The 72,089-nt window shown below is 40.0% G+C and overlaps 3 protein-coding genes across 5 annotated transcripts in view; 1 reads left to right on the top strand and 2 right to left on the bottom strand.

Annotated features, from left to right (window-relative positions):
* Window positions 1-5,255, bottom strand: part of Ifit3 (interferon induced protein with tetratricopeptide repeats 3) — a 12,675-nt gene extending 7,420 nt beyond the window's left edge. The window contains exons 1-2 of one of the 2 annotated variants that reach the window (XM_070021154.1): window positions 5,086-5,255; window positions 1,227-1,346 (exon numbers count right to left, since the gene is read on the bottom strand). In XM_070021154.1, the coding sequence (XP_069877255.1) occupies window positions 1,227-1,258 (32 nt within the window). In that variant the 5' untranslated portion in view covers window positions 1,259-1,346; window positions 5,086-5,255. The remainder of the gene's footprint in view (window positions 1-1,226; window positions 1,347-5,085) is intronic. The other variant, XM_070021155.1, reaches the window with a different exon arrangement.
* A 6,283-nt stretch (window positions 5,256-11,538) lies between these two features.
* Window positions 11,539-17,506, bottom strand: Ifit2 (interferon induced protein with tetratricopeptide repeats 2). The gene is made up of 2 exons (XM_070021153.1): window positions 17,356-17,506; window positions 11,539-14,960 (listed from the first exon to the last, which is right to left on the bottom strand). Exons 1-2 carry the CDS (start codon window positions 17,358-17,360, stop codon window positions 13,574-13,576), a joined length of 1,392 nt encoding a protein of 463 aa, XP_069877254.1. The 5' UTR covers window positions 17,361-17,506; the 3' UTR covers window positions 11,539-13,573.
* Window positions 17,507-36,370: 18,864 nt separating this feature from the next.
* Window positions 36,371-64,771, top strand: LOC138826107 (lysosomal acid lipase/cholesteryl ester hydrolase-like). Of its 2 annotated transcripts, none has more exons than XM_070021152.1 (10): window positions 36,371-36,447; window positions 40,083-40,193; window positions 42,737-42,854; window positions 52,970-53,168; window positions 54,313-54,422; window positions 55,860-55,996; window positions 58,253-58,399; window positions 59,331-59,402; window positions 62,188-62,259; window positions 63,417-64,771. In XM_070021152.1, exons 2-10 carry the CDS (start codon window positions 40,083-40,085, stop codon window positions 63,648-63,650), a joined length of 1,200 nt encoding a protein of 399 aa, XP_069877253.1. In that variant the 5' UTR covers window positions 36,371-36,447; the 3' UTR covers window positions 63,651-64,771. The 2 variants fall into 2 exon arrangements, with proteins under 2 accessions (XP_069877253.1, XP_069877252.1); XM_070021151.1 differs by lacking the exon at window positions 36,371-36,447 and adding an exon at window positions 39,417-39,452.
* Window positions 64,772-72,089: the final 7,318 nt, after the last annotated feature.

The raw sequence follows: 72,089 nt of genomic DNA, 5'->3' as shown, positions 1-72,089 counted from the left end.
AGCATTGAGAACAACTGACACCTCACAAGATAATATAGAGACACCCGTACGACTGAGATAAGAACCTGCTAAATTTTAAGATTAAAATTAGCCCAAATAAAAATGGGGGAATAAAAGATTAAAAATTAGAGTTACATTTTACAATTGCTAACTGCTGGTTTTGCTTCTGTAAACTTGCTTGCGCTAGCACTGACCCTTCCCCTCCCTGGAGATATATAAAAAGTTTTGGAGTCTAGATGTCGGCCCTGGGACAAGCTCTGTAGTTGTAAATAAAGGGCTAACAAGTAAATTCCCCAAATGGCCAAATGGGACCCAAGATAAGGAACAAAGAGTATGTTCCTCTGCATTCCTGTGTAAAAATTCCCGATTTGGGGGCTCAAGATAAGGGCCATTTGATGAGCCCAGCAGACTAGGCCAAGTGTTAATCAATCACAAGCCTGTAACACTGTAGATTCCCTAACCCTTACCTCCCAGAGTGACTACCTCAGTTTGATCATCCGCGCTAATTGTTTTATTGCAAAGAGTGTTATAAACTTCCCTGGGTAGCATGACATTGATGTTGGGATATCCTCCTTTTCCCTGTGCAACAATGTTATTAATGTTTCTGCCTCCCTATGCTCACAACAGAGCCAGGTTTTTGTTTGTGGCAATAATATGGCCTACACTGTACTTCCCCAAAATTGGACAGGGCTCTGTATTCCAGCTATTTTGCTCCCAGACATTGACTTGATTTCCGGAGATGAGCCAGTACCCATTCCTGCCTTTGATTATTTTGTTCCCCGACATAAAAGGGTGGTACAATTTATTCCCCTACTGATAGGACTTGGAGTGGCTGGTGCTTTAGGCACTGGGACTGCAGGATTAGCCACTGCTGTTTCCTCATACTCCAAGCTTTCACAACAATTAGCTGATGATATTACTAAAGTTTATCAATCTGTTAAAGATCTTCAGGATCAGTTAGATTCATTAGCTGAGGTGGTTTTACAAAATCGCAGAGGTTTAGATCTTTTAACTGCTGACAGAGGTGGCATTTGCTTAACTTTACAGGAAAAGTGCTGTTTTTATGCCAATAAGTCTGGCATTGTAAGAGATCGAGTTAGAAAACATCCAATGACGGGAGTATTATGGAGCTTACCCTGGATAGCACTACATGCAGAGGCCGTACAGGCTGGCTCAACAAGGCATGTAGCCAGTAGACTAAGACAGGATGTTTTCTCATAACCTACCTTTGGAAAATTTGTTGATAAAACAGGTGCATGGCTTGCTACAACCCAGGGGAAACCTTCCCCCCGAGGATGATGCCTTTTCTCTTGCAGATGCAGCTAGAACTCCAGACTTGGACTTTCCTGTTTAAATTTATTAAATAACAGATTAATCTCTGGTCTTCTAAGCCCATACAAGTTCATCATCATCACCTCCATATGACGGACTAAGGCATTGAGATCGAGGATTTACCCTAGGCTTTTAATTAGTGCTTTGCCGTGAGCTTGTTCCAGTGGGCAACAGCCCCCCTTTTCTTTTTCTTACTTAGAAAATCTTTCTTCTTATTCATAACTTCTGACCATTCAACGGGCAAGACCTATTGCCATAAGGGATAGTTTCACCTCTCCTCCTATAGGCCCTTCCACTTGGGGGAGGATGCACCTATGGGAGGAAGAAGAAATGCTCTAATCAAGGGTGCAGGTAAGACTGCAGGGGGATGGATCCGCGAGATCCCAAAACCCAAGACCCCTGAGTGGCAAGCTCTGGTGCATGACGGTTGGCATGCATGTCCACAAGCCGTCTCCTGAAAAAACAAGCCAAGGCCTATAAAACTCCCCTCCCTGAGTGAGGACGCTCGCTCGGGAGCGGAGAAAAACCCTGGGCTCTTAGAGGAACAGAGCCTCTGTCACCCCCTTAAAAAGAGCAGCCAACAATTGATGGTCAATTTTCTAAATAAGAAAGGGGGATTTGTTGGGAGCCAAGAAAGTGTATGGAAAGATAAGATTCCTCCAGCCCTAAGCAGACAACATTTGACTAACCATAAACTTTCTCTTATCTCCAGCCCTAAGCAAATGGCACCTGGCTAACCATAAATGTCTCTTAGAGAAATCACAGGAGATACCTTTAAGATTAGCACGACGGCCAAAGGAAAAGCATGACCCATCCCTGACCCCGGGACTTCTCACCCTTGTTTCTGCAAAATTTTTTCATTCTTCCCCTTCCCACCGCCCCTGTGGGTATAAAAACCCTACCCTGAGCTCAATAAAGCAGACCTTGACGCGACTCAGACTGACTTTGTCTTTCTTTATGCGCTTGGTCTCGTTTCTCTCTCACCCCCATGGTTCTTAGGAGGTGGCTCCTCGAGTCTAACGAATAACTGAACCTGCTGGATGGGTCACTTTGCTTTATGTCACTATCCTTCCTACCATCTCTCCCTGCCACATCTCTGGCTTCCTCTTCTCATATTTACACACTGACACTACAGGAGGCATTTTGTAAATATAAAGGATGAGGAACTGAGACACTGGTATCATTTCTGCAATATACCAGTTCTCAAATTTTAATGTGTAGACGGAAGTATCTTTGAGCCACAGTGCCACTAAAAGTTCAAGCCCCACGATTGACTGAAAAAACAAATTCCCCCCTTCTTATTTCAGATGTACTCAAGCAGGATTTCAGGCGTCTAGTTAGAACAGTGGAGTTGATTGTGGTACAGGGCATCTGCAGAGCACAATGACATATTCTCCCTGTTTAGAGTTCACCTGAGGGTCTAGTAGATCAATAAGATAATCATGGCTGAGATATGTAATCTAGTTCTGAACAAGCAAGGTCAAAGTGACCTCTCTTAGCCTGGGAGTTTTTAGTGCTAAACACATTTGCTGAGCAGTAACACCTTACACAGACATCCACAACCATCCACATTTCTAATAAAGTTGCTGCTTTTTTTTCTCTCTAGGCCCCAGTGTTCAATGACCAGATTGGGTTTGAATGGACCTGAGCACGCACTCCCTCTGGGCCCTCTGTAAGCTCCTGATCCTTCCCCATTCTCCCTTTCCACTTCCCTGTATCCCTAGGCTATTCCATGCTAAATGAAAAACAGACAAGAAATAAAACTGCATGAATGACTAAGTCCAGTTTTGACTAAATTAGACAGATTTTGATCTCTGAGCCCACAGTGAAGTCCACAATTTGAGGAAGCTTTGTGCGAGTTCTTCAGAGGGTGTCTAGAGGGCTCATAGACACCCATGGCTAGGCGTGTTCCCAGGTGATTGTTCCCTTTTGGAAACTTTTAGAATTGCTTGGAAGGAACAGCCAAATCTGCCTGTGTTCTGGTGGAACACCTTGATTTGTGCTTCAGCCAATGTGATCCAGAAAGTCCCCTCAGACATCCTCATATGGGTGGCTCTGGATGCCCAAAGATAGGCTCCTGTAGTAGGCAGGCCACCAAACCACAGGACAAAGGTCTGCCTTCTCATCAACTCCACTCATACAGCCATAATTAACATCATTAAAAAAGAACAAAAACAGGCCATTCTATAGGAAAAGGTAACCCGAGGTAGTTGACAGTGAATTTATTTCACTTGGACATCTTCAATTTTGATCTTGAAGAGTACTTGAAGTCCTTGGGGGGGGGGGGCAGCCAGTCTCCTTTTCTTTACTCTCAAAGTGGCTAATAGGGACCTATTGCTGAGCAATTTACCACTTAGACATTCCCCTAGGTGTTTGATGAAAAAGACGAATTTTCTCTTGGTTGTTGCTGAAGCACTACCAATGACAGAACTCTAGCTGGTGTGTATGTATATAAAAGCATCAAGTTGGGGCTGGAAAGGTGGCTCAGTGGTAGAGCACTTGCCTTGCATGCCTGAGGCCCTGGGTTCGATTCCTCAGCACCACATAAGCAAAAAGAAAAAAGCTGGAAGTGGTGCTGTTGCTCAAGTGGTAGAGCACTAGCCTCAAGCTGAAGAGCTGAGGGACAGTGCCCAGGCCCAGAGTTCAGGCCCCATGACCGGACCCCCCCAAAAAAAAACAATAAATAAAAGCATCAAGTTTGCTAAGATTATACTTTACAAACTACACGCTGCACCTAGATTCATACAAACTCTCTGTAGACTATTCCTGCCACCTCCAAAGATTCCATGTTGTCCCCTACTCCATCCCCACCATCTTTAGTTATCTTCTACTTCCCATAATGAGAGATTAGACCAATATTGCATCAGAGATAAAATCATTATGTTTCAGGGGCAACCTTACTTTGTATTGCTTTTTAACATTGGCCATAACAATAAAAATTAACTTTGAGTTTTATTGTCATATGAGGTGTGTGTGTGTGTGTGTGTGTGTGTGTGTGTGTGTGTGTGTGTGTGTGTGTGTGTGTGTGTGTGTGTGCACATGCTGGTACAAAGGTTTGAACTCAGGGACTCCCACTCTTGCTTGTTTTATTCACTCAAAGTAGGTGCTCTACCACTTCAGCTACAACTCTACTTTTAGCTTTTTGCTGGTTAATTGGAAATAAGAGTCTCATAGACTTTTCTGTCTTGGCTAGCTTCAAACTTCAGTCCTTAGATTTCAGCCTCCTAAGTAGCCAAGATTATAAGAATGAATCCTTGGTACCTGGCCCATGTGAGATTTTTTTTTTAAATCATTTATCTGTAAGAATTTTTTCTTAAACTTTCCTATGTGAGAGTGAACTGAACATTTCAGTTTGCAGTATTGAACTGCAGTGTTTCTCCCAATATTTGCTACTTCCTTTTAAAATCAGAAGAAAAAAGTCACTGATTTAACCATTTCAAACAAGGCAATAATATAAAAGTCCATCAGAATAAGAGCTTTAGGGCTAGCTTTCAGTTGGCAAATTTTGCACCTCCTCTGAAGCCTCCCCTTTTTCCCAGTTATTAGCTCCTCTACTAGAATATCAGGAAGCCTAAACATGTACATTAGAAAAAACTATTAAAATAGAAGATAAATAAGTAATTGGTGAATTCAGGTCCAAGCTAACACAGATCTGTTGAATCTGTAAGCAAAAGCACAATGTAGGAACTTTACTGCCCAGTGAGAGGTTCAGTTTACAATTTGCGAAGGAGAACAAGAATCATTTGGACTAACCTCATGACTGCGATTTGCTTCTCTGCAGTTGTGAAACACAGGGGACCAGGCAGGTTCCTTCTTCAGAAACTCTCCTTCTGTCTCCAGTGCAAGCAGGAGGGACTATATAAGGTGGAAAGGAGGAGGTAGTGTACCAGCAGATGCTTTTCCGTTTTCCGTTTCTCTGCAGTTAGTTGCTTTTGTGAAGGGGAAGAGGAAACTAGAAAGTGAAACTGGTATGAAATCATCCAGAGGAGGAAAAGGAAACTTGTGGTTGAAACCAGCATTGGCTGAGTCACAGGCACTGCTCAACTCTCCAACTGTGAAACTGCAGTGGGGGTAGAAGGCACTCTCCCAAGAGGCCAGCCTTTGGTTGGGGGAGTGATACAGTGTTGTTAATAGAGTACCGAGGGATTTGGGGGACAGCAGGATGTGAAAGAATATCTCAAAATATTTTTTTGAAAAATAAATAATTGCACTTAGTACATTTACTTGAGGGAGACAGTTTGCAACCTGAGATCTGGATTTAAATTTCTCTATTCACATTATGAACTCTGGAATTTTCCCACAATAGAATCACTGAGTTTCAGTTACCACTAAACCCCCACGTGATTTAGGAAGTTAAATATCAGAAGGAGTTATCTTTCAGTAGTTTGCCTCTGAAATGATGATTATTTAGCTCTAAATCTAGTTGGTAATCACCCAGCTCTAAAATGGTAATTATCTATGTATCTATGCATCTATGTATCTATCTATCCACCTAGTCATAATTGCTGAATGAATGATAGATATAAATTTATTCATTTATGTTTTGAACTCTAAAGAAGTAATGTTACTCTTTGTTGTTGTTGTTGTTGTTGTCATCCTGGGGCTTAAATTCTGGGCCTGGGCATTGTCCCTGAGCTCTTTTTTTTGTTGCTCATGGCTAGTGCTCTACCACTTTGAGCCACAGTTGCACTTCCCATTTTCGAGGGATTGATTGGTGATAAAAGTTTAAGGGGACCTTTCTGCTCCAGCTAACTTTGAACCTCAATCCTCAGATCTCAGCCTCCTGAGTAGCTAGGATTAAGGGTGTGAGTCACTGGTGCCTGGCTAATGTTACTCTTAGGAAAAAAAAATATTTTTTAAGTTTTTGGTGATACTTCCCAGTAGGTGTCTCATGGCTGGTTGATGATGAAGGAATTTTGAGTGAGATGGGAATAAGATTTCGTTCTGTACTGAAGCTACACAAAGTGAAGATTCTTGGTTAGCAAAACTGACTTGATCCATGGTATTCCCAACAACAGTGTCTTCTAAGACACTTCACATTCAGACACTGCTGTTAGGTCCCCCCCAAAATAATATTGGCATAGACAGGTCTAGAATTCAGATTGATTGGCTTACTTAGCAATTTGGGGTCTTGTTGGGAATAAAATGACATACCTTTATAACAGGTATGACTACTGCCTTCAAACCCCAGTAGGAAGTGCTTTTGTCTTTGTGTCTTTGGCCTGTGGATTAGAAAGTTTCACCTATCACAGTCATTATATAATATACATTATATATTATTCCATTATATATATATATATATATATAACATAGCTCTATGTATGTATGTATGTATGTATGTATGTATGTATGTATGTATGTATGTATGTATGTATGTATGTATCTATCTGTCTGTCTGTCTGTCTGTCTGTCTGTCTGTCTGTCTGTCTGTCTATCTATCTATCTATCTATCTATCTATCTATCTATCTATCTATCTATCTAACATAGATCTCTCTTGCTCAGAATGCAGTGTTTAGTCATAGCTCAGCAAGGCTTGAAACCCTAAAAATCTAGCTCTCTTTGTCTCTCTCTTTGCCTTCTTTGCACAAATGAGAAGGAAATTGTGACTGGAACATTTGTATGTTGTGAAGGTACTGATTTTAGGGACAGGCTTTGCCTTGAAGTGCAAGAAGAGCCTGGGCAACTCGGTCACTTCACAGAAAGGCTCGTCAAATCTTTCTTCTTATAGAATATGGGATATTCTAACATCATGAAAGAATTATTTTTGAGTACTATAATACAATCTCCTCATTTCTTGCTTTTCTTTTTATTCTAATTGCCATCTCAAGAAGTATTGACAAGGTAGACAATGAAGGGGGAAGGAGAGAGAATGCAATCAAGAATTCATTGTACATATCAGAAAATTAAGAAACAAAGGAAATAGTGAGTAGAAAGGGGATGAGATTGTTGAAGGAGGTGACACTGATCAAGATGCATTGTATTCATATATTGCCTTGTTAAAAGACACCTCTCTAGTGCAACTATTTAAAGATAATAATTTAAAAAAGAAACTCCTGTCCCCCTCCACCAAAAAAGCACTTTGAGACAGAAAAAAAACTTCCAAAAGCATTTTCAGACAGAAGAAAAGTATTCATGAATTTTTTCTTGCGATTATAAAAGTTGTAGAGGGAAATGGGCTGAAAAACATTCTTCAATACTAAGGGATATATATTACTTATTTTCACCATTCAGAAAACAATTTATTGAATTTTATTCTACTACAAGAAAAATCTCATTGAAACTGCTCATTAATAAAAACATTAAAAGCACATGCCGGGCTGGGAAGGTGGCTCAGTGGTAGCGTGCTTGCCTTGCATGCATGAGGTCCTGGGTTCGATTCCTCAGCACCACATAAACAGAAAAAGCCAGAAGTGGTGCTGTGGCTCAAGCTGTAGAGCGCTTGCCTTGAGCTGAAGAGCTGAGGGACAGCGCCTAGGCCCAGAGTTCAGGTCCACGACCGGCAAAAAAAAAAAAAAAAAAAAAAAAAAAAGCACATGCCTCAATCAGTTAAGATCTCTTCTGCTTTCAGAAGAGTGCTGAGGCTTGGCATTTCCTCAATTCTTGGGCAGTTATAGTTGCTCCTTGTATCACACTATTTGACCTGCTTCCATTTCCTCTGAAGAGAATATGAAGCGAAGGCTATACAATGATCTAATGTTCACAATTGCCTTGATATCATTATTTGGTGCAGGAAACACAAGTAAAGCACTGGAGGATAAACACAACTTGACATTTTCTTGGAAATGGTCTTGGTAAGCTGGAGAAGCCATTTTCCAATGAATGGTTGGCTCCTGAATTTGTGAACATAAAGGTAAGATTAGATGGGACCAGAGTTTCATATTTTAGTCTACTCAGACAACAGGACACATGATTTATCCTACTTGTTGGATACTCATAGCAGGATTCTGTGAAAAGATTCAGGAGTGGGGAGAGAAGGAAAAGAGAATGTTAGAGGGTGAACAGTATCAAAATACATTGGATCTGTGAGTGAAGATAGCAAATCTAAACCTAAGCTCACTGAAAGTTGTTCTGCAGTAGAGGTGGATATGGGCAAAGCTACAGCAAGCAAGGAGATCACTCTGTTTAAAGTACAATATAAGCATTTGTGGAAATACTAGACTGAAACTCCTTTAAACAATTAGCATAGGCCAAACAAAGAAAAAATGACAAGAATGTAAAAAGGTCCTGTGGAGGGTGTGTCACTAGTGGGAAGGGAGAAAGTGAACAGAGAGTATGAAGGAGGATAAATATGGTGAACATACTTTATGTAAGTGTAAAGCTTGCTAAGATTAGTTTGTAAGAGGGAGAAGGGATGAGGGAGAAAGTGATGTACAGAGTGGGTCTGATCAAGATACAGTGTATGCATATATGAACATATCAAAATGAAATCTGGATGAGCAAAGGCAATCATTATATTCAATGTACATTATGTGAGAATTGAATAACATGACTTGAGGATAGAATGGAGGGGGGAAATGAAGGCAAATGATGGAAGGGGCTCTGACTAATTCATAGATTAATCCATCCATGGATTCCTAATTTGTTGGTATTATTTGGAGGTGATGGAAATTTTCAGAGGTGGGCACTCATGGGAGGAAGTATATCATTGGAGTATTTCCCTTGGGGTGATATCCTTTTCAGGGCCCCTGTCTTTCTCTTCTGTGTTTCCTGGCAGTCATGAGGGTACCAGTTCTGCTCCACCATGCCCTTCCGCCATGGTGCTCTGCCTCACTACATGCCCCTAAATAATAGCCCCCGACAACCATGGACTCAAAATTATGAAACACTGAGCAAAAATAAAGTCTTCATGTAAAATTGTTTCATTTTTTTTTGCTGCTGAGTCATAAAACTAACCAGGTAGAAATAAATATGGAAGTAGGTTATGACTGTTCCCAGACACTAGACCTGAGCTCCATATGAGGAAGTTTTTCACTGAGAAATGACAAGCATTACTTGAAACCAAAACAGTAATGACAGAATTTCATGCCACTCCTCCACTGGGACAGTGGTACGTGAGCACATCTTTGGACAAGATGCTAGAACTCTCAAAATGACCTCTTGAATAGTTTTGTGGGCAGGGAATGCTGATAGGGTGGGTGTTGGGGCTGCACAAATAGCAAATACAATCAGGTAATTCTGACCACGTTTTTCATCAATACCTAGGGCAGTTCTGTGGTACATGCCACTTGGTGAGTCACATGAGGAAAGAGGACTATCTTGCACAGGGAGAGGTGGCTAAGACACAGGGAATTTCTAATCAGGACTAGTTAATGTGACTTTATTTGTTCTCATAGTGAAATTTCCAGAAGCAGGAGTAACACATGTAATTTTCTTTACTCTATCCAATATCATGCATTAGCTCTACCCCCCGAAGTAAATAAGGGTAAGTCATTTATCTCTTTTCCACCCTTTCCGCATATTTCCTTCTCAAAATTCTAGTTCAGTATGATTTGTTGGGCTGACATGCAAGGGCATGCACATTCTATAGCACACACAGGTGCCTCTGGTCATCTCTCAAGGTTGGTCCACCTGACCATCTTCCCTGTCACTTAGGACACGCCTGTTGTTTTTCCCTAAGCGCCAGAACTAATAATCTACTCAGCCAAAAAGAGCTAGACCTTCATTTGGGGAAAAAAAAACAAACATTTGTCCAATGAGGTAAGTTTACCAGTGGTACACTATGTGGCTTTCCACTAAGGCATTTCAATTCTTTTTAGTCTTTATATAATAAGGAAAATTCTTCAGAAAATATACAGATACTTGTAGACTTTGTTACTGATTTTGTTTTATGCGATGAAGGTGGGGCATAAGACAGAACCAGAAATGAATCCTCATTTTTCATATAAGAGGCTGGATACCAGAGGAATGACTAAAAGCAATATTTAACACATGAAAGTGAAATGACTCACCCTGTTGAGGTTGGCTAATGTGTGTATGTGTGTGTGTGTGTGTGTGTGTGTGTGCAGGTAGAAGCATACACCATAGACTCTTAAAGCTGTAGTTGCAAACTACAGTAGTTGCAAACTAACTTGCTAGATTATCTGAGTCCAGTTCATACTCAGTGTAATATTTCACTTTGCAGTACTTGTTCTTAAGATTTAAGTCTGACACATGAAGAAATGTTCAACATCCCTAGCCATAAAAGAAATGCAAATCAAAACAACATTGAGATATCACCTCACTCCAGTTAGAACAGCAAAAATCAAGAACTCTAACAACACAGATGCTGGAGGGGATGTGGACAGAAAGGAACCTTACTTCATTGTTGGTGGGAATGTAAACTTGTTCAACCACTTTGGAAAGCAGTATGGAGGTTCCTCAAAAGACTTCACATAGAACTCCCCTATGACCCAGCAATCCCACTTTTGGGCATTTACCCTAATGTTTACAAAAAAGACCACACTAAAGCTACCAGCACAACTATGTTTATTGCAGCATTATTTACCATAGCTAAGATATGGAACCAACCCAGATGCCCCTCAGTAGATGAATGGATCAAGAAAATGTGGTATATATACACAATGGAATTTTATGCCTCCATCAGAAAGAATGACATTGCCCCATTTGTTAGGAAATGGAAAGGCTTGGAAAAAATTATATTAAGTGAAGTAAGCCAGGCCCAAAGAAGCATAGGTCCCATGGTTTCCCTTATTTGCAATATCTAGTATAGGTATGAGTCAAGCGGAAAAGGTCAGATAATGTGATGTTGGGAAAACGAACCCTTAAATATGTATTTTAATGTTTTTGTTTCTTTCATGCATGTGTTTCTAATGCATTTATAAGATTATTTCTTTGTTGCTTTGTATGTCCCTCCCCCACAGTGTAACCCCCACTTTCACTATATTTGATGTCAGTATAACATGTGGAGGAGATGGGGACAAACAAGTCGTTTAAGGATTCAGGTGGACCTGTTGCAGCAATGAGAAGTACAAAATGTCATGTCAAAACCAGCTTTACAATGTCGGTGTGTGGGGGGGGAGGGGTGTATGATTGGGTAGGGGGGAGGGGGGAGGCTGGGAAGGGAGGTGAAGGGTAAACAAAGGAGGAGGCTGCAATGCTTGGTAAGAAATGTATGCATTATCCTGTCCATGTAATTGTAACCCCTCTGTACAGTATGTTCTCAAATAAAATAAAATGAAATATAAAAAAAAGATTTAAGTCTGAAAGAAGGTACTAAAACTGTTTTATTTTCTATCACAGGTAAGTTATTTAATAATAAATGGTATCACTTTTTCCAGAAAGATAAACAGTATACACTGATGATCTCACACACATCCAACATTATTTTTATATAGATAATAACAGGAACTTTGTATAACTAGTTGTAATTGTTAACTTTAAAAGTCTTTGAGTGTCGGGTACTGGTGGCTCATGCCTGTAAATCCTAGCTACTCAGGAGGCTGAGATCTGAGGATCAAAGCCAGCCTTGACAGGAAAGTCCCTGAGACTCTTATCTCCAATAAACCACTAGAAAACCAGAAGTGACGCTGTGGCTCATGTGGTAGAGTGCTGGCCTTGAGCAGAAGAGCACAGGGACAGTGCCCAAACCCAGAATAAACAAAAAAGTCTTTGACTATGACATGTTTAAATTACTTAATAAGAAGCATTGTGATATGTTTAATTATTAACTAATGCCAAAAAAAATTTCCACACAGATCGTGAATCAGGGTCTCAGGCTGGTCCAGCTGACTCTGTTTTGGTTCACACCGACCTCAACACCTTGTCTATGCAATGTGTACTTAGAAAATCACAGCCATCACAAACATGTCATCATGTTTAAGGATCTTGGAAGATTTTTCAAAGACGCGTTTATATCGCCATCACTATCAATGATACTGCCTATGACTTTCTTCTAGGCCTTAGTCACCCATTGGCTGTTTTCCTGTGATCTCAAAGATGGGTTCATCAAGGCATTTTGAAAAAACAACTCTTATTACATAGAAAATTTCCTAACAGTGGCTAACAAATGAAAGTGTGTCTATGTGACTAACATAATCTACAAAGATTAATCAACACCCATTATTCTTTCTTTTGATTACTCTTTGTCTATGCCTCCTGAGATTACACACAAGATTTAAAGAAATGTATATTTCAATTGTTAGTACATAGTACAGACTTTTCCTTCTTCTTTTCCTGAAGTGTTAGAATTATAAGAGGTTGTAAAGTTCTCCCTCACACCTCCCAGAAGTCATTCATGGGTTTGCCTGAGACCTGGTTATCCCAGATAGGAACTTTTTGGATCTGATCTGTTCTCTGTCTTCAAACTATGAGGGTACCTCAATTAATAGAACTCCTGTTGAATGAGACTCTGTAGATTGAGGATTGACTGAAGAGGAAGAGGAAGAAGAGGAGAAGGAGAAAAAAAGGAGGAGGAGAAGAGAATAAAAACAGAGACAGAAATGAGAGAAATACACAGAGAGGAAATGACGATGAAGAAGATGAAGAAGAAGATGATGATATATGAAGTACCATCTAGGCTTTGTGCCCTCTGATTTTCATTTAACATGGAACATAAATGGTGAAGCAGGACCAGCCAGTGATGAATTTTAAAAAATAATCCAAAGTATAGAGAAATGGGTGAAAGCTCTAGCTGATCTACACAAACATAATCATAGAAATAAGTCTAAGTCATCATTCCATGGAAGATGAGTAAAGCATGTCACTTCATCTGCTAGATATAAGAGTTGAACAGGCTGTTTGCTAAGTTTCTTGGATACATGCCCCAAGTGGTCTTTCTCCCGGTACTCTTCATGACCCAGAAATGGAGGTGCACATATCTGGCATAGAAAATTTCTCCCGTAATACTGATCCACTACAATGAGCAATGTCTTCATACATGTTTATATCATTCCAGTTAAAAACTTTGCTGCCCTGTGCCAGTGGCTCATGCCTGTAATGCTAGCTACTCAGGAGGCTGAGATCTGAGGATCATGGTTCAAAGCCAGTTGGGACAGGAAAGTCTGTGAAACTCTTATCTCCAATAAACCACTAGAAAACTGGAAGTGGTACTATATCTCAAGTGGTAGAGTGCTCGCCTTAAGCGGAAGAGCTGAGGGGTAGCACTCAGGCCCAGAATTCAAGCCATACAACCTACAAAACAAAACAAAACACCAAAACAAAACTTTGCACAGTGAGTTGTTGAGGGGTTTCAACCTCCATCCAGCCTTATGGATGGGAGGTGATTTATGGGCACCATGTCCATTATTCTTCATTCTCCATCTCATCTAATGATGCAGAAGGTACATGGCTTCCAGAGTTTGCATCCATCTCAGAGTCTTCATCAGTTTGCTCTACTTCTCCACCTAAGTCCTGAAGAAATGCTAAGACATGCCAAGCTTCTGTATCAGCTTCATTTCTGGAAAGCTGTGCTTTAGCAAGTTTTTGTAGTTTGATTTTCATTTTTTCTTTCTCCTTTGATTCCTGGTTTATTTTCACACCCTCCATAAACTGCTGGATGGCTTTGTATTCATGTTTCATTTGATACAGCTGAAAATTGCCATAACGCAGATGGAGAAGTTGTTTAGATACAGGACCAAGTTCCTTGCTAAATTCTTTTTGGAAGTAAAACTCTGCTTCTTTGTACTGACCTGCAATGGTATAAAGATTAGCTAGATAGCTATCTGTTTGAAAGATATTCACATTGAGCTCTTCAGCTTTCCTTAAATGATCTATAGCTTGTTCTACTAGAAATTGCTTTCTTTCCACATTCATTGCCTTCTCTCCTCTTTGGAGGACTTGTGACCTATAGCAGGAGCCAATATGATAATGCAAATAAGCATTGTTTGGCATGTACTCTAAAGCCTTTCTAAGTAGCTCTATTGCTTTGTCCAGGGCCCCTTGTTTTCGATAAAACTTTGCAGCTCTACATAACACATCGATTGCACCTGGGGCTTTCTTTATGGCTTCTTCAACTAGTTCCTGTCCTTCATTCATATTTTGGAGTTTTAGAGCTAAGAGGACTTTAACATACTGATTGTTAGGATTCAACTCAAGAGCTTGCCTCAAAGCACCTTCTGAGTTCTGCACTGGTGGGTGGACATCCAGACGGTAGCTCACTATGGCCCATCCAGAGGTGAATTCTGGGTGTTTTGCCTTCTTCTCCAGAGCCTTCTCAAAGCACACTTTGGCCACTTCATTTTGGTTTGTACATTTCAGCCGGGCCCACCCTTCCTCACAATCAAGCTCAGGACTCTCAATTCTATAAAGACTGGAAAACTTCGTGCAGACCTCTTTCACCTTGTCGACATAAGTCTGAGCTTCAGAGAGTCGGCCCATGTGGTAAAGGACCCAGGCGTAGTTTCCCCATGTGACTAGACTTCGGATTTCTGCCTGGGCAGCATGCTCTGCCTGGATGAACTCTTCAGCTTGTCGTAAGCATTCCAGAGCTGCCATGTTTTGGCCTTTGTGGTACTTTATGTAGGCCGAAATGTTACACATTGTGGCTTTAAACTCACTGTTCTGAAACTCATGCTTGTTAAACACTCTGTCCTCAAACTCATCCAAGGAATTTTCTCCCTCTAGCAAGTTCCAGGTGAAATGGCATTTTAGTTGTTGTAGGCTGCTCTCCAAGGATTTCTTAGTGGTCTCACTACAGGACAAAAGCAGGAAAGAAAAAAAAAAACGGTTAGACTGACAGCACAGATTCATAGGTCATAAAATTGGTTTACTGTGAGTAAATATCAGTTCTTTCTGCTGTGCCCGTTTCCTTTAACATTCCATACTTTATTCTTGTTCAACTATTCTATTTTAACCACATGCATTTTATTTTCAGTCATTTTCATTTTTATTCATTTCTCTTTTTTAGTTTTCAGTAGCACACCATCTCATAATTTGCTCGTTATCTATGTTGGCAATGTCTTAAACTGGAAGCAAAGTCCGACACATTATACTTTAAAGACTGGTAATTTCTGTGTTTCAACAAGCAGACCTATGAATCATTCTGCAGATAGCATTTCAACTTTCTATTGAAATTGTTTTTGTCCTCTTATGATGTTTCTTTTTAGAATGTGGGTAAGAGGTAGTGTTGTATGAGTTTTTGAGGCAAACAGCTTCTTTTCTTTTTTTTTTTTTTTTCCAAATTGTGGAGAGTTTTTATTTCCAACTTTAAGAGTTTACATTTATTGGGCATGGTAGTACAAGTCTGTAATCCCAGCATTTAGGAGGCCTGGGCAGAAGGATTGGGAGTTCAAGGCCAGCCTGGACAGCTTCTTTTCTTATGGAACAACTAACTTGTTTTCCTTAAGGTGTCCTTAGAAACATTTTTTAAATTTTCCCATTCTCAACTGTGGCTCAAGGTGGTACTAGCCTTGAACAAAAGAGCTCAGGAACAGTGCTCAAGCCCTGAGTTCAAGTCCCATGACCGACCAAAAAAAAAAAAAAGATTTGCCATTCTCTTAAAGAATTCCTTCAGGATTGTTCTCAAAATAAATAAATTTATAAATAAATGAATAAGCAACAAACAAAGAAACCCAGCAAACAAACCAACGATTAAAAAATGCATTGGTGTCCTATGAATATTGCTCTTTTTTCTCTCAATTGTTTTATGGTATCTATAATTCAGCCTTTTTTTTCAGAAGCTATACAACCTTCTGCACATGATGAATTCTAACATATACAACCACTAGACACCTAGATAACCTCAGGGGAGGAGTGGGGAGGATCACACACCTGGTCTGAATGTCCACACAAGTCTTCCTCCCCCTTTCTATTTGCCGCTTTTTTCTTCAAACAGAAAGACTGTTGTGTACTGTGATGGTGGCCCTATCCTGGAGGACTCACACCATTCTTTTATGCAGGCTGCAGATTGTGGGTGCACAGAGTCACCACCCCCCACCCCCATATCCTCCTATTCTAGTCCTCTGGGGATCATTTTTTGTGAGGCACTGCTGGAATGTTAAAGCAGTGTCTCTTTTTCTTCATATAAATGGAGACTTAACTTCTGTCTAGAATAAACAACAAGAACAAAAGCACAAAAAGGAGGGAAAAGGAGCAGGAGTTTCTTGGAAGGACCCACCTTTTCTTTAGAGAAAAAGAAAATCATTACAATACCTCCAGTAGATGGGGACAGGAGAGTGGTTTGGTATTGGACTTCTTAATAACAACAATCTCCCTTTGAAAAGCCCAGAACCAATCTGAAATAGCCCCCTTCTTGGTGAGGTTATTGGAGTATTTCCTTCACACACACACACACACACACACACACACACACACACACACACACACACACATACACACACACACAGAGCTCTTTTTCACTTCATAAAAGAAACAGTTTTATATCTCTAAGATATAAAACATAGCAGCTGTACAGTAGAGAGATATTCAGTAAATATACTTAATTACATCTCTCCAAGCAGCACTGAATTCATGTCCACAGTCACTGCTTGAACTTGGATTTATATTTAGAGGAATAATACATCAGAAAGGCTAATTCTTGATACTTGTTTCCTGGGCTCTTTAGTTAACAGCCTAGACACTGACAATGGTATTAAAAGTTAAATTCATTTCCACAGGAAATGAGGTTGGGAATCTGAGTACCATTTAACTCTGAAGAAACTAAATCCTTAACTTTTTTTAAATTAAATAATACTTTTATAAACATCCACCAATTAAAGCATTTAAACAAGAAACAGAACTGAGTCCTTCAGACACATCTGTACAAGAAGGTCGCTCACAAACAAGCTATATGAAACATATTTCAGCCTAATTCTGTCTCAGATCTCAGCTCTCAGTTCCCAAGGAGGCAGAGTTGCAGATGCCCATCGGGGCTGCACAGTGAAATCAGAGGAAGAAACAAAGGAGCACCAGTAAACAGCACAGATTTAACAGCACAGATTTACAGCTATAAAGACAGAAGTCCAATAAGGTGATTAAATAAACTCTAAACAGAGCTGGCCTTGCTCTGGACCATAGAGCTCAGAACTTGCATTCCACAGCAACATAGACACGGTCTCAGCCTACAGAGAAGGGAGAAGAAGCTTCACCTCATGGTTGATGCCGGCAGTTTTCAACCGCTCTGAAGGGCTCAGTTCAGGCTGCCACTCTCTTCAGAAATGTTCCTCCTCTGCTTCTTATGAAGGCTAGAGAGCAATATACAACAGCTTCTGGTTTCTTTTCCTGCTTTGGTGAAGTTGATGTCAGCAAAGAAACTGAAACTAGAAAGTGAATTTTCTCTTGAGTAAGAGCCAGTTCCTTCAGGGAGAGGCCCTGTGCAGCCAGTCAGAACTGATTGAGATCTGGAGCTGTGACAGGCAAGGTTTCCAACCTTCACAAAGGCCCTCCCTGAAGTCCTGTGAAACCATCCTCACCATTATGTATCATCCCTAGGAATCCCAGCTAACCTCCCCACCAGTTTCTAGTCTATTCCCTTCACTGATAATAAAGCTCCAGCCTCGGCAGTGATGAGTACACATTGACTGGTATGGCAGTCATCAAAAGAAGTCATTGTTGCTGAAGAATTGAACTCCACCCTATTAATCCCAAGTGTGCAAACTGAGCCTGGCTGTAAACCTTCTGTTATGGGACTAGCCTGTAAGGATCTGAGGCAGAACTGTGAGGCCAGGAAAGGGTTAAAGAGTTAGGAGACAGAACTGGACCCTGTGAAGGCCAAAAGGTCTGGGCAAGACAGATGTAGAGCTGTTTGAACATTTTTAAAAGAAGCTTGAGACCTTGGATCAGGGAATACATACCCTGGTCTCTGCCTGCATCTGCAGTCATCCCCTTATACATTAAACGTGAGTAAGCCCTGTCTCCTCACCCAGACTCTACAAAACCCCTGACTCAAGCCCCTCTCCCCCTCACACACACCTTAGCTCAGCCTCCAGCCTGTGGGGAGGCTGGGTTTCTCACTGTTGTGCCTCAATCAACAGTCCTAACCTGGAGTCCAGTTTTTATCGTTTCTTTTGTCTTCCATTTCCCCAACAGTTGCCATTAACTAACACATGATTTGAAGCACAGATTCTGATGTGAGGCAATCTACATTTGAAATCAAACTCCATCTGTATGGCATGCAGCTTGGAGGAAATTGTTGACTGTCAGCTAGTTTCTTTTATTGGGAATTGGGAATAATATTGATGAAGGGTGATGGGTGAATTCAATGAGCGAATACATGAGATATCCTGATGAAGATGCCAGTCACCTAATAACTAAATGTTAGATTTTTTTAAATAATTAAAATCATTGACCAAAGAGACCAGAAGGGAGACCTTTCGTGTTTGATTTTCTTAGAGCCTTCAATCCTCTGACATTTCTCAATCTAACCTGATTCCAACCTAAGCCAAATGTCGCTTAACATCTTTACATGTCTCTGGATTCCCTGAGACCTAGACACTTTAAATCTCTGGTATTCAGCATTTGAATACCACAAAGTGTTTGTGATGACTGAGCAATGTATTTTTCTTGCTTTTTCCTTCTTCATTCTTGTGTTAGCTAATCTTGATTGTCCACTCAACTGGACTGGCAGACATCTTAACCATCTAGACAATGGTCAAGCACACTTCTTGCTGTGTTTGTAGGGTGTTTCCAGAGACATCGATATGAGTCAGCAAACTGAGTTGGGGAAGACCTGCCCTGAAAGTGGGTAAGGCTCTGGATGGAGCAAAAAGTCAGAGAAGATTGAAGAGGTGAAAGAGATGCTTGCACGGACACTCAGTCAGTACTCTTTTTTAAGCAGGTGTGGGTTTTTGCTGGTGCTATTGCCCAAGGACTCAACTCTTCAGTATTGAGCATGGAGTCCCAGAGGACTCCCAGGGCTTCTACCTCAGGCAGGAACTGCATTGTTGGTCATTCTTAGACACTCATATTCTTGGCTCTCCTGCCTTCAAATGGTCATTAGAGGACTCTCCAGCCTGTGATCACGAAAGCCAGTCCAATAAATCCCCTCATATATGTTAGGTCCGCCTGGGAAAAATGGCCTCTTCCCATTGTTCTCCCCTAGTGCACACAGGCTCCCTTCCCTAGCAGTCCCTGCCCAGGTAACTGGAGTACCTGAGGGCAGTGGGAGGTTCCCCGGGCTCTGGGCCGCACCTCCTCCTCACCCTCTTTATTTGCCTTGTATATATTTTGGAGATAAGAATTCCACATTTTCTTTCATTTAAAACTACCATCTTTATTGTTACTATTACCATTATTATTGCATTAGCTTCATGGTATGTCATGTATGGCATAACGAAAACTAATAAATAAGATCTCTCATTTATTGTTGTCTGTCCTTTCAGAGTTTTTTTTTTTTAATTGTATTTTATTTTATTTGAGAACATACTGTACAGGGGGGCTACAATTACATGGGCAGGATAATGCATACATTTCTTACCAAGCATTGCAGCCTCCTCCTTTGTTTACCCTTCACTTCCCTTCCCCGCCTCCCCCCTCCCCCCACCCAATTTTACCCCCCTCCCCCCACCCAATTATACCCCCCTCCCCCCCCACACCGACATTGTAAAGCTGGTTTTGACATGACATTTTGTACTTCTCATTGTTGCAACAGGTCCACCTGAATCCTTAAACGACTTTTTGTCCCCATCTCCTCCACATGTTATACTGACATCAAATATAGTGAAAGCGGGGGTTACACTGTGGGGGAGGGACATACAAAGCAACAAAGAAATAATCTTATAAATGCGTTAGAAACACATGCATGAAAGAAACGAAAACATTAAAATACATATTTAAGGGTTCATTTTCCTAACATCACATTATCTGACCTTTTCCGCTTGACTCATACCTATACTAGATATTGCAAATAAGGGAAACCATGGGACCTATGCTTCTTTGGGCCTGGCTTACTTCACTTAATATAATTTTTTCCAAACCTTTCCATTTCCTAACAAATGGGGAAATGTCATTCTTTCTGATGGAGGCATAGAATTCCATTGTGTATATATACCACATTTTCTTGATCCATTCATCTACTGAGGGGCATCTGGGTTGGTTCCATATCTTAGCTATGGTAAATAATGCTGCAATAAACATAGTTGTGCTGGTAGCTTTAGTGTGGTCTTGTTTGTAAACATTTGGGTAAATGCCCAAAAGTGGGATTGCTGGATCATAGGGGAGATCTATGTGAAGTCTTCTGAGGAACCTCCATACTGCTTTCCAAAGTGGTTGAACAAGTTTACATTCCCACCAACAATGAAGTAAGGTTCCTTTCTGTCCACATCCCCTCCAGCATCTGTTGTTGTTAGAGTTCTTGATTTTTGCTGTTCTAACTGGAGTGAGGTGATATCTCAATGTTGTTTTGATTTGCATTTCTTTTATGGCTAGGGATGTTGAACATTTCTTCATGTGTCTATTGGCCATCCTTGTTTCTTCTTCAGAGAAGCTTCTCTTTAAGTCTTTCGCCCACTTATTTATTGGGCAGTTGATTCTTTGAGGATTTGTTGTTGGGTGGTTTAATTTTTTGAGTTCCAAGTATATTTTAGATATGAGACCCTTGTCCGTTGTATGGCTAGTAAAGATCTTCTCCCAATCGGTGGGCTTTCTATTGATCTTGCCAGCTATGTCATTTGCCCTGCAGAAGCTCTGCAATCTTATGCAATCCCATTTGTCCAACCTTTCTTTGATTTGTTGTGCTTCCGGGTCTCTATTCAGAAAATTTCGACCTGAGCCAAGGAGACCTAGGGTTTCTCCTATTCCATCCTGTAATGTTTTCAGAGTGTCTGCTTTGAGTTCAAGGTCTTTGATCCATTTGGAGTTGATTCTGGTACAGGGTGATATATAAGGATCTAGCTTTAGTTTTCTACATGTAGTTAACCAATTTTGCCAGCACCATTTACTGAAGAGGCTGTCTTTCAGAGTTTTTTTTTTTTTCTGGTGCTTTGTTACAAACTAAGCTGCATGAACATCAGTATATATGTCTTGGCATGTGCGTACAAATATGAATACAAACAAAATTGCTAGGTAAAGATCCTGGTACATTCAACACAACTCTGTCTTTCTGTATGGTCTATAATCTTCACAATTTGATGGTGTGTATATATTCCACATCTTCTGTTATTATTTTTTAAATTTGAACTTTAGACACCAATTTTAGCATTCACTTAGATTTCATGAGATTTCTTTCCGACAGCATAAAGAACTACTTGGACCCTGTCCATTTGTAATTTTATGTCTTAGGCTAATATTCACAGCAAAATGTTTTTAGAGGGCTGGGAAGGTGGCTCAGTAGTAGAGCGCTTGCCTTGGATGCATGAGGCCCTGGGTTCGATTCCTCGGCAACACATAAGCAGAAAAAGCCAGAAGTGGTGCTGTGGCTGAAGTGGTAGAGCACTAGCCTTGAGTTAAAGAGCTGAAGGACAGCGTCCAGGCCCAGAGTTCAGGCCCCGCGACCAACAAAAAATAAAAATAAAATAAAATAAAATGATTTTAGATTTTCTAGGTCTTAAAGTAAAATAGGGCAACCTCTTGGTTGTGTCACCTTGGGAACATTACTTAGTCTTTCTCTGCCTCTGATTCCTATTGAATACATTTATTATAAGGATTAAATGAGTAAATCAGGAGAAACCCAAGGCTGGTGCTGTCACATTGTTAGCTGTGAAATGTTAGACCACTGCCGTCCACCCCCCCCCCCCCCCCCCCGTCCGCCCCTTCCTACACATTGCATGTGTCTTGCATAAATTCCTCTGGTCACAGTGTCCCCAATCCCTTAACTCTTGCTTTGGATTTCAGCTTTGGAGTCAGTCCAACTAGCCTTATGACTTACTTTTCCTTTTCTATCAGCATGGATATAAAGTTGTTAAACTGAGAACATAAAACCAACGTTGTTATTACTTCCTGAGAGAAAGCAAGCTAACACATTGCTTTGGTAAAGATTGCTGTTCTTTCTCAGGCTGTGGCCCTTTGGCTGATGTCACTAGGGCTACTGACACTGAGTCTTATTCACACCAAACACACACACTCTTAGCCAGGAAAGGGAAACTGAAAGGAAACGTTCTCAAAATGGGAACATGCCATGGCTTGTCCCTCAAGTTTGCATAGCTTTGGTTTCATTTTACATTTATAGTACAGATAAGGGAGGCTAGAACCACTTGTAAAACAGTAACAAAAAGAAAGACAAAGTTAGTAATCTCATTAGGAAATTCTGTGTGTTGATAAGGGGAGTAAATATTATTTTTGGCATCACCATGGAGTAAAAGTCCAAACTGGAAATTGTGTGGTTATTTTTTTTAAGATAAGTGAGTGAATGCATGAATGTCTTTTACTGCCTCTCATGCCTAAGCCCTATCATGACCAGAAGCAGTTATTTGAAGTGGTTTCTCCATGTACAGATAGTTATCACTAATTTGGCAGTGTTTATTCTCTGTATTTTTCTGAATGACTAAGGAGAGTTACGAGGCTACTGAAGTAACAAGAACAACATATTTTCCCAATTCTTCCATCCATATAGCTTGAAGGGTTTATCCTTATTCATTCATAATCAATATTTACTACATTTCAACCATGTATTAGACACTATTCTGTGTCTTTAATGTTCTGAAAATAATGGAAGTGAAAATAAATACTGGAAATATATACTGATCCTGTAGCAAAAATGAAGGAAATAGGGTAAAGTCCTTTTAGAGAGAAGATAGGAATATGCTCACACTTGCTAAAAGTGAACTCATAGAGTGTTCTAATTTATGTGAACTGAGTGAAGTCAATTTAATGCAGCCTTCAACGTTGTTCAATTAGGAATACCCTCATTAACTCACTGTGGTGGTTTGGTTATAAAATGATCCCAAGAAGTCTCATATGTTGAAGGGTTTGGTCCAGCTAGTGAATCTAAACATTAAAAAGTTACTGGATCATGAGGACTTACACCTAATCAATAGATTAGTCCATGGATGATTTCATAGTCTGGTTACATTATTGGGGGGTGATGGGAACTAGTAGAGTTTGGTTGAAGAACATAGTTCACCAGAAGTGTTGTTTCTGCTCTCTCTGTCTCTCCATCTCCCATCCAATAAATTGCCTCTCACAATTGTGGACATAACCTGTGAAATCTGTTCCTGTGTTTGCTTGCTGGACACTATCCAGGGCTGCCTGCCTGCCTGCCTACTCCTGAATCAAAGTTCTTTATCTCACAGACAAATGCACTTTCTTTTGATTTCTGTGTCAATCTTTGGTAAGGTGAATCCACAAGTTTCTAAGAACTACTTTACAGGTAGTACACAACAAGCCTCTTAAAAACTCCTTAGAACTTAATCCACCTCAGCTTTGTATTCCCTACAAAATAAAAAGATGGAATATAAACATCATATTCTGATCAGAATTGGCATTACTGTCACATAAGCCTGGGGAGGGGCCCAAGAGAATATAATATTATATAATGTGTTATATAATATTATAATCTGCATACACTGCAGATAGAGAACTATGTATGAAATACTTGGCATGCCTAAACATAGACTGAAGTCATCTCAGAGTCCTAGAGATGGTGTACAAGAGAATCATTTGCAAAATCCCATATACTTTAAAGGATTTCAAACCCACCAAAATAGCTTCCATAAAACAATCAAAATTGGTAGAAATGAAACTAGATGACTTTCAAATTCTCGGTTTAATACAGTTTGTGTGTGTGTGTGTGTGTGTGTGTGTGTGTGTGTGTGTGAGTGTGTGTGTGTGTGTGTGTGTGTGTGTGTGTGTGTGTGTGTGTGTGTATCAGTCAGGGTTTAGAAAGAGAAACAGAACTAGTAAGTGTATTTGTTACAGGAAATTGGTGTTATGCAACCAGGGGAGTTAGCTGCTGGCAAAGCAGTCTTTTTAAGATTCTTTGTTTTGGGGCTGGGAAGGTGGCTCAGTGGTAGAGTGCTTGCCTTGCATGCTTTAGGCCCTGGGTTCGATTCCTCAGCACCACATAAGCAGAAAAAACCGGAAGTGGGGCTGAGGCTCAAGTGGTAGAGCACTAGCTAGGCTACAGCTGAAGAGCTGAGGGACAGCACCCAGGCCCAGAGTTCAGGCCCCATGATTGACAAAAAAAAAAAAAAAAAAAGATTCTTTGTTTTTCTGTCTGATACCAGAGTTCATTGTTTCTATTCTAGACTTTTGCTATTATTAAATTAAATGCTATCTTTCAGGAAACAAACATTTCAAATAACAAAAAAATCAAATGAATTTCTGCACTTTTTTTCTAAGTATCTCTATATTTCCAATAGTCTTAAAAGTCTCAAGATACCAGGAATGTGAATCGTGGCTATAAGGCTATAAGACGTAGACACACGTGTTCCAATAAAGCTTTATTTACAAAAATTGTTGTTGGTCTATGTACAGACTGTGAGCTGCAGTAAGTTAGCTTTTTAAAATATGGTCCTATACATTATGTATTCACCCAGAACATCTTGAGGAAATAAGGCCCTAGTGTTATTCACTCTACTTTCTGCATGCTTCTTATGGCTTCTCATTTTTGAATATTTTTCCTGGTACTCTCTGGGATATCGAAACATAGCTAATCATCAGATCTGTTTTCTTACAGTGTTTGTTGGTATTTCAATGACATATAAGTGGGTTTCAGGCTCATAACATCCTACACTGTGTTTCCCTGACACCATGTTTATGTTGTTTGCCCTGTCCTACTCATTCGTTAACACTTCTTCACGGGACCTCCTAATGCCCACTTGCTCAGGACAACTAAAACTCCCTGTGCCATCCAGCTCCTCATCTCTGAAATTCCTTCTTCCAGTCCCTACCTTTCTTCTATCCCCTTCCTATGCCAAGTATATGCAACTTTCCTACCCTCAGCTCAGAGAATGTGTCATCTGTTTCTCAAAAGCAAAAAGAATTTCTGTATCCTCTACTCCCACTGAAAGAGGAATAAAACAATCTACTTATATTCCTCATATTAATTGTATGAAGTGAGGGGTATTTACAAACACGTATATTGTTACCTTGTCATATTCATCCCTGCATTGATTTCTTATTTTTCTTCTTCCTGACCCACATTCTTAGGTTTTGTTTGTTTATTTATTTGGATGGGAGGTGCTTGTGCATGCTCATTACACACTCTCTCACCGGGCAATATCCCTAGTACCCCATTGCCACCATGAAGAATTCTGATGCCAGCTGCTACTTTAATTTTAAAAAATACTCCATCACTAGACACACGAAAAATTGCAACTACCACTCGAGAGTTGGATTGTATATATGTATTATATATGTATATACATACATATTATATATGCATTATACACAAACATATGCATTTATGTATACACACATATATTTTGTATATACAATTTGAGGTGCATTCCTTTTCAACCAAGAAATACAAAACGGAAATGGGATTGCGGGTCAGGAAGGAGGCCGTGCGCCTGTGTCCCCTAGTGGCACCTCTCGCCCCGCCAAGGTCCACTGGAGCTGCCTGGGCCCGTGCCACCTCCTTCTGGCTATTCTAGGCGAGCCCCTGCCAACAAGGACAAGAGCAGGTTCCACGTCTGGTCTCAACACTTACTCAGCCCTAGGGGCTTCTGACTCCTCTGGGAGGGTAAGATGCTACCAGGAAGGGGCTCTAGGGACAGGGGGGAGCAGGGAGGGGTGGAAGGGAGCAGGGCGCAAGAGGCCCTTGTACTATCCCAGGAGGCTGCTTGGCACTATGCTTTGAAAACTGTCCTTCCAGTTGCTGTTTCCTACATTTTAATCTGATTTGTAGCATTCATCCAGATTCCCTAGCACAGAAACCCCACAGCTTCCTAACGTGAGCAGTGCCCCCTTCTCTTCAGAGGGGTCTTCATCCGCCTGGGCAGGGGCGCAATCGCCCACTCCAGTTGCCAGGCTGAGAAATTCTGGGGCCCACCTGCCCCGGCCCACGAGCTCCCCGCGGGTGCTGCTGTTGGCCAACAGAGGGCGCTCTTCGCTTCTACTAGGAGCTCAGCTCCCAGGGCTAGACTGCCTTCTATTTGCACCCAAACCTCTTGAGCACCCAGGAGTGCCTGGCTTTACTCCTGGGTCCTTGAGCACATAAACGTTCCCGCCTCTGGGCCTGGAGCTCTCCAGGCTCTAGCAGCCTGCACTGAAAATGCCTGCTGCCCTCTTATCTCACCTGCTCCTCGTGTTGCATTTTCAAGACCATCTGACAGGTCATGGGCCCAATGGCAGCTGACCCTCGCAGCCTGTAGCTCGCTAAATCCTCACTCTGACGTTAAATCTCTACAGGTACCCCTGTGCATCCTCAGATTTGTGCCTTACTGTGGTTGCCTATTTTTGAGAACTTATTATGTGTTAGTAGCTCGAGTGGAGGAACGTGTGTTAGATACTTGAGGCTACTATCATCTGGGATCACCTCATCTTGAGATCTTAAATTTAATGGAAAATAAAAATAGACACATTGAGAGCATACTATGTCAGGCACTGTACACATTGTAACTCCTGCAAAGTTGGCTTAATTAATTCCATTTTACAGATGGGAATGTAGGAAAATAAGACTTAGGAAAGGTGTCTTAAATTTTATACCATAGACCATATCTATGAAGTATATTCTTTGACTATTACATCATGTTGCTGAGTTCCTTCATTCATTCATACAATCATTCATTCCATTCTATAAACACTTACAGAATACCTATTATATGTACTGACCATTCTAGATGCTGAAAATGTAGCCAAGAATAAAGCAGATTATAAAAAATAAGTTCATGCTTGTGAGACAGGGATGTAACCCATTGGGGAAGTGTTTGCCTAGTGTGCATGAGACACTGAGTTTGATTCCTAGCACGCACATACCCATACTCACACCTGCACAATCCCCATTAGTTGGATATAGATGCGATAGCTCAAGTCCATAATGCTAACTACTTTGGGAAACAGAGATTGAGGGATTGCAGTTTGAGGACAGCCTGGAAAAAAAATTTGTGAGTCTCTATCTCAACCAATGGCTTGGCATGGTCCTTTGAGCTCTTTATCCCAGCTACTGGGAGAGCATGATGGCTTGGTGAGCAACAGGCCCCTGTCAGCCCAGCAAGACAGGGAAGCACAGGAGGAGCACAGCCCAGGCCAATGTGGACCTAAAGTAAGCTACTACTTCAAACATAATTAATGCGAAGGAAGTAGGAAGCATGGCTCAAGTGGTGGAGTGCCTGTCTAGCACGCTCCAGGCCCAGAGTTCAATCCCCAATGTTCTAGTGTGTTAGAGCAACGGTAAGCAATTAAGTAAAATATATGGTGTTTTAAACCATGATAAAGCAAACATGAATCAATGTGTGTACCTTTACCTGTTCTATCTTTCATTCTACATATCAAACAAAGAGACATTTTTACCCAACTGGGACATTTTCATACGGCATGTTGTTGTTTGTTTTTTACATCTGATGTTACCACGGTACCTATGTACCGTTGCAAAAATACTGATAATTTTTTTGTTGTTGGTTGTGGAGCTTGAACTCTGGGCCTGGGCGCTGTGCCTCAACTCTTCAGCTCAAGGCTAATGCTCTACCACTTGAGCCACAGAGCCATTTCTGGTTTTCTGGATAGAGGTGTAAACAAAAGGAAAGTAGGATGAAAGCTATGACCCCTCAGCTTTGTAGATATTAAAAACAAATCCTGTGCATCCTAAGAGCAGATACTTTCCTATGGCATCATAATGGCAATGAAGTTTTGGCATTAGGGGTTGAGGGGCAGTTCAATGGTAGATTGCTTATCTAACATGCATGGTGCCAAGTTCAGTCTGCAACACCTCAAAAGGCAAAAAAAACAGAACGAGAAAAAGGATAAAGAAAGAAGGAGAGAGAGAGAGAGAGAGAGAGAGAGAGAGAGAGAGAGAGAGAGAGAGAGAGAGAGAGAGAGAGAGAGAGGAGAGAGAGACAGAGACAGAGACAGAGACAGAGACAGAGACAGAGACAGAGACAGAGACAGAGAATATAAGGATATAAGGGCATGGTACCAAAACACCAAGTTCAGTCTGCAACACCTCAAAAGGCAAAAAAAATAGAACGAGAAAAAGGATAAAGAAAGAAGGAGAGAGAGAGAGAGAGAGAGAGAGAGAGAGAGAGAGAGAGAGAGAGAGAGAGAGAGAGAGAGAGGAGAGAGAGACAGAGACAGAGACAGAGACAGAGACAGAGACAGAGACAGAGACAGAGACAGAGAATATAAGGATATAAGGGCATGGTACCAAAACAAAAGCCAAGAATTGTCCTGGAGGCATGGCTAAAACAATACAACACCTGCCACCTAAGCTAGAAGCCCCGAATTTAAGCACAGCACTGCATAATTAAATGAACACACAAAGAAATAGATAATTGTTCCACATTTCTAACATATAGTAAGTACTCAGTAAATGCCCATTTAAAAAAACATTTCCAACCTAGAAAGAAGATGTTGAAAAGTATCCTGTAGGTTTTGATTTCCAATAAATATCAGTAGCTAGTCTCAGTAGCTATATCCCAGTAAAACAAAAGAAGTTTTGGCTTCAACAACTTTATTTTAAGGACAGAAGGGCTTATCACCAAACACAACAACAAAAATTGCATAAAACCCCTCAAACCAAAAAACAAAAACAATAACAACAACAAAACATAATCCAGAGCAAATCGCTGTGAATGTCTCCAGCTATGACCTCTGCAAACCTCTTGTTCTGGAATTCTCAAAGTTTATATTTCTTTCTTTTTTCTTTTTTTATACTTTCTTGTCTCTTACTTTTTTGAATATATATTTTTATTGTAAAGATACTGTACAGAGGGGTTACAGTTACATGAGTAAGGTAATGGTACATTTCCTATTGAGCATTGTTTCCCTCCTTTGTTTATCCCCTACCATCCCTTTCCTCCCCACCTCCCCAATTCCTCCCTCCCCCCACACCTGAAGTTGTAAAGTTTGGTTTCAGCATAGTGTCTTGTACATCTCATTGTTACAATGGGTCAACCTGTACCCTTATTTCAGCATTTTGTTATTTCCCTTCCCCTCCCCAAATTAGAAAAATGTATATACAAGATGCAGGGCACCAGAATCAAATACAGTGACAACAAGGGTTGTATTTATTTCTGATTGAGTCCAGGTTTTGTTCTTCTACCTCAGCTGATTTTCAGTGACTTGAAAAACTGTGACCAAAAATTTCTCCTCCTTGTCATATATATCCATATTGTTTGGCTTTTACTCTTCTTATATGTTTGTATTTTTCTCATATGCTCATTCTTGGATTTCCTCTTTTTTCTTTATTCTCTTCCCTTTTCACAAATCTTCTGTCTTTATTTATTATTTTACTTTCCTCACCTTTTCTCTTTTATTCCTTTTGCTTTATTATTTGGGACCGGAAAGAAGGACTTTTCATAGTCTCTCAGAGAAAAATTACTAAGTATTAAGGTACAAAATTATTATGATGTAACACAAGATAGGGAGAAGTCTTTGCTCTACCCTATTACCTTGTTGCTCTTTATCTAAATGTTAACTTACAGAAACAGCTACCTTTGCAGAGTAAGGAGGCATTAGAACATGATAAATAGCTGAGTGGCTCTTGTGGTATAGCTGGGGCATTTCTAGTACAGAAATTCTGATAGTGAGTACAGGGTAGGGCCATGAGGAACCCCTGGGGTTTGTATCACTTGGGAAATGATACTCCCTGGCCTTATACATTCTTCACACTGACAAAGAGCTTCTTGTGTAACAAGCTGTTAAAGCAGTTCATTCTACTTTATTCTACCTCAAAACAATACTGAACTAATACTGAAGGTCATTTAATAATTCATTATACTTCTCCATACAACAAATTGGTTAAAATTTTCCCACTCAGTCATATATCTAACCTCTCTGGTCTATCTCCATCCTGTCTAGATTGGATTCCCTGCTTTATACCATATTTCTTTCTACAGAAACTGCTTCCCTGTAGGGAAATGGTTACTTCCTGGTCTATAACCAGAGTTCTATTGATTGTTCCATCTACCATTCCATTCTTTCTCATGGATTTCAAAGACATGGATATTACCCTCATGTTGTTGGGAAATAAGATGGAAATGGGCTCAAGAGTCTGCCAGATCAGATGGAAAACCCACAAAATGGAACACAGCCAGGTCTGTTAAGGTGAGTTAGCTTAAATAGAATATAGCAAAATTAAAAGATTAAGGGACTAAGTAGATATTTAGGGCAAATGAGAGCAGATTAATATAACACAAGAAAATAGATCAGTAGAAAATATCCCAAAACATGGAGGAATCATAAGGAGAAAAGAAGCATGAGAATTATGTCCCTTGGGACAGGTCAATTACATGCATTACTGGAGACCAAGAAGTAGAAGCGGCAAAGTGACATTAGAAGCAATATTTGCAAAGAGAATTAATGATTCCAAAACTGATAAACTACATGAATCAGGTATTCAAGAGGCTTCACAAGTCATGAATAAGACTCGTCCTGGGATGAATAGTTGTCAGGCTTATCATAAAGGACAGTGTCCCTCCTCTGGTCCATCTCTTACATAAATTTTAAAGTCAGTATTTTCTAGTTCTATGACTAAATATAATTTTTATTCGAGGACAAAATACATAAAGCACTCCATCATAACAATGGAAATTACATCGGTCAACCAGCCTCATCCTGACTTTCACTTCATTTTCAGAAATTGTCACTTTTCTCTGATTTCATTGCATATGTTGCAAGCATTTGGCCAGAATTCTTATTCAAAACACAAGTATGATGATGTTAGGAAAAATGAGTCATTCAACAAACTATGACTGGTTGTCTACTATACATTCTGTTGAAGTTATATGCCATTGTACATTGAGCCCTCTTTATAGCTACATAATAATAAAATTGTAGCAACAATATGACAAAGTGGTTGGCCATCTGCATGTCAGGTCACTTCTTCTTCCCTCCCCCCTTCGTTTTTAGTATCAATTGGCTGTGCAAGTGGATTCATTGTGATGTGTCCAGATGGCAATGTGCATTCCTTGATCAGGTCCTCCCCTTCGCTCTGCTTCATTTCTATTCCCTACTTCCCAAGCCAGTTTCAACAAGGGTCATCATTCGATTTTCACATATGTATGTCAGGTTGCTTTTTGAATTGGCGAACTTGATCTCTAAATATTTTTTAATGCAATAGTTTGTTAAACTTACTGAGATTTACACAGCAGTGATATCTGTGAGTTTCCATTATCACCGAGTTTTCAACATTAGCTTTTGCACAAAGTCAATGCACAATAGATACTGATCAAATGAATGAATTATGCATTGCAAAATAAAAGATATATGTTCAGGTCCTATAAAATAAAAGCATGGTTTCTGTAGTTCTTGATTCATGTAGGAAGGCTATTTACCCACTGTATGAAATAATTTTTCTGCACAAGTGATATATTTAACTATTCCAAGTTGTGCTAATAATTTTTTTGGTCGGTTGTGGGGCCTGAACTCTGGGCCTGGGCGCTTTTCCCTCTTCAGCTCAAGGCTAGCGCTCTACCACTTGAGTCACAGTGCCACTTCTGGCTTTTTCTGCTTATGTGTTGCTGAGGAATCGAACCCAGGGCCTCATGCATGTAAGGCAAGCACTCTATCATTGAGCCACCTTCCCAACCCCTGTGTTAGTAATTTTTATAATGAAATCTTTGCCTATCATGCAACTTCTAGTGAATCGTAACTTTCTGTGTATGTTTACTAATTGCTATTATATGATATGCTTGGCAGAGTTATAAGCGAGGTATGATTTCTACCAGGAAAAATAGAAAGAATCACCTAGATCAAGTTGTATTCTTAAACATAGAACCAACGAATGTATTAAGCATGTTAACATTAATATCTTTAGCATTGATAGCAAATAAACCAAAAGATCTTTCATAAAATTTCCCTCAAAATACAACAGTTAGAGGATAAAGTCCAATATCAATTACATAGCTTTCTATTGATTTGGGGGCTCTTTTTCTAAAGTTGGAATAAGGTCACCATTCTTGCATTGTGTTCAGTGCTGGGGATCTGGCTACACTATCAAATACTCATGGATTAAATGTTTCTGATTCTCACTTAGAACAGTTCACAGAAAACGTTGGGAGACGGAGGACTAGGAGAAAGCAAAAGGAAAGTCAAGGCCAAAAATGTTCTGCTGCCCATGTGAGCATCTATTTTCTATGCAAGGGTGAGTTCCAGGAAGAAAAGAATGAAGGACTTCCATCAGACGATGCCTTGCCTGCTCATTGTTCTACGGATATCAGCAGCCACATGTGAGCACGTGCCAATGCCCTCCAAAGTCAGTAGCTTGACAATTTACAAAAAGTAATTGAGAGATCGGAAAGAATTCTAGATCATAGTTCATGGTGCTTTCTAATGAAATCTTTGCAAAGGGTTTAGCAATGTTTTCAAATAATTTACTAGAACAATGTAGGAAATATGTTCAACCCATGAATATTAGGCTGATGTGCTTTTGAATTCGAATCTTACAAAGAATGCTTCCTGAGCATTTCTCAAGTGAGTGACACAGGGAGAGGATCTTACTCATGTGAAGATTCTGATTCAGTAGACCAGAGGTAAGGCCTGAATTTCTTGCTCAGTCCCAGGTGAGATCAATGGGCTGGCCCATGCAGCAAGGTTGTGAAGGCTGGGATGGGCTGGTGATAGTTGAAGAATGAAGAGATGACAACTGTCAAGGCACACTTGGCAAAGCTGTGGTTCAGACAGGAGAAAGGATGTTGACACTCCATGTATGATCACTTGGTCATCCATGGGATCCTCTAAGGGGATCCTTGTCTGTTGGCAGATAGAAGCCAGGAAAGAAAGACTGACAATTTCCCAGAGAAGAAAGGAGAGGCCAGGAGAACAGCCTAACAGTGGCCTGAGGCCAATAAGGAAAACATTATCAGAGGTCCAGACCCATTAGGACTGTCAGGTGGAATCTCTTGCGGTGCCCATCTTACAGATTCTGAGCAAGGAAAGACCCAGAAGCATGAATGCACTGTATATGCATTCCTAATGCTGAAAAGCATCAGTTGCTAGAAGTACTGATTTTGAATAACACTTAATAACCTGCTTTTGATTAACTCAACTGGAATCAGTATATATGCACGAGTTCTTTTTTTAAAAAAGGCATATGACAGGGGGAGCAGGTTTATGTAGTCATGGATAGGGTTGGCAGATATCCTCCTGAAGTGAAGCAACAATGAATGGCAGAAAAGGCATGTTGGTTCTTAGGAGAGTACTGGTTATACTTGGTTGTTTCAACAACATGCCAATAAAATATTGCATCTGAGTTGACAATGAAAATGAGAGACACCAAGATTTATTTAAAAATAACTGAGTGGGAGGCAGGCAGTGCACATAGAGAGAGTACACCTTGAACTCTTCAATATTGATATGCATGTGAGGGCCAGGGGCATTGGGAGTTTGGGGTGGGCAAAACACAGCCAGCCAAGCTGGATTGTGTGTGGTTTTCAACTGCTCTTAGACATCACAAGGTGGATGGGAAAGAGCAACAGTGCTCAATAGGACCTGCAGATTGATCTGGGGCAAGACAGACTGAGGGCAGAAAAGAAACTGGTCTCAGAGAGACAATGGAGGATCTAGGTCTCCTTTCCTCTTTGGCCTGTTCTACTCTGGGTTACAAGGCTCCCCAACCCCATGAATACACACAGACATCTGCGTGGTGCATCTGTGAAAGTAAGACAATGTGATAGACAAACTTGCATTGGGAGCCTTTTTAAGAGCATCTTTGGCCATATGAACACATGGAACCATTCCTTAGCCCATCTTGCCTAGACTTTAGGGTCCAGCCCCACTCTCAGCCTGGCCAATCTCAGTGCCTTTACCTGTAAACAGAGGACAGAAAACTCCTACTGAGGACCAAATGAGACCCACCATGTGAAGAACTAAGCACAATGTCTGACACTCAGAAATGTTGCTACATGTGATGTTGAGTTCTCAGGAGTTGCTTCACTGAAGCTACAAGTGACACTCACCTCAGCAGATCATTTCTGCTTTCTTACCATTTTCTTGTTTACTTGCTGTCAGGAGCAGTACTCTCAGTTCTCAATCTTCTCAGGTTTTGCATTTTCCAAGTCTACATGCAATTCCTTTGCTGTTTAGGCAGATGTTATAATTTAATGGGGTTACATTCTGTCTCTCAACTGTTTATTCCCAAATGCTATCTTTCAATACTAGATCTATATATCCTGGTTTCTACTACACATTTCCATGTGGATGTTTTTTGACCTCTGCACTTATTTATATATTTATATATTTACTTATTTATTCATTTTTTTTACAGATCATTCCCTGTCTTTACTTGGCTCTACTGAGTGTCTCAGAGGGTCAAGATGTCTGATTCTTGCAGTTGAACTCTTAGGCTCTCAATCAGCTAGCTTCAGGCTGCATTTGACCTACAGGACGAAGCTATTGAAAGATGGGAAAGCAGAGGGTAAGGAAAGCAAACACATTTGTAACTCTTCTGTTTTGGATATTTGGAGAGTAGTTTTGGTAGAGTCTGCTTTTGAAGAGTAGTTTTGGTAGAGTCTGCTTTTGAAGAGTAGTTTTGGCAGAGTCTGCAGCTTAAGCTCTACCTCTGATAATATTTTCTCTCAGTAATTCCCCAGCCTTCCTATTGTTGTAAACAACCCTTGGTGCCTGCTCAAACCCTTCTTGGCTTCCCAGCAATTGCATGCCTGTGTGACCTCTGCTTGGTATTCCTTCAATGGCTTCTTTTTCTCCAGTGGCCATAGCTGCTATCCTCTAACAATGTTGTCAAAAATCAAAACACTTGGAACATACTCTTGAATCCCTCTCTAGCTGCTCTTCTTTGTTCTTCCTCTGTTTCAGTTCATGGCACCATCATTTTACCTGAATGCAATGATGTCATCCTTCACATTGTTTTTTTTCTTCTACCTCTATCCAACCCCCTCCCCCTCAGCCAATCCTCTTAGCTTATCTTTGAGAATATATCTAGAGATGACCACTTTTCCTACAACAATACTGACTGCTAAAAACTAGGCTTGCCCAAGCCACCAGGAACTCCTGGTTGGACCACTGCAGTAGTCTGTTTTCCTCCCTCCATGGCTAACCTCAGCAACTAGATTGATCTTTCTGTTAACCAGATTATGTTGCCTCTTACTGAAAACCTCTCAATGGCTTGTTAGCTTGGTCAGAAGAAAAGGGAGAATCTTGAGTCCCAATGCAGCCAACTACCTGCAGTACTTCAAGCTCCCCCTTTCCATGAAGTACCGTTTATTTCAGCTGCATTGACCTCATAGCTCTTGCAAGAACTTACAGAAGATACAACAGTCCTAGAGCTTTTTCATACCAGAGTGCTTTTCCCCAGAATCCATGTGGCACTCAATCACTTTCTGTCTGTGTTCAGATGTCACCTCATTAGTCATGTTTTTCTAATATGGATATAACTATGTATATCAGAATATGTATATGTTCATATCTACACATTTATCCCTGTATTTCCGAATCTGTGTGTTTGTAAGTGTGTGCATGTGTAGAAAACAATTATTATTCTCTATTCCTTTCTCTGGTTTATGGCTTTCTGTATCATTATAGAGTTGTATACTCTTCCTATTAGGATATAAGCAAAAGAGCAAGTATTTTGGTAACTATATCCCAGTTTCAATAATGTGAAGTATTTAATGTGGGCGAATGAAAGTTTGGTTAAATGCACTAAGTAGTAAACAATATGGGCCTGTTGAATGATGCATGCTCTCCTCTTCACAAATCTTTAGCGCTAGTAAACACAATGCGCACTGGGCGCTTTGCATCAGAACTCCTGCCCTTCGAGGGGACAGGTCATTTGTTTTTATTTGTGCTCTTTGCTAGTTGCCAAGGGCACCTGGCCTGCAGGGTCTCCTGGGTGTGGGGGTTGAGGGGAGGTGCAGGAGGTTTGGACCAGGTTCGACCCTAAGGGAGAGCTGGGGGCGCACAGCACGGGGGTGGTGGCCCTGGAGGCCCGGGCCGCCCACGCGCATGCTCCGCTGGCTGCCGGGCAGGGCTCTCCTGGGGGTTCACTCGGAAGCTGCGGGGCCGGGCCAGGGCGGAGTCTCTGCTGCACTTCCCGGTGGCGGGCTGCTCTGGTTGGCTATGCTAACCCCCTGATTGGGTGAGCCGACGCCCGCCCTCCCTCCGGGGCCGTCCCAGTCCTGCGAGTCCGCAACTGGCACGCAGCGCCGGCTGTGGGCAGTGCGACCGGGACCGCGGCCGGGAGGGCGATTGCGGTGAGTCCGGCCCGAGGCGCTGGGAAGGCGGCGCCGCGCGGCGCGGTGGGCTGGGAGCTGGGGAGCTGTCTCCGCGCCCCGACGGGTTCCCGGGTCCCCGCAGCTCCCTGCTACGCCCGGGTGCCGGGCGCTGCGGGGGTCCTGGCGCCGGAGGGCGGTGGGGCCAGGCGTCGCCCCGCACTGAGCGGCTGCGGCGCTGGGCGCTGCTCCGGAGCCCCCTGCGCGCTCGGATTTCTCGGCCAGTGCGGCTGCCCAGAGCCCCGCACCGCTGAGATGGCCAGGTGGCCGGCTTCTCAGCCCTCCTGCCTCGTGTCTCTCCTCCGTTTAGCTCCTCGGGGCAGCCTGGCCTCTGTCCCTCAATCTGTTAGTGAATGGTGTGTGGTCAGGAGCAGACCTTGGACGTGGGTCCTGGTTAAATACGAATTCACCTCCCCGTGGAGGCAGGTGGACCCTCTCCGCCCTCCTTTCCTGAAAAGTGGGTAACTTGACACATCCATTCGATGGGGAGGGATGGGTCTACTGCCTGCAGCGCTGTCTGTGGTCCGGCCCTTGGTTTAGGTGTGGTTATCCACTAGAAAGCTGCAGGACAGGCTGGGTGTCTTCTCACATTGGTCTGTTGGGCGGCTCCATCAGTTTTCAGAATCTTTAATACGTGCATGGCACTTGGCTTTACCTGGGTTCACAGTCTGCACCTCAGTTCTTCTGGCCTGAAATGAAGGGAAAGAAGCAGTACTTCATTAGATTGGCACAGAGTCAAAAGAGATTGTTACAAAGAACCCAGATAAAGGTACTAAGAGCCAGAAGAGCACTCTGAACCCAACATAGAGATTTTTTTTTCAATTTTTTTTATTGTGATTAAAGTGATTTCACAAATTTCACAGTATTGTGGGATAGTGATGCTTAAAGTCACAAACACATTCTAACCTTCATGGGGCAAATTGTCGTGGTCTATAAAGTTTATGAGTTCTAACTGTATAGTCAAAGCCCACAGAACGTAGAGATTTTTGTCCTTTAGCTTTCTTTTTTTCTTCTCTAGGCTAGAGCTCTACTTCTTGATCCACAGCTCGACTTCCAGATCTTTGGTAGTTAATTGGAGATAAGTGTCCTATGGACTTTGCTACCCAGACTGGCTTTAAACCACCTTCCCCCTATCTTAGCCTCTTACGTAGCTAGGCCTACAGATGTGATCCACTTGTGTCCTACTCTAGTGTTTTTATTTTTCACAAATGTCTTCTAGGAGAACAACTTGTGGAGTATGTTGAGAAGCAAAGGGTTGTGGAGATAGGAAAAGTAACTGGAAGACATATTCATTCCAGTAGGATGAACTGTGAAAATAAATATTTTTTTTCCTTTTCAGTGAATTTTTTTTTCACTAGTCATAAAGACTTCAGGGATGTTGAAGTTGGGATAAAAACTAACCCAGACCTGTACACCCCTTTCTTGGGTGAATATGTAATGCAGTGGTAGAACCTAATATCCACAAGGCCTTTGGTTTGATTGCCAGCACTAGAAATAAAGATGTATTCAGAATTAAAAGAACTAAACTTGCTTGATCAATACAGACTCAGATAATGGGACTTTCCTTCTTTTTGAGGTTCATTATTGCCTGGAAAAATAACTCTAGTGTGGATTGTGTCAGAAGATAGGAATTGATTGCCTTTTTAATTTGAGAATCAGCTTCTTAACACATGTAGAATACTTACTTTAAGCATAGTTTTCTTTTTTTGTTTTTGGCCCGTCCTGGACTTGAATTCAGGGCCGTGACACTGTCCCTGAGCTTCTGTGCTCAAGGTTAGCACTCTACCACTTGAGCCAGAGCACCACCTTCTGCGTTTTCTCAGTAGTTTATGGAGGTCAGAGTCTCACTGACTTTCCTGCCTGGCTGGCTTCAAACCATGATCCTCAGATCTCAGCCTCCTGAGTAGCTAGGATTACAGGTATGAGCCACTAGTGCCTTGCTTATTTTTTGAACAGCAGTGTTGAGGTATTAATAATATATTATAGATGGCATAATATAGAACTTTTGATATATGTGTAAGTTGTACATTATTGTATACCTGTATGTTATCCCCAAAATATTTCTTGTGTGTATCCTTTGGTAAGCCTTTCCTCCTACCCCTTCTTTCCCCCGGCAATAAGCTATTTTCTGTCAGTATAGATTAGGTGTACTTCCCAAAGCTTGGTATGAATGAGATCAAACAATGTTGATTCTTTCTATCTGTTCAGTGTCTTCATCTGTTTTTTCTCTCTCTCTCTTTCTCTCTCTGTCTCTGTCTCTGTCTCTCTCTCTCTGGTCTGGCTTCTTTAATGTAGTATAATGATTTTAAGATCTGTCCATGTGCATTCATTGCTTTTTATTGATGAATTTGTTTATACATAAATTGTTTATCTACTTACTCATTTGGAACACTAGAATTTTACCAAGTTTGGTCTGTTACATACAAACCTACTGTAAACATTTCTGTGTAAGTCTTTGTACTGGCATATGCACACACATCTTTTTAAGTGAATATATATATATATATATATATATACACATATATATATGTGAATATATACACATATATACATGTGTATATACATGTATATACATATATACATATGTATATATACATACATATGTATATATACATATGTATATACATATGTATATATATACATATATATATATATATATATATATATATATATATATATATACATCTATATATTAACATATAGGGAGCCTGGGCTGTAGGCCCAGCATTTCTCCCCTATTTGCATGTCCTGAGGAGTGTTGTATCATTTCATTTGCAGTGTCCTCGGGTCTTTGCTACACTATAATTTTGAGCTAAACCTGTCAGAAACTAGAATGTCCTCAGCTAGTAATTGGGGAGTTCTAGAAAAGAGAGGATGATTGACTTCTTTACCCCTGTTTCTCTTGCAGGCTTTTTTCTTTCACTTCCCCCCTCCCCCCACTCAGTGACAAACTTGAAGCTTGACATATGGTTTGGTCAAGAACAGAAGTGAGTAGCTAGTGGGAGGTAAGGGCTCATAGTGCCTGAAAGAACATGAAAATGTTTAAATTCCACATGAAAGGGGAAAAGTGAGAAATTAGCCAGCTCTGGCACTTTTTGCCTCTTCCTTTTGCTCACCCTGTCCAAGATTAAGTCCTGCCCTCTGTTATTTCTCTAGGAACCCTTTAAATTTGTGTTGAGTTGTTAAGTGGATGTGCTGGGCTCCAAAGCTCACATGTTAACTGGACAGGAGGTTTTTAGTAAATGAATGTTGCCTTTTTTTTTTTTTTTTGGTCAGTCGTGGGGCCTGAACTCTCGGCACTGTCCCTCAGCTCTTCAGCTCAAGGCTAGCGCTCTACCACTTCAGTCACAGCGCCACTTCTGGCTTTTTCTGCTTATGTGGTGCTGAGAAATCAAACCCAGGGCTTCATGCATGCAAGGCAGGCACTCTACCACTGAGCCACCTTCCCAGACTCTCTCTCTTTTTTTAAATTGAGATGTAACTGTAGTCATTTATTTCATTTCTGGCCTTCACAGAATTCTGCTCTCCCTAAATTCTTTGTGAAATCAGTAAGTGGCTTGCACATTTTTTTTGCATGGTGAAATTCAGGAAAAATAATAACCGAATACTTTCTTTAGATGAAAATGTACTTCTTGGAGTTCTTGGTCTGTTTGGTCCTTGGGATCCTGCACTCCCAGGGGAGCAGAGGGAAGGTGTCAGCTATGAATCCTGAGGCAAACATGACTGTGGTAAGTTTCTCTGTCATGTGCTTTTAAAATGCAGGAATGGCAAATGTTGTTCCCTTAATTGCAGTTAAATAACTGCATGCAGCCACAACTGTCATCTCTTTATAAGAGCTCATTGTTTTTCACTTTCTCTGAATGTGTCATGTATAAGGAATGAACGCCATGTGATTGTTGAAAACTATGCACTTTTTAAGATAGTAATTTTTATTAATCAATTTAACTTTGGAGTCTCATAGAAGTTGTTGAAAGAACAGGGAGAATGGGTGTCACAACTCTTACAGGGCATTATTACTAAGCCTTGGTTTTAAAATACACTCAACAAAGATTGTTATTAAGACTGTCTAGACAATTCTGCTACCACCATTTGTTGAAGAGGCTGTCTTCCAAAAGTTCTGTGTTTTTGGCTCCCTTATCACATATTAGATAGCTACAGGACTGTGGGTTCATTTTGGGTCTTCATTCCATTGGTTCTCAGGCCTATTCTTTTTTTTGTTTTGTTTTGTTTTGTTTTGGGTCTGGTCGTGGGGCCTGAACTCTGGGCCTGGGCCCTGTCCCTCAGCTCTTCAGCTCAAGGCTAGTGCTCTACCACTTGAGCCACAGCGCCACTTCTGGCTTTTTTTCTTTTTTTTTTGCTTATGTGGTGCTGAGGAATTGAACCCAGGGCCTCATGCATGCAAGGCAAGCGATCTACCACTGAGCCACCTTCCCAGCCCGGTCTCGGGCCTATTCTTGTTTTTATTACTGTGGCTTTGTAATAGAGTTTGAAATTTAGTATTGATATTCTTCCAACACTGTTCTTCCTGCTAAGGATTGTTTTTTACCATTTGAGGGTTTTTAAAAATTATTCCATGTGAATTTTTGTATTGCTTTCTCTATAGCATTGAAGAATGTTTTTGGGATTTTGATGAGTATTGTATTGAATTTGTAGATAGCTTTGGGCAGTATTGCCATTTCCACAATATTAATTCTTTTGGTCTAGGAGCATGGAAGGATTTTCTAGTTCCTTAATCTGCTTTAATTTCTTTTTTCAGAGTTTTAAAGTTTTCATAATAGAGGTCCTTCACATCTTTGGTTAAGTTAATTCCTAGGTACTCGATTTTATTTTTTGAGGCTAGTACAAATGGAATTTCTTTCCTGATTTCAGTTGTGATCTTCCCATTGTTAGTATATAGAAAAGCTACTGATTTTTATGGGTTAATTTTGTGCCTGCCATTTTGTTAAAGTTTCAGATCAGCTTAGATGCCCTTAGTGGATGAATGGATCAAAAAAGTGTGGTATCTATGTATCTATCAATATACATGCACAATGAAATTCTATACTTCCTCAGAAAGAATTGTATTGCACCCTTTGTATGGAGATGGTAAGATTTAGGAAAAAAAATTACGTGAAATAAGCCAGACTAAAAAAACATAGGTTGTATGTTTCCCTCATTTGTAGAATGTGCATACAAATCTACAGGTAAACACAATGGATGGTAAAGGACAAAAATATTATACTTGGATAATACAAATTCAACAGGATAATACAAATTCAACAGGACTCTCAAACATTCACACAGCAAGACCAAAGGAGGATATTCATAGGAGATGATCACAAATGCTCAGTATCTTTGTGCATATGATTATATAAAATGATATTTATTGAAATGAACTCCAAGAAATGGAAACAGGAGGGGTTTTTTGCTATTTTTTGTCTCTATTTTTGATTCCTCTACCTTTTGTCTTGTAACCCCTCTGTACATCACCTTTAGAGTAAAAGTAAAAAAAAAGAAAAAAATAAATAAATGAAAGAATGTCTAGGACCATGCTTCCTAGCAAAAGTTAAAGTATCTGAAAAAAAAAATTAGAAGGAATAAGCAAAAATAGCACCTTAATTATTAAAGCATTTCAAAGTTATTTCTCTTAAGTAAATAATCAAAGCTTGAGAATATATTTAGGTGTGAAATATAAAAATACAGATTATTAAAGCAAATACTAAGAATCATCTGAAGAATCATTTTAGAGACTTGGAAAAATTAATAGTCTGGTAATGATGTCTTAAGGTTAAGTTTGAGAGAGAGAGAGAGAGAGAGAGAGAGAGAGAGAGAGAGAGAGAGAGAGAGAGAGAGAGAGAGAGAGAGAGAGAGAGTCTTCAACTGCACCTGGACAGTCTAGTGTAATTATTTTTAGTCTGTTGATTAAAATGGAATTTTTTTATTCTTTGATTTTCTAGGATAGAACTTTGAAAACAAGTGTTAGCTAGCATATTTAGAAAGGAAAGAAATTTCTTTTAGTCTGGTAGCCAGTATAGAATGGAGGTCCAGATCCAAATATTATAACAATATTAGATACACTTGGTACAGAGGATACTAGAATATTCCTGTATGTATGTAAGATTTAGTTTTATGATGGATTGTTGGCCACACTGAAGAGACATACAAAGGTCAGTAATAGTTCATTTCCTAAATACAACATGGAGAATGTTATTATGTGCTGTTTTCTCCTGCTCATGTGGGAAATTGAACCAGATTCTGTCCATAGAATGTGTGTTGCCTTTTCTCCTCCCAGGTGCAAATAATAAGTTACTGGGGATACCCTGGTGAGGAGCATTTCGTGGAGACAAAGGATGGATATATTCTGTGCATTCATAGAATCCCTCATGGGAAGAAGAAGCATTCTGATCAAGGTATGGTATTTCCTGTGGTAAGAGAGAAGAGAGCTCTTCAAGTAAGCTCGAATGCCAGTGGCTCACACTTGAAGCTGGAAATCTCTTTAGACATGCTGTGAGAATGTACCCCTTCTTCCAGTCCTCCCCCTATTTGCCCAGCAATTAACAGGCAAGGTTCCTGGCCTGTGTGTTTATCACAGGGCTACAGGCCAAGGTACCTTGCTCTGGAATACACAGAAAGAAAGCATGAGTCTTGAGATACTCTGAGATCCTGAGAAGAAGCCTTAGGGGACCTCAGTGTAGACCTAGGGCTGTTCCTGACTCCTTATGTGCTCTTCCCACTGTGGGTCTTTCTACCACTTCTATGTCTGTAACAAGGATAGATTCAACGCAGTGATCTCCAAATTTCCATTTAGTTGTGGTACTCTGTGCTACAGGTTATTGGTTATGTTCTTCCTTTGTGGGGGAGGGGTGATGGGGAATGAGGAAGTGTATACTGGGTCATCAGAATGGGGAACATAGACTGAAAGTACCTACTCCAAGTTCTCTCTCTTATAGCATTAGCTGTCCATCTTCTTCCTCTGTTGTGGGACTCCCCTGGTAGAGAACTTTGATATATGTAATACCTGCTGTCTGAGCCAACCTTGTAGGGGACTTTTCAAGAAATGTGTGATGTCATGCATGGGTGCTTTCTTGATGATTTACTTTTTACTGTCCACAACAAAGGATCGTCATTGTCCTATGTGTCATACAAGGGCAATGTTGTCAGTGCTTTCACTTTAGCTAATGGAAAGCCAAATAGAAAAAAAAAAAGAACACAAAGTCCTTTGCACTGAACATGGAATTCATTTTCTAATACAGACCACTTCCCCTCCTGACTTCCTATAAATAGCACCACTGCCCTCTCTATGACTTGGACTGGATACTGCCAAGTCATTCTTCCTCCCTTGTAGCTCCTCCTTCTCCTCCTCCTCTTCCTCATTCCCATTTCATTCTTCCTCTTTCTCTTCCTCCTTCTCTTCCTCATTCTTTAAAAATCTTTCTTTGCAGTTCTGGGATTGAACCCAAGGGCTTCCACATTCTAGGCAAGCACAAGACTGCTTTGCTACATCCTCTGTCCATGCAGAATCATTCTTCACACTCCTACTCAAGCTGTGAGGGCCTCTCTGGACCACCCTTGTTGTATCCTCTGGTTAATCCCTTTCTTATGTTCCCTGAGTATTCTTTTTTCCTGACTTTTTGAAAATTGTTATTTTAAAGAAGATGATAAATACAGAGGTCACAGTTATATAGGTCAGGTAAATGTATATACTGCTTTTTGAACAGCGTCACCCTTTCTCTCACTTTCTCCATTTTCCCCTCCCATCTTCCCTCTCCACAAGTTGTATATTTCATTCTCAACATAGTGAGAATTGCTGATGCATTTTTTCACTTTTTGTTGCTCTCATTTAACTGGACACCCGAAATAGTGCTTGTGCGATTTCCTTTTTTGAGGCTTCCCATATATTATTGAAAAGAAATTAGAAATAGAAATATGGACATTTATTCTACTGTTAACTTATGTATTTATTTATTTTGTGGGTCATGGGGCTTGAACTCAGGGTCTAGGTGTTGTTCCTGAGCTCTTTTGCTCAAGGCTTGTGCTCCTCCACTTTGAGCCACAACTCCAGTTCCAATTTATGACTAGTTAATTGGGAAGAACTTTCTGCCTGGGCTGGATTTGAAATGCAATGTTCAGATCTCAGACTGTAAATAATTAGGATTATAGGCGTGTGCCACCAGTGCCAAGCTTGCTTACTGTTTTTTGTTGGTTTGTTTTGTTTTATTTCCCCACATCCCCTTTATGGGGCCTGAACTCAGTGCCTGCTTGCTCTCATTCTCTTGCTCAGGCTCAACTCATTTGTTCATGGCTGGTGCTTTACTACTTGAGGCACACAGTTTGGCATTTTGCTGGTTAATCAGAAATAGAATCTCAAGTCATTTCTACCAGGGTTGGCTTTGAACAGAGATCTTCCAGGTCTCAGCATCCCAACTAGCTAGGATTACAGACATGTCACACCAGTGCCTGTCTGCTTATGTTTTTAAGAAACTTTTAATATACAGAAAATAATGCCATTAGCACTGCTACTATCTTGGTATAGCTCTGTACCATATAATTGTCTTACTTCAATGAGATATATTAGATATTATTCCTTTATTTGGACCATATTTCTTGGGGAATATGCATTAATAGCCAACTGGTGAGCATCTTTGCATCCTATTGAAGTGGGCTTCTCTGACAGTGTACAGAGCCCCATTTACTGGTCATAGGAGGTTCTGTGTAAACATTCAACAGCACTACCAGGCTTTTCTGCCCTTTGTAAGCTGCTCTTTGCCAGAATTCCTGTTTTTGTCAGTTTCAAATGGTTTTGTAAGATAAACTTGCTTAAAGCCCAGCTATAATGATGTGATTTTGCTAGACTAAAATCTTCTGGGTCCCATGGATGAAGTACCTGCCTATTCTCTTATTCTTTCCTAGCTGGTATCTCAACCTTTAACCCTTGGCTGTTAACAGCATGTACATTCTGTTGTGTACCATTAAGCAATCTTTCCTTCAAGTGTGAGTGACTTTTGCTCTATGCAGACTCCTCCAAGGAATTGAATTCAGAAATCAATCATTTGTAGGGAAGTGGTTTTGTTTTTGTCCGCTCAGCCTGATTACTCAAAGTCATAGGATGTTGGTGCTAGAAGGATCTGCAATTTCTGCTTGGGTCAAGAATTTGGAGAGATTATATTTTTAACATACTTCAGTGGATACTGAAGAATCAATCTAAGCTCTCTACTCTAAAGCAGCACTTTTATTTGCCCAAAGAGCCAAGGTCAAAGAAATGATCAGGTCATAGGGTAATCTATCTGGTCAGTCTGACAAAAGATTTAATGTTCCTTAAGTCTGTGAATATAGAGTTATGTACAAAGTATGGAACAAACTAATCTCATGATGGTTATACTATGTATTTTATTTAGCTAAAATAGAATTCTGGTAGTGACCTCCTTTACAATAAAATACATAGAATAACAACAACAACAACAACAACAACAAGGCAGATTTACTCATCACCAATGAAGAAAAAAAAGCCCCATCCTTACAACATTGCAAATTACCAGACAGTGCCTTGGTGAGTGCATATGGTGTGTGTTGCATATGTATCTCTCTGTGCAGGTGATTAGGTAATATTTTCCCTTTGATTTGTTCCTCCTTATCTGTGGGAGATACATTCTTTTTTATTGTAAGGATGATGAGCAAGGGGTTACAGTTACATAAGTAAGGTGATGAATATATTTCTTGTTGATCAGTGTTACCCTCTCCCTAATTTTCTCCCAGTTTCCCCGTGGGAGATACATCTAAGACATCCCTCCCTGCCAGTGCATGCTAAACTCCGTGTGTACTGAACTCTACATTCACCATGTTTCCTCCTCTCCCCATATGCATGTAGACATGATAAAGTTCAATTTAAAAATTAGGCACAGTAAAGAAAACTTACAGAATAACTAATAAAATGGAACAGTATACATTGCCAGCACTGCTACTCCTTTGCTCCAATGGTACAGTGAAGAAGAATGGAGTCATATTTGCACAAGTGCTATGGTACCCAACAGTAAGTCTGCAGTTCCCCAGCCACTAAGTCATTAGTGAGAGGGTAGCATATACAGTGTGGATATTCCAGACAAGGGCTGATTCATGTCATGGGTATGTAGAACAGGATAGATTTGAGTTTCATCATGCCACTTAGAATGGTGCATAATTTGAGTCTTATAAATCATTTTATTTCTGTAATTTTCAATTCAATATTTTTTGGACTGTGGCTGACTGCTGGTAGCTGAAACTGCTGGAAGTGATAGCTTGGAATGGAGGGAGAGCTGCTGTGTGTCATTTACTCATCACTTTTTGTCATGTGTGCACCTTGGGCCAGCCTTATCAGGTGCTGTGAGCAATGCAGTGACTGAGACCAGCCAGGATGCTGCTTTCTGTTGCCTAACAATGGCCTTGGCAGTTGTCAGTAGTGGGGAGAGTAGCATTTATGTTTCCTTCTTGCTCCATGACTCAGAACACTTTTCCATTAATTCTTGGGTTCATTTCCTTTCTTGTAGGGTGGAATGTGCATCTGGAATGTGCTCTATCAATTCAACCAATGACAAAGGTTGCACATCTGTCTGATAGTTTCTTGTAGCTCTGTGCTCCACTCATCCAGTGACTCATGCACTGGACAGAAGAACTATCCTTCCTGTTTTATAGATGAAGAAACCAAGATTTATAATGCCCCCACTTTTTCCCAATCTATGGGATTGCAGAGATGTCCCCGATAAAGGCTAGAAAGTGTGTGCTTTAGATGGGCTTCTGTTATACAGAGCTAAGCCACTCCTTGTTTACTACAGAGAGATCCAGGCATTCCTACCAGGAATGAGGCTTCCTACCAATATTATTTGTTTGTAGTTGCTGAGGTTTGAATGGGTCCTACAAAATTCATGTGTTGCCAATTCAGTGCCCAATATTATATGCCCAGGATGAAGGAGGTATCTAATGAAGGAGAGGTCTGGCCATTTTCCTTTTTTTTGGGGGGGGGTCCGGTCATGGGGTCTGAACTCTGGGCCTGGGCACTGTCCCTCAGCTCTTCAGCTCTAGGCTAGCACTCTACCGCTGGAGCCACAGCGCCACTTCCAGCTTTTTTCTTTTTTCTTTTGTGGTGCTGAGGAATGGAACCCAGGGCCTCAGGCATGCAAGGCAAGCGCTCTACCACTGAGCCACCTTCCCAGCCCCCATTTTCCTTTTTTTATATACTTGTTTTTCCCTTCTACCTTCTACCATAAGATGTGCAACAAGGAGACCTGGAGATGTGGGTTCATCAACCTAGGTCTTTACCTGGAAGCAATCAATCTCTCTCTTTTTTTAAATACGTGTATTCATTTCTGGTATTTGATCTTTTGCTTTTGCAGAACAAATCTGACTAAAACAAAAGTGTTTCAGCTTGCTTTTTTTTTAAGGAAGATCCTGTAAAATAGAATTGGACTGTAAATCTTCCTTCAGTAGCCTCCTTCTTTGCATGAATAAAAGTTTACTTTAATTTTTTGTGGTACTGGAGCATGAAGCCAGGGCCTCAAGCATGCTTTACCCCTCATTACCTCATCTGATCCTTGAGAGGGAGCCCCTCGGGGGAGAATTCACCTCAGGGATGTGTTCAGTGTTAACCATGCACATTCTTCTCTGGGCCAGCTCAGAAGAGCAGATGGGTAGACTTCCTCTGTGATTAGAATGGTGGTGGAAGGGCTTGTTCAGAAGAGCTGTGGGAGCTTGTCAAAAAACTAGTAATTCCAGAGGTCCAGGGTCAGGAATGTTTTATTCAAACTTTTGTGGGATTTCGACATGGAGTTGGTTTAAGGGAATGCTGTTTGGCTTGCTGTGAAATAGCTAGAGGCAGATGGAACATTTGTATGCAAAAACCCTTCTTCTGTCCCTCTAGTTTTTAGTGAAACTTTCTTCAGAGACTTGATTAAAAGCAGAGACTCACCAGGTACAGTTGTTGCACTTGGCAGGCTGAAGGCCCATTGGCCTTTCTGTCAGGACACTGAGGGGGATGGGATTCTATGGTTATTGTCACCCTGATGTTCATAATTACAAACTTATTGTAATGATTACTTTTTCTTCTTTTTGGAGCTGCAAGAGAATCCTCAGAAAGCCTGTTTATAGATGCTGTATCTACCACAGTGCCACTGTAATTTTCATAGGAAATTTGGTCTCTTTAAGGTAGCATTTAAAGGAGCATTCAAAGGCAAAGCCTCACCTTTATGAGCTCCAGGCTCGGCCTATTTGTTTTTTGTTTATTTATTCATTTACTTGTTTTTATTGTCAAGATGATGTACAGAGGGTTTACTGTTGCACAAGTAAGGTAATAAGTACATTTCTTGTGGAACTTGTTACCCCTTTCCTCATTTTTCTCCCAATTTCCCTTCCCCCTTTTCCCCAAGCTGTACAATTCACTTCCAACACTGTCTTGTGAGTATTGCTGTTGCCTTGGTTCCCCCCTTGTCCTTTGTCTCACCATTTTGGTGTTTTCCTTTCTTTCCCTAATTCAGAAAAACCTATACACAATACCCAGAGTACCAAAATCAAATACAGTGACAACAGGGGATAAACCATAGGGGAAAAACACACAAAAGAAATAAGCAATCACATAGTACATTAAAAACAATAATAAAGGAAACCTCTTGTGTCCATGTCTTGGAGTTCATTTTGTTTAGCATCGTCTTATATGATCATAAGTACATAACTATTGAGCTATTCTGCTCATCTGCTAAGATTATCCTAGACATATACCACTTCTTGCAAATAAGGGAAACCATGGGATCCATGTTTCTCTTTCTTTCTTTCCTTTTTTTGGGGGGGTGGGGGGTGTCTGGTCATGGGCCTGAACTCTGGGCCTGGGTGCTGTGTCAGCTCTTCAGCTCAAGATTAGGGCTCTACCACTTGAGCTACAGCGCCACTTCCGGCTTTTTTTCTCTGATTTTATGGTCCTGAGTAATTGAACGCAGGACCCCATGCATGCAAAGCAAGCGCTCTACCACTGAGCCACCTTCCCAGCCCAAGGGACCTATGTTTCTTTGAGTCTGGCTTACTTCATTCAATATGAATTTTTCCAAGTCTTTCCATTTCCTTACAGACGGGGCAGTATCATTCTTTCTGATGGAAGCATAGATTCCCCCCACTTCTCTCTCTCTCTCTCTCTGACTCTCTCTCTGTCTGTCTGTCTCTATTTTTTCTCTCTATTGAGGGGCATCTGGTTTGGCTCCATATCTTAGCTATGGTGAATAATGCTGTGATAATCATAGATGTTCTGGTAGCTTTAGTGTGGCCTTGTTTTTGGTCATTTGGGCAAATGCCTGAAAGTGGGATTACTGGATGATAGGGGAGCTCTATGTGTTTGAGTCCCAAGAGGAAGGACATATGTTGGCCCTGTAAGTGCAGAGGGCTGCATATATTTTGGTCAGAAAACCCTAGGAGTCTTTTTGACTTTGGATTCTTCCTCTCCCACTTTTAGTATTATGAGGGAATCTGCACCCCTGCATTGCCCAGCTCTGGGACATGTCATTCATGTAAGCTTATCTTGTGTCAGAGGAACCCTCTGGAAAAATAATTTAATGATTGCCAAAATATAGTTGGTTTTCTATATTTGTGAAGTTTGCATTTGTAGATTTAACCAACCATAGATTGAAAATAATTGTAAAAAGTTGGGTGCCTTTGGCTTACACCTCTAATCCTAGCTACTCAGGAGGCGGAGATGTTTGGATTCCAGTTTGTGGCCAACCTGGGCAGGAAACAAATGCAAGACTCTTTTTCCAATTAAAAAAATAAAGGCAGAACTGGACATATGAAAAGTAGTAGTAGAATGCCAGCAGTGAACAAAAAAGCCAAATGAGTACAGGACTTCTAGCCCTAGTATTTACACACACACACACACACACACATACACACACACTCAGACACACACACTTTTATCTTATCAGTATTCCTTGAACAATACAGTATAATTGACATTTAAAATATGAACATTTAGGGGCTGGGAGGGTGGCTCAGTGGTAGAGTACTTGCCTCGCTTGCATGAGGCCCTGGGTTTAATTCCTCAGCATCACATAAGCAGAAAAATGCAGGAAGTGGTTTTGTGTCTTAAGTGATACGATGCTAGCCTTGAGCTGAAGAACTGAGGGACAGCGCCCAGGCCCAGAGTTCAGCTCTCACGACCAACAAAAAGAAAAAAGAAAAGAAAAGAACATTTGCAGTGCGTTAGTCATAAGTTGATTAGAATGCATTTAAAGTATGGGGAAGATATGCACAAGCTTCATACAAATACAACTATGTTTTTTAAAATAAACATTGGAGCATCCATGGGTTTTGGTATCTACCTTGAGTTTCCTGGCCCAATATCCTGTGGATATCAAGGAAGCGCTATAGATATAAAACACAGCAGTATTACAATTTGTCAATTCAATTCTAATCTCCTTCCAGAAAATCATTTTCCACTTTTTTTTGTGGTATTTTATACTCTTCATTGCTTGTATTATTTTGCACTGCTATAGTATAGGGTAGTCTACAATTTTGAAGTATACTTTAAAAAAAAAAAAGTTATGGTCTTAGATTTTTGCATAGTCCCTGTCATTGTTGATGGAGATTTATTATACTAAATGGATTGCATTTTAATTATTTGACCACCTCACAATTAGCTTATTTCCATTGGTTTACTAATATAAAGGATGAGTAGAAGGCACACAGTAAGTTCTTGTTTGGTTTAAATGATGTGTTATTTACTGTGTTTCACACTGCACCATCTTCACTTTCTTTATATTTTTCCTTAAAAAAAAAGGGTGTTACTATGTAGCCCAACCTAACTTTGAACCCTTGATCTTCTGGCCCTAATCTTCTCATTGATGGTTTCACAGACATGCCCAAGCATGCTTGGCTCAGTGATTTCCTTCATTTCTCTGAACAATTATTTATGAAACTGAGGCTCAGGTTGGCCAAATAGCAAAGGAATATTAGTAGCTGATGTATATTGCACCCTTCCTGCATTTCAGACAAGTGGTTCAGAACTTCTCAGAGAAAAATCTCACAGATCATTGTTCCGTGTAAGGCACATATTATCATGTTCACTCAGCAGGGCTAATAGACCTTTTGAGGATTGTTCAAGGTGTCATGTCAAAACATGGTAAGAACAGAGGTCTGTCTGATTCATGGTCAATGTAATGGTGATTTTATAGGGATGATGTTTTGTTCCTGCCATTTTTGTTCTTTGCTATGTCCCCTTTGCAAAAACCCAGTGTTTGTTTTTATTAACATAAGTTAATATATTGCAAAGGTATTTCATTAGGATATTTTCAAAAATTCATTTAGTGTTCTTCCCTGTGCTTAGAAAGATGGCTGGCATATAGTTGGTGCGGAATTAGTGTTTGTTTAGTAATTGAATGATCTCAACACTCAAGGGAGCTTGAGCTTGTGTTTCTTTCCTTTCTGAGTCTTGTGTTTTCTTCTTCCATTTCTCCGTCTCAGTTGAGTAGAAAACATGTGTGTAGACACATGTTTGAATTTATGTGCGATTTTTTCTATATGATTGTTTCCATTTACGTGTTATTTGTGTGTGCCAGGACTAGGGCTTGAACTACTGAGGTTGTGCTGTGTTTGTATGTGTTTGTTCAATTCTTGATGAGGTTAATACTACACAAGCAGTTATTTTAATAGAGTTTGAGGAACTCAATTCATGTTAATGCGTTAATCTTAAATCTTACAAAAATCTTTAGATAAGCTTTTAAATTACAGCCAAGCTAATTACATAAAAATGTTTATAAATTTTTATCTTTTGTATACATATTTATATTTTTGCTCTTTTCTTTTTGGTAATGGGATTGATGCTAGGATGTTGCACTAGCTAGGCAAGTCCTTTTCCTCTAAGCTATATCCCAGCCCCTTTTGTATATATATTCTTTATGTCAAGATATATTCGTAGATACTTATCTTCAATTAACTGACAGAAAGCGGGATATGGAACTGTGGCTTGAGTGGCAGAGCAATAGGCTTAAGCAAAAAAGCTACAGGAAAGCACTCAGGCCTTGAAATTGTGTCTCCCCCCGACACACACACATACACACACATACATACACACACATCCAATTTTGGTTCTACCTTGTTAGTACTCTTTAAAATATGTCTTTAGTGTTATACAAATGCAAAATACCACCTCAACACTTTTTTTTTTTCCAGTTGTGGGGCATGCATTCAAGGCCTGGGCTCGGTCCCTGAGCATCTTTGGGCTTAGGACTTAGTGCTATAAGTTGAGCAACAGTGCCACTTCTAGCTTTTGAGTGATTCATTGGAGATAAGAATCTGACAGGGATTTTTTCTGTCCAGGCTGATTTGTAACTGCAAACCTCAGATCTTCTCCTAAGTAGCTCTGATATCAGGTATGAGCAACTGATGCTAGGCTCACTCCTATTTTAATTTATTTCAAGTTCTTTGTTTGTTTTGGTATTTCTTAAACAATTTTATGCTCATCAAGATATCATGTTTGTTTTGAAACTTATACTTACTATGCTTAATCATGAATGTTTTTCAGTTCCCAAACCAGTTGTCTATCTTCAGCATGGTTTGTTAGCCGATTCCAGTAACTGGGTTACAAACACCGACAACAACAGCCTGGGATTCATGCTTGCTGATGCTGGTTTTGATGTGTGGCTGGGGAACAGTAGAGGAAACACGTGGTCTCGGAAACACAAGACTCTCTCAGTTTCTCAGGATGAATTCTGGGCTTTCAGGTACATTGCAGTTGATTATGACTTGAGTTCATTTCTGTGACACCTAAAAAGCAGAAAGATACCCAGGACTTCAGCAGAAGAGTCCTTCCATAAATAACTCTGAAGTTGTAAACCTTACCAGGAATTTAATAATGAACATTAAGTTAAATTAGAGAAACAACTACATTCATAATGACATTCAGCTGGGAATTTTGGCATTCCTTGTGGTATGGGGACTTTGGAGTCAGCTACTCTTCCTCTCCTCCACAAACACATTTTCCTTTCAGAAACTCTTTTCTGTCTCTTACTTCTGGATCCACCAATCGGTGTCATATGTCACTGTATACATTATATAAACCCTGGCAACAGATTCTTAATTTATGACATGGACTGATGAACATCTATAAAGTTTATAGGAGGCTGATAGTAGAAGATACAGATAAAGAACCTCTTCAGACCAGAGCCTGGCCTATTGCAAAATATATGGGAACACTTGGCTCATCTGATTGTGATGCTATAAACAGCCACACAGCCACACCACACACACACACACACACACACACACACACACACACACACACACACACACACACACACACACACACTCACAAACCCCACTTGCACCTACCGTTTTGGTGCTACAGCTTGATGTTGGAGGTATTAGCAAAGGTCAGAATTCTGGCCATCTCTAGTCTTGACTTCTATTTATACAACCAGAGTTTCTCTGATGACATGAAATCCATGAATAAGAACTTTTACCAAAAGGCATATATCAGAAAATGCTTATTGTCCCCTGTTTGTGATAGTGAAAGTCTAGAATTTACCTATGCCACAGATGAGTATTCTAAATGGTCAATGAGAGTGTGGTGTAGTAACATAATAAAATGTGACTGAACAACTACATTTTTATGCAGCAATATGGATGAAACCAAGTAGACAAGCAGAGGGTATAGAGAAAGATTAGGGTAATTGCTCTTTTTGAGAGGCGCATATGCAATGGAATCCAAGGATGTTCTGTCATCCTGGGTAAAGTTCAGTTTCCTGAGCTCAGCACTGGGGTATCCAGTTCAGTATGTGACAATAGTTCAAGTTCCAAGCTTAGTGTTTGTGCATTTATGCAACTGTTCAATGAACAAGATCTTGTTTGTGTGTTTTTGGATTCTAGTTTTGATGAGATGGCAAAATATGATCTCCCAGCTTCCATTGACTACATTCTGAATAAAACTGGCCAAAAGCAGTTGTATTATGTGGGTCATTCTCAAGGCACCACCATCGGTATGTATACAGCAAAGACTGGAAGTTGATAGAATGGATATACTATGGAGTTTAGGTGGTTTTTATAAGAGAAACATAAGAAAGCCACAAAGCTCAAATACAGTTCCTTTTTAAAATGTCAAGAAGAAATCATAGAAGGGCAAAAAGATTTTGATATTTGATTTTATATGGAAATTTAGATTTTATTATAAATTTCTAACTATGGTATATGTGGTTGTCTTCAAACTGAAAGAATGAATCTAAGCCACATCCTCTCATGTATTTTTCCTGTTAAACAATATAAGGATGTGAGAAGGTTGAAGAAATGGCAGTTTTCTAAGGTCAGAGACTTCAAAGTAGAAATAACAGGATAGACTAATTTTTAAAGTTCAGTGGAGGGTTTAGGGATGTGGCCACGTCATAGATCACTTGTTTAGCTTATACAAATCTCTGGGATATCCCCAGTATATAAAATTTGAGTAAGTAAGTAAATAAATGAATAAATTTGGGGAGAGAAAGGATCAAAAAAAGAAAGAGGTAAAATATAAGTAGAATACAAGTCTGACAGGTTAGACTTTATTTACAGTTTTAAAATCTATGTGCATATTTTATTTATCATAAAATGAGCATGTTTTTGAAACATAAAATGTAGTAAAGTTTATAGAAAATACAAATTGTCTTTCCTTGTAACAAGCAGATTTGTCTAACAAAAGTCCAAGGACCAGCTTCATAATTCAATTAATTCTCCTCTTTTGTGATTAGTGACTAATAATTCTGTCTTCATATCACATGCTCTCTGTACAATACCCTCCTGTGACAAGTATGAATGCTTTTAGTCTTACTGATATATCGGGTTAAATTGTACCATGTTCAGTAAAACGTGACTGGACATCATTCTCCATTTATATTTCTTATTTTATGGACAGTTTATTTGTGATGTCCCAGTGTTTTCTTAAGTGACATTCTCAGACCAAGTTGCAAGAACTGACCAGAGAGAAAGCTAAATGACACTTCAGGGAATTCTAAATGTTTGAGTTGCTCTTGTGAGAAGTGTCTATTTGAATGGCTCTGTTTGGATCTGTAAATAAGGGATGAAGGGAGGGCCAGGGGATTCAAGAGATTTAAAGCAAAGCTCATGAAATGTTATAGACTTACGTTTACATTGTTAAAGAATACAGAAAGATATTGCGGTTTTCCCATTCTTGATTTCATCCTATGTATGTCTAGGTTTAGACTCAATAAAAGCACTTAGCAATGCCTCCAGTTTGATTAAATTCCATGTGTGCAGCTGACCAGGGCCCCATTTCAGGTGTTCTGCTTCCTCAGGGTGGTATCTCTGCACCCTTCTCTGGCTGTTTCTGGACGGCTTCACAAGTGATGCTAGCTCTCTCCTGTCTTTTCTGAGAAGGAATGTCCTAGAAGTTGGAATTCCTCTTATCTTCCTTTTTTTTCCCACAGGTTTTATAGGATTTTCACAGATCCCTGAACTGGCCAAAAAAATAAAAATGTTCTATGCCTTGGCTCCTGTGGTTTCACTGGTTTTCAGTTCCAGCCCTCTAACCAAGTTAGGAATCCTCCCCGAAGTTTTCTTTGAGGTACACGGCTTGCCCTCCCCTCTTTCACTTCCTGACAGATTCCCTCTTGAGATTGAAGCACTGCTCCTTGGAGGGAGACTCTGCTGTCCTTCTCTGGGTTTGCTCTTAGCAGAACAATGGGTTTCTCTTCTTTCCTTCATCACTACTTGCTATGGCTGGGGGCCTTGGAGGCATAGCATTTGTGAATACTGCAGCTGTGAGTACTCATAACTAACATGTTAGTCCAGCTCTCTATCCACTATAGAGGAAATATTATTTAAACATGAGCAGTGCTAGCATTTTATTCAGGGATGTGAGTTCTTGCACAACCTTAGATGGGAGATGGGAGACAGGATGTGTACCATTTCCACAGGCCCAGCCCTCAACACAGGATGATGATATAAAGATGTTGTTTAATTATATTCTCCAACGTGGCCACCAAATACATCAGCCCTCAGCCACTATCTATGCAGTTCCAAGTTCTATACAAGGAGGATATAGCAGTCAAGAGAAGTTGTTTTAAGCTCTCTGAAAACAGAAGGCTCTTAATTCTAGCATTAGATGTCTTATACATTTATACAAGCATGTACATAATTGAAATCTTGTCCAGGAAACCACATGATCATGTAGCATGTAATGTGCTTTCATTCAATAAGGGACCACATATTAGGTGGCACCCCTGTAAGATCATAATAGAGCTGAATATTTCCTGTCACCTAGTGAATTTGCAGTTCAGCCTAACTGGTGATGCTAGTGTAAACCAACCAACTACATTCACAGTCCTAACTAAAAGTATAGCAATGCAATTATGTATAGTGCATAATACTGGATAATGATAATAAGTAACTATCACTGTTTTGTGTATTTATCGTGGTATGCTTATTATCATTATTGAAGGATATATTCCAATTTCTTTTAAAAGGAAAGTTTGGACTAAGGGAATATGCTGTTTGCTGGCCAAAATTCCAGTCTCATAGTCACTGTACCAAGCAATTGCCCTGTACCACCGAGGTTGTTAAAGGATACTGTAATCATTAAAGCTGAGCAGGTGTCACTTGCCCTCTGGAGATCTGCCCATTTATCCTTATATTCCCACTTATATTAGTTTGCTAGACTATGATGACAAATGTGTTTCATGTTGTTGGCAATCTTTGGCCATTCCTGTTGGTGGAAGCATCATTCCAATTTCTGCCTTTCTCTTCTCTTGGTGTTTGCCTCTGTTCCTATCTATCCTTAAGGATGTCTATTTCACTTGATTCTTCTACAAAGATCCAAGCAAGGCCATTCGATAATACTGGCAGTTAAGGACTCTATGTCTAATATTTTTTAATACAATCATAAATTTGACGCCTGAACCTGCGTTCTTTTCCCACTTGTCCTTCTAGGTAGTAGACTTGAGCAAGATAATTTGAATATAAAGAGAGATTTGAATATAAAAAGAGATTTTCCCCATTTCCTGTTGCATTCTACATGTCTTAAAAACGTAATAATTTCTCTGGTAGTGCCTTATCAGTACTGACTTTCTGACCACTGGTTTGGGATACTGTAGACCAGTGTTTGATAATTTTTTTTATAAACTGTTGGATAGGTCACCTGGAGTTTTTTTTTTTTTCTGTAAGAATTGCATTCTACCCTTGTGGAATAAAAGTAGCCAGTGATAACAGATAATGTGGCTGTATTTCAGTAAAGCTTTTCTTATAAAAGCATGCAACAATGGGAGCAGGAGGATGGGGATGAGACAGTTTACTTACTGCAAACAGAGTTTGAGAATAGGAGGCTGAGAATGTTCTGGAAATGGATAATGGTGATTGTCCCACAACAGTGTGACTACAGTTGCTGCAACTAAACACATAAAAATGATTAAAATGTACATTTTGCATTACCCATGTTTTATCATTATGGAACAAAACCCTCTGTGGCTCATCTTGGTGTACATGCACGCAGGACTAGGATAGCGCTCACCAGTCCCTGCGCTGACTGTCCAGGACTCACTACCATTCATCACAGAACACTCATTGGGGTTGGCCCTGGGACCAAGGGTCCTGGCTCTTGTCCTTTATAAACGTCTGTTCTAAATGTATTCAATTTTCTTTATTCCATGTCTCTAACATATCTATACTTGTTGTATATACTCACTTGAATATCAGCTAGTCTCCATTTTGCTCCTGAGGCTGCTGGGAGGGATATTTGTGTGTCTGTGCTTCTGCAGGGAGTTGTGGAAGCTTCCATCCCAGCAGGAAATGCTGAGTCAATCTTGGGATTCTTTATATTTTGTAGGACATACTTGGGCACAAAGAATTCTTTCCTGAGAATCCAGTCACAAAGTGGCTGAGTACCCATTTTTGCACCCATGCAATTCTGAAGGAGCTTTGTGGAAATTTATTTTTTCTCCTGTGTGGATTTGATGAGAGGAATTTAAATATGGTATGTATAGTTATGTTCAGAATAGATTTAAACACTTGAGTGGTCTTGATCTTGCAATGTGCTTAATTTGGATGATGTGGGAGACACAGCAATGACCTTGTTAGAGCTCTGAAGGGCCTTTCTTTCAAGATGACCAAAAGTGCTTTTCAACAATTGGTTATGGTTGCATTTGTCTTCATGGTTGTTTTTATCTTCTGTGGAGCATTGCATATGAGGATCTGCCACAATTTAAGCCACTATATTTGCATATTTCTTTTAACAAATTTGTGTGTTCCAGTTTGGAGTTTTCATTTTATACACAGTCATACCTTCCTATGCACATACACACACATATATAACATATTCATATATGTGAATATATGTACATATATGATACATATGTATTTACTTGCTTTACTAAATGCAAGTCTTCGGCCAGAAATAACCTTTTCTTTATAAACCACAATGCTAAATTTTGAAAATAAGTTTTTAGAATCTGAAATGAAGCCAGGCATTGTGGCTACCCCTTGTAAACTCGGGATGTGAGACACCAGGGCAGAGGGAACCTAAGTCTGATTCCAGCCTAGGCTGCCTAGGAGACCTTGTCTCAAAAACACAATTCTGGAGCAATAGCTGTATGAATTTTTCAGAGTAATATCACTTTTCTTATTGTTAAAGGTAGTGTTTTTGCCATTTACAATTTTGCAAGTTCAGGATAGCATAAATAATGAAATAACAATGGCCTGTGATTGCAACCTCTATTCTTCAATACCCTCTATGCTTATTTGTATTTTATAGGACATAATTATAAAGAATTGTATTTTCATTCTAATCTCATATATTTGAGATTGTAGTTCTGTAGTTTTTAATTTTTTAAACAACAAAATGTGTTGATTTTCAGTATCACCTTAAAGCTGTTTTCATTCTTTAATCTGTCATGTTTATCGTACAGTCAAGAGTGGATGTCTATGGGGCACACAATCCTGCTGGAACTTCTGTGCAAGATATGTTACACTGGAGGCAGGTAGGCCTTTCAGAAGGGCAGCTTTGTATGAGAAAATCTAGTTGTTGGAAAATTGCAAGTATCCATTCATGTACATCTCTATCCAACTTCTCACACTGAAAGACATTCTATGTAAAAGTTTGATCTGGTTTCCTTCCTGGTCTGGTCACTGTGTTTGTGCACACATGTTTTATATGAGACCATCCAACAGCTCTGAGGTTTGTCTTATGTCTTCTTCCTCTCTTCCCCTGCCTTCTCCTTTCTTTACTTCTCAGTTACCTATTTTCTCCCTGCTTCCCTTTCCTTCCTCTCCATCTGTTTGCCATTGATTCACAGGTTTATTTCTGTGTTGTTTCATAAAGCATGATTTTGGAGTAGCAGTGGAGATAGGGTGCTGCTATTTCAACAGTCAGCTGTGGACAGGATATGTTTAGAATGTCAGCGAGTAACAGAGCCACACCAAGCATGAGCAGGGTGGGGAATCACTAACTTTGAAAATAGAGTTTGCTTATTTTTTTTTATCACTGAAGTAATGCAGATCTGTTCCAGATCATATATTTGCAAAATAGGAACATTATCTTTTAATGTAATAATTTTTCTTTAGTTATTCACAGGTTAAAGATGTGTATTTAGAGTTAGGAGATGTCTCTGCATTCTGGTATATACCTTAACACAGCAGTAGGTGTATAAGTAGGTTATTTTTCTCCTACTCTTTTTTTCCTTTTAGTTGCCATTATATCAGGAGCTTATGTCCAACTCTGGAAGACTTTTTTTCCCCCACAGGGAATTTTATTTTAAATATAAAATAAGGTACTGTTAAACTTAAAAAAAAAAAGAATGGTACCATAAGTGTTTTACATCAAAATTTCCAATCACTAGGCTAGCAGGCAGAATTACTCTGTGTGTGTGTGTGTGTGTGTGTGTGTGTGTGTGTGTGTGTGTGTGTGTGTGTGTGTGTGTGTGTGTGTATGCGTGAGTGTGTGCTGGTACTGAGGCTTGAACTCAGGGCCTCAATCTTATATTTGTCTCTTTAGCTTATGCTTGTTTCTTTAGTTTAAGAATGGATTTCTATCACTAGAATCACACTTCCATGTCCGACTTTCGGCTCAGGAATTAGAGATGAGTCTAATAGACTTTTCTGCCCAGGTTGATTTTGAACCTCAGTGGTTAAATATCAGCCTCCTGAGTGGCTTGTATTATAGCACTAGAATGGATTGCTTTTGAAAAGGACATCTTTTAATAAAATATTGTAGTAAAATAATGGGATTCGGATTTATACTAATGTCTAAAATTGCAAGTTTAAAAAAAATAGACACTTATGGTTAAATAATGGTATGAGAGAGAGAGCAACATACATTTTTGCTGGGCTCTGGAGGCTCACACTTGTACTTCTATCTACTCAGAAGGCTGAGATCTAGGAATCAAATTTCAGAGCCAGTCCAGGCAGAAAAGTTCTCATGAGAATCTTATTTTCAATTAACCACCAGAAAACTAGACATTGAACTGTGGCTTAAAGTGGTAGAGCACTACCCTTGAGCAAAAGAGCTCAGGGACAGTTCCCAGGCCCTGATATTGAACTCCATGACTGACAAAAAAAAGATGCATTATACTTCTAATCATTATTGAATTGAAACCCCTTTTCACAATTACTTAAAAGTATTAAAAATAGATTCCTTTGTATGCACGAATCCAGATGCACTTGCCCTGGAGAATTTATACTTGCTTTATTAAATTTTATTATTAAGTAGTTATACGAAGGGGTATTTTTGATTTTTAACAGCATTATTGAAGTTTTAATGATACAGTAATCCTCAAACTACACACCTTGATAGATTTTGCCATAGGTGTACACTTGCAAGCCCTGTGTCAATCAAGAGAGTGAACATAGCATCAGCCCTCCAAAGTGTCCTTATGCCCTTCTGCAATACCTTCTCCTCCGTTCTCCTCCAACCCCAACGGCTATGCTGCTTTCTGTTACTTTAGATTAGTTTTCATTTTCTAGAGATTTAGTGCAGCCAGATACTATGTGTTTGTCTGGCTTTTTCACTCATCACAATTGGTTGAGACTTGTTATGTTGTGTACCTCATGTATGTGTACTTGTTGTTTTGTGAACTTTTTGTTCCTGAGAATCCGTATTTTGGAAAAACCTGTCTAGGAGATTCTTCTACCTTAGCAAGTGTGGGATATGCTCATGTGTGACATCATTGCTCATTTGGTCTCCTTCCTCAGAGCCCTGTCTAATGGAAATATGGCTTTAACACTTACTGACCTGAATCCTCTCTTGGATCAGCTATAAGGAGTCATTTCCTGGCCTGAAGTTCTTAGCTTGTAGAGACTGGAAGGCTAAATATGAGAGTTTGCTGTGGTTTAGAAGAGGAGCCCCTGGAATGCATATTGTTCCTACCATGCTGACAGAGCTCACTTAGAATTTAAGCAATGGCCTGGGCCTTTGAAAGTCCTGTTGTTCACTCATGCTCTTCTTTTTGGTGCTGACAATCCCCCTCAGTCACATTTCAGTTTATCATCTTTTGTTTACTTCACATATCCTAACAGCAACATTCTCCTACATTTCTGAGTGTTTTGAATTGCTACTTGATGGACTCTATGTCAGAAAGACCCAATTTCTGTGAGCTGGGGTGTGTGTGCACTCCCAGAGTTGCAAGGAGTAAGTCTGAGCCATTTGAGGCAGATGGGCAGCTACTTTGCAATTTAGTGAGCAGTAGCAACCCAGCTCCTCAATTCTGATAACTTGGCTAAGTCCTGTGATCTCTTATATGTCAATTTGTTGTTTTATTTTCTTCTTAGATTTCAAAACTTAATAAGTTTCAAGCCTTTGACTGGGGAAGCAGTGCCAAAAACTACCTACACTACAACCAGGTAAAGATTTCTGTCTTTAAAAGTAAACGGACCCCCAAATATCACCTCTCGGAAAGCAGCCTACCTTACTGAGGTTGTGGCTGTGCTTAGCTACTAAGGAATGTCTAGGTGGTATTTGATTTCCCTCTGTCCTCTTCAGAAGCTCACAGGTTTGCAGGTGGTGTTGTGGACTGGCCTTTCTCTCTCCATCCTTTGAGTGACTCTAGATAAGAGGCACACATTCTTCAGAGCGAGCATGAGCACAGACACTGTAGACTCAAGTAGTTCCAAGTATATTGCAGGTGTGCAAGCTGTGGATTCTTGGACATTGTATAAGCACTTCCCCTCACAGATAGAATTAGCATCTTTAAGCATCAAGTACACTAATGTGTGAGCTACTTGATCTGTGTTTCCTTATTTCATTCTCATAGCATCCCTGTGAGTTAGACTTGGTTATCTTTGACTTAAAGATGAGGAGCTGGTGCCATGTTTCTTGTCTGTAATCCTACAAAATTAGGAGGCTGAGATCAGAGTATCAAGGAGCTAGCCCTGGAAGCAAAGTCTGTGAGACTTTTAACTTGAAATAACCACAAAAAAACCAGAAGTATCACTGTGGCTCAAATTGCTAGCTCATAAGCCTTGAGGGAAAAATGCTCAGGTCAGCATTAGGCCCTGAGGTCAAGCCCCACAACCCACCAACAATTAAAAAAAAAGATGGGGAAATAAGGTTGCCTCTTCCATCCAAAAAGGAGAAATTAGGAGGCTCTGCCTTAGTCTCGCCTTACATGGGCCAGTTGCTCCCTCTGAATCTCATGAAAACAATGCTTCCCTTGATCTTTTTTCCTCAAAAATAACACTCTACCACTTTGAACCCAAGCATCACTTCTGTTTTTCTGGTGCTTATTAAGAGATGATACTCTCAAGGACTTTCTAGCCCAGGCTTGGAACCTTCATCCTTAGATCTCAGCATCTGGAGTAGCCAGGATTACAGGGGTGAACCACTAGTGCCCAGCTACAGATTTCATTTTGTTTTTGCAATGGCTACTTGAATACTTAAACGAATTTTCAAAATTAAATCTTTTATTCTCAGTTCAGACTTACTGGACAGTGTCTAATGGAGATGTAGTTATTGCCGTTTTGAAAACTCTAACAAACCTTTCTTTCTGTTTTTATTGTAGAGTTCCCCTCCCACGTACAATGTGAAAGACATTCCTGTGCCCATAGCCTTGTGGAACGGGGCTCGAGACTGGCTGGCAGATGCCAGTGACGTCCATATCTTACAGACTCAGATCCCCAACTTGGTGTACCACAAGGAAATTCCTGATTACAATCATATTGACTTTATCTGGGGCTTGAATGCCCCCTGGAGACTATATGATGAAATGATCGATCTGATGAAGAAATACCAATGAGAGCCAGAGACACTCATAGAAAAGGGTGTTTGCTTAATTGCTGGAAAATGAGTAGTTATTTTCTAAGATCTTTTGTTCTTTTATATGAAAGATACCATGATTTTAAAGATCAATGATTCTCATTAGACATGATTAGAAGCATATACACTAGCTAGATGTTTTTCTAATTATGGTCATATATGAAGTTAGGGTCTCAATTATATTGTTATTTTTATAGTCTATTAAAGATACCATGTCATTATGAATATCTATTTACCCTCACAATTTCAAATATACACTGTTGCCTTTATATGCTCATATAGAGCAAATTGTTATGTTGGGAAATCTGTCATGTTGGTATTTGATACATAATCTGTGACTGAGTTGAATGTGATATAAAATGTACCTAGTTCTTATCACCTTTTCTTAAAAAGAAAAGTTAGCAGTGTAATCACCTTGAACTTATATATCAAATTACATCTTTCTGTGTTTTTTTATAGTAAGTACATGGTCAAATCCAGTAGTATCCCCACTATATTGATTGAATTTAGGTAATGGTTCACGCTGAACAAAATAATTTTCTGGAGTCTTCAAATATAGATTAAACTCACTTTTACATATCTATATAATGACAAATGGTTTAAAGACTTATGGAGTCTGAATTATTATGAGTAGCTTTACAACATACACTTGAAGTAAAGTTCTGCATGGAGACTAAACCACTACTCTTCTCCTACAAGTAATGAACTCTGAACTAGTATTTTGGCTCGATCTTGTCCATCACACCAAAGCCAATGAGAAGCGTCCAAGTTAATTTTCACACATAGAATCAGTGCACAGGAATGATTTCAGATTAAAGCTCAGCTCAAGGATTCATTGTTTTTCATTGTGTTATGTTGATATTTTTAACAATCTTGCTTTGCATCATGAACCCCATGTTCATTTGCGTCTCTGTAGCTTCTGTGTTACTGTTTGAGGAACAGAATGACATTTGATACATCTTACTGTTATAGGTACTTACCAGTAGCAGTAACAGTACTTGTCTTTGACTGCCTCCAGGAGAATAATAATATTTGTAACATTTTGAAGATTGCATTTCAAATTTTCAATAAAACCATAGGCCTGAAAGATGTATGTATGTATATGTGTGTCTGTGTGCCTTGTTGTGTGTGTGTGTGTGTGTGTGTGTGTGTGTGTGTGTGTGTGTTTATGTGTGTGTGCTTCTTTATGTTGGAATATTCTTTTTCTTTTGTCAGAACTTCTGATTTTCTCCTCTCCCCTTAATCCTTCCTTCTTGAGAACTTCACTTCTGCAGTCTTTCAATGGCTGGTCTTGTTGTTTTTGTTGTTTTTAAATCTCATGGAGAAGTGAAAAGAGGTATCTAGGCTAAAGAGACCTTGTTTGGAAACGGATTCCTCCATCATCAGCATGTTCCATCATAACGAAGTTATGAGTAGAGTCTAGGCATTAATGAACCCAGAAGACATCAGAACCACAAGTCAAGGCCTGTCTGTCCAACCCCCTCCTTGAACACATGAAGTCACTAGAATTAGAATCTAACATTTGCCTTCAGCCTCCAAAACACTGATGTGAGGCCATGCATAGTCTTTCTATACTGAACTTGAGTAAGACTGTATTTCTTATTTCTTTTTGTGAATCCTGAGCCTAATAACAGAGCTGGAGACATAGAGAGTCAGTATCTATGACGTATGTGTGTGATAAGAGTGGACATGCCATTTAGTTAAATGCAATTAGATGCACAAGTCACATCTGGGCGGGCCCAGCAGCTGACATAGCACTGATCTGATCTTCCATGAGACCACAGAAGAGAGTGAGATGCAGTGAGGGTGGCATCCCAGGAGGATGCCAAACTTCTTCCTGGCCATAAGTCATCCTGGAAACCCTTCTTTCTCCTGTGACCAGGGCATCTTGGCCAACCAAGTACAGATGCTTGTGTAGGGCAAAAACGAAAGGGACAGAGTATTTCTGTTTGTTGTGTTCTCCAGTAGTAGGGAGACCTTGTCAGAGGGTGGCTTCAATGACGTCGGTGACTTGGTTTCTCTACTTGGAGCCAGTCACAGGAGAACACCCAGAGAATCTCCTGAGAAGTTCTGGTCGTCTAAGTTCCCACAGAGACAAGAGAGAAGGGAATGTTTTTCACAGATCTTTTCTCCTTTTTATCTTCTTTCCAAACTTTTCCAAGGACAAGTGACTAGACCAATGTAAGAAGGAAAATACTGCATAACCACTCTTTCTGAGTTTGTATTACATTGCTCATTTGGTTTTAGTCATGCCTTCTTTTCCTGGATGGAGCTACATAAGTTCTCTAACACCTTCAGGTCCTGGCTGAACTCATCTTGTTTTACTTCATGATTAAATCACACTCAGAAATTCACCATAGGCCTGTGACAATTTCACAGGGATTCTAGCTCTGTTCTTTTTGCTTTTTTTTTAAAAAAAAGTGTGTGTGTGCCAGTAGTGGGTTTGAACTGAGGGCTTAGACACTGTCCCTTAGCTTTTGTGATTGAGGCTAGAGCTCTGCCACTTTAGCCACACTTCCACTTCTGGCTTTTTGATCATAATCAGAGAGAAGAGTCTTACCTACTTTCTTTGCCTGGCCTTGTTTTAAGCCACAATTTTAGATTTCAGACACTGTAGTACCTAGCTGAAGGCATGAACCACCAGAACCTGGCCTCTATCTCCGTTCTTTACAACTGTTTTTGTGAACATCTCTGTTGCACACAATTATCTGCACAAGCCTCTAGTCCAGGAGAGGACCTCACACACCTCAAGTGCCAACTTCCTAGGAAGCCTTTTTTATCTTCTTTCTTTTTGTAAGTATTAGTTGTTTGCACAAGGGCTTTCGTCGTGGTTTCCAGATCCACACATAATGTGCATTCCTTGATCAGCATCATCCTTTCCTTCACTCTTCATTTCTACTCCCTGCTTCCCAAGCCAGTCTCAACAAGCTTTATCATTCTGATTTCACACGCGTACATTAATTATTTGAGACATATTGCTTTTTTTTTTTTTTACAAAGGGGTTTTATTGACAGTGTCAAAGGTATATATAATGACCTGGAACATACTAATTCCTTTCTCTTTCTCATATCACTTCCCACTTTCCACATCCATATTGCTAATCATCCCCCATTTCAGGTCCTCCCTTACCCCTAGATTTCATGTATCAGGGAAAACACGTGAAGCTGGTAAATTTCATTTAACTTAGTGATCTCCACTTCCATCTATTTCCTTGCAAATGGCTTAATTTTGTTCTTCTCATGGCTGAAGAAAACTCTCTTGTGTATATTTACAGTTTGTTTAACCATCCATCTGTTGATGGGTACCCAGGCTGGTTCCACAACTGAGCTATTAAAAATAGTGCAGCATAAATGGGCCTGCAGATAGCTCGTACATTGCTTTTTGAACTGGTGCACATGGAAAGTTTTGGAATATTCAATAGCTTGTCAAATTTACAGAGATCATGTGCGTAAGTGATGGCGATTCCACGAACAAATTTTGTATTGTAAAAGAAAAGATTTACATTCAAGTCATCTAAAATGAAAGAATTGTTTTGTAGCTCTTAGTTTGTACAAGGAGATGATTTACCTGCAGTTTGTGGGCTTAAATTGCACAAAAAGATTTGATTAACTAGTCTATGTTCTGTTAGTGCTTCTTAAAATGAAGTCTATGCCTCTCAGCCAACTTTTAGTCATTCATAATTTTTTGAGTATGTTTATTAATTGCTTTTATATGATATATTTTGCAGATTAGAAGGCAAGCATGGTTTCTACCAGGATAAATAGAATGAAGATCAAGTTGTTTTTCTGAACATAGTATTAACAAACATATCAAGCATGTTAACATAAATATTTTTAACAATTTGGTAGTAATTTGGGCTAACACGATGGTTCATATCGTTCCCACCAAACACTGGAACACATAGAGGATAAAGTTCCATATAATTCACATGGAATTGTATTGGTTTTTGTGGTCTTGCAAAAGTTGGAATAGAGTCACCATTCTTGTTTCTGGGTGGTGGGGTGGGGGAGGGAAGGGATAGTGGGAGAACAAAAACTTATAAGCACTTCCCTTATTTCTCTCTCTCTTTCTCTTTCCCCCAATCCACCCCCAAGTTGTACAGATCCTTTCCACCATAATGTCTGTGAGAATCGCTGTTGCCTGGGTTTCCCCTTTGTTCGTTGTCGCACTGTTTTGTTGTTCCCCTTCCCTTCCCTAGTTTAAATGTATATACAATACCCAGGGTACCAAAATTGAACACAGTGACAAGGTATAAACCATAGGAGCGAAAACACAAAAGCAAAAACAAATCACACAGAACATTGATGGTCACCATTCTTAAACAGTGTTGAGTGCTGGGGATCTGGCTACACCATCCAATACTTGTGGATTACAACTGGAGTAAATGTTTCTGATTTTCACTTAGAAGAGTTCATGGAGAACACTGGGGAGGTGTAGGGTGATGACAAGGAGGCAGCAAAGGGAAAGTCAAGGCCCAAATAATCCTGCTGTCTATCTGAGCATCAGTTTTGTATGCAAGGTCAGTTCCAGGAAGAAAAGAATGAGGGGCTTAAGGAGAGTCTGATGGAGGCTTTTACTGCCTCTCCTTGCTCTTTTTTGGGGGAAGGGAGTTGGTTGTGGAGCCTGAACTCAGCGTGGGCGCTGTCCCTCAGCTCTTCAGCTCAAGGCTAGCACTCTACCACTTGAGCCACAGTACCACTTCTGGCTTTTTCTGCTTATGTGGTGCTGAGGAATCAAACCCACTGCCTCATGCTTGCAAGGCAAGCACTCTACCACTGTGCCACTGCCCAGCCCTAGAGAGATGCTAATTTTGAACTGTGGCAATAACCCTACTTTTTTTCTTTTCAATGAACATGTTTTTCTGTAGTCCTAAAGGACTTTGGGTAAGTTGATGTTAAAATAAAGGATAGGCCAGTACTGTGCAGACCTTCCCTGGGTAAATATGTATCTCAGTGGTAGAGCTTTTACCTAATATCCACAAGGCCCTGGGTTTGATGCCTGCACCAGAATAATGAGTAAAAGGTATACTCAGAATTAAAAGCAATGAGCTTGCGTGGCCATACCAGATTTGAGATAATGTGACCTCCTTGTTAGAGGTTTGAAGTTTATTATTGCTTGGAATAAAAACTCCAAGGTAGCTTGCATCAGAAGATGGAAGTCGGTTGACTTTTGTAATCCAAGAACCACTTTCTTATCACATGTATAATAGTTTAAGTATAGCTTTTATTTTTACAACAGCAGTGTTGAAATACTATTAGGATCCTGTAGCAGTCACAGTATAGATCTTCTGGAGTTTTGCTGTATGTGTGCAACTGTACATTACTGCACACCTTTATAATACTTTTCCAAAAATATTTCTGGTGTGTGCTCCTTGGTAAGCCTTTCCTCCTGCCCCTTGTTTCCATGGCAATAATCCATTTTCTCTCAATGTAGATTATTTCCCAAATTTTCCTATGAATGAGATCAAACCATATTGATTGTCTTGTGTGTGTGGTCTCTGTGTGTGTATGTGTCTGTCTCTCTGTCTGTCTCTCATTTGACTTCTTTAATGGAGTTACTTCATGATCTGTCCATGTGAATTATTTCCTTTTTACTGAAGAATTTATCTGTAAATTGTTTATCTATTTACACATTTATAACACTTGAATTTTCCCAAGTTTTATCTAAAATGCTATGTTTATAAGGATTTCTATATAAATCTTTATACTGGCATATGCACACACATCTTTTTAAGTGAGTATATTTATTATTTTACTTGTACAGGGCCTGGGCTAGAGGGGCAACATTTCCCCCCCCCCAGCATTTGCATGTCCTAAAGAGTGTCATCCTCAGTGTCCTGGGGTCTTTGCTTCACTGTGATTTTGAGCCAAACCTGTCAGAAACTTGAATGTCCTCAGCTGGTGGTTGGGGCTTTCTAGAGGGAGAAAGAGTAATTGAATCCTTTCTCCCTGTTTCACATGTAAGCTCTTTTCTTTCACTTATTTTTCCAACTCAAGTAACAAACTTGAATCTTGACATAGAATTTAGGTCAATAAGTGAGTAGGTAGTAGGAGGTAAGGGCTCATAGTGCCTGAAAGACTATGAAAAATTTAAATTCCACATGAAAGGGGGAAAATGGGAAATTAACCAGCTTTGGCATTTTTTGCCTCTTCCTTTTGCTCACCCTGTCCAAGATTAAGTGCTGCTCTCTGTTATTTCTCTAGGCACCCTTTAAATTTGTGGTGAGTTACTTAGTAGGTGTGCTGGGCTCCAAAGCTCACATGTTAACTGGACAGGAGTTTTCTTAGGAAAGTAAATTGCCTTTATTTTTTTCATAGAGTTCTGCTTTCCTTAAAGTTTATGTGCATACAGTAAGCAGTAGTGAAATTCTAGAACTGTAAAAATTATTTACTTTTCGGGATGAGAATGTACTTCTTGGAATACATGGTCTGTTTGGTCCTTGGGATTCTGTACTCCCAGGGGAGCAGAGGGAAGGTGTCAGCTGTGAATCCTGAGGCAAACATGACTGTGGTAAGTTTTTCTGTCATGTGCTTTTAAAATGCAAGGATGTGAAATATTTTTCACTTAATTACAGTTATATAACTGCATGTAGCCAAAACTGTCATCTCTTTATTATCTTTTTTACTCTTTCTGAATCATACATTCTGGAATGTGTCATGTGTAAGGAATGAATGTCATAAGATTGTGGATACTATGCACTTCTTAATATAGTAGTTTTTTAAAATACTTTTGTTATTGTAAAAATACTGTACAGAGGGGTTACTGTTACATGAGCAAGATAATGAGTACATTTCCTATCAAGCATTGTTACCTCCTCCTTTGTATTTCTTCTACCAAACCTTCCCTCCCACCTCCACAACTACACTCCCCACCCCCCTCCCACCTAAATTGTAAAGTTTGTTTTTTAACATAGTGTCTTGTACATTCCATTGTTAAGATGGGTCAACCTATATCCCTATTAAAGTATTTTGTTCTTTCCTTTCCTCTCCCCAGATTAGAAAATTGTATATACAAGATTCTGGGCACTGACATCTAATACAGTTAAGACAGGAATAATATCGTGTGGGAGGAACATTCAAAGAAACAAAAAAAATCACATGGTATATTATAAATATATTAGAAACAATAGCAAAAAAGAAAAATCCCGGGGCTGGGAAGGTGGCTCAGTGGTAGAGCACTTGCCTTGCATGCCTGAGGCCCTGGGTTAGATTCCTCAGCACCACCTATACAAAAAGAAAAAAGGCAGAGGTGGTTCTGTGGCTCAAGTGGTAGAGCGCTAGCCTTGAGCTGAAGAGCTGAGGGACAGCGCCCAGGCCCAGAGTTCAGGCCCCACGACTGAACCCCGCCCCCCAAAAAAATCCCTTGTGTCCCTATCTTGCAGTTAATTTCGCTTATCATCATCTTATCTGGTCATATTACATAGCTTTTGACCTTTTTTGCTTGTCCCAGAAATATACTAGTTATTCCATATAGGGGAAACCATGGGACCTATGTGTCTTTGAGCCTGGCTTACTTAACTTAATATATTTTTTCCAAGTCTTTCTATTTCATAACAAATGGGGTGATATCATTCTTTTTGATGGAGGCATAAAATTCCACTATATATATGTATATATATATTTATCTATTTATATATATCACATTTTCTTGATCCATTCATCTACTGAGGGGCATCTGGGTTGGTTCTATATGTTAGCTATGGTAAATAATGCTGTAATAAACATAATTGTGCTGGTAGCTTGGTATGTTTGTGATCATTTGGGTAAATGCCCAAAAGTAAGATTGCTGGATCGTAGGGGAGCTCAATGTGGAGTCTTTTCAGAAACCTCCATACTACTTTCCAAAGTGATTGAACAAGTTTAGCCTTCCACCAACAATGCAGTAAGGTTCCCTTCTGTCCACATACCCTCCAGCATCTGTTGTTATTAGAGTTCTTGATTGTAGCCATTCTAGCTGGGGTGAGGTGGAATCTCAATTGTTGTTTTTATTTGCATTTCTTTTATGGCTAGAGAAGTCGCATGTTTCTTCATGTATCTGTTGGCCATTCTTAGTTCCTCTTCAGAGAAGTTTCTCTGTAAGTGTTTAGCCCACTTATTATTGGGCAGTTGTTTCTTTGAGGATTTGTTGTTGGGGATTTAATTTTTTGAATTCCAAGTATATTTTTATATATGAGACCATTATCTGTTGTATGGCTAGTGAAGATCTTCTCCCAATCCGTGGGCTTTCTATTGATCTTGCTAGCTATGTCCTTTGCCATGCAGAAGCTCTGCAGTTTCATGCAATCTCATTTGTCCAAGCTTTCTTTGATTTGTTGTGTTTCTGGGTCTCTATTAAAAACATTTTGGCCTGTGTCAAGGAGACCTAGAGTTTCTCCTATTCCTTCTTGTAATGTTTTCAGTGTGTCTGCTTTGACTTTGAG

The sequence above is a fragment of the Dipodomys merriami genome, unplaced genomic scaffold (genome assembly GCF_024711535.1).
Source record: "Dipodomys merriami isolate MVZ:Mamm:240054 unplaced genomic scaffold, mDipMer1.0.p SCAF_14, whole genome shotgun sequence".
Classification (NCBI taxonomy): Eukaryota; Metazoa; Chordata; class Mammalia; order Rodentia; family Heteromyidae; genus Dipodomys; species Dipodomys merriami.
Note: the sequence above shows the minus strand (reverse complement) of the source record. Positions and strands in the feature narration are given on the sequence as shown.

What these genes read in the sequence shown, in the direction of transcription:
- LOC138826107 (XM_070021151.1), top strand. Translation starts at nt 39,432, where the DNA reads ATGGTTTGGTCAAGAACAGAA. An exon ending in ATGAGAGGAATTTAAATATG is followed by an intron (nt 58,400 to 59,330) that starts GTATGTATAGTT and finishes TTTATCGTACAG; the next exon opens with TCAAGAGTGGATGTCTATGG. An exon ending in ACTACCTACACTACAACCAG is followed by an intron (nt 62,260 to 63,416) that starts GTAAAGATTTCT and finishes TTTTTATTGTAG; the next exon opens with AGTTCCCCTCCCACGTACAA.